At 45.6% G+C, this 72,089-nt stretch overlaps 1 protein-coding gene and 1 long non-coding RNA gene across 2 annotated transcripts; one reads left to right on the top strand and one right to left on the bottom strand.

The window, feature by feature from the left end:
• Positions 1 to 26,686: 26,686 nt before the first annotated feature.
• Positions 26,687 to 58,898, top strand: LOC138740710 (terminal nucleotidyltransferase 5A-like). Its single transcript, XM_069893763.1, has 2 exons — positions 26,687 to 26,773; positions 48,526 to 58,898. Exon 2 carries the CDS (start codon positions 48,551 to 48,553, stop codon positions 49,724 to 49,726), a length of 1,176 nt encoding a protein of 391 aa, XP_069749864.1. The 5' UTR covers positions 26,687 to 26,773; positions 48,526 to 48,550; the 3' UTR covers positions 49,727 to 58,898.
• A 1,691-nt stretch (positions 58,899 to 60,589) lies between these two features.
• LOC138741756 (uncharacterized) lies at positions 60,590 to 65,445 on the bottom strand. Its single transcript, XR_011343743.1, has 2 exons — positions 65,266 to 65,445; positions 60,590 to 61,701 (listed from the first exon to the last, which is right to left on the bottom strand). It is a non-coding gene; the product is annotated as an uncharacterized lncRNA (long non-coding RNA).
• Between the last annotated feature and the right edge of the window lie 6,644 nt (positions 65,446 to 72,089).

Here is a 72,089-nt window from a genome sequence, read left to right as displayed (position 1 = left end):
TTGATATATGACCACCAATGCATCAACTATAACTTCTGCCATTTCCTTCAGAACCCTTGGATGCATGTCATCAGGACCAGGGCTTTAGTCCCATTAGTTTCTCCATCACTACTTCCTTTGTAACAACTATTTTATGAAGGCCCTCCCCAACATTCGCATCCTTAACTCCGCACTTGGGCATGCTGGACGTGTCTTCCACCGTGAAGACTGACACAAAATATTTCTTTAATGCCTCGGCCATTTCCTCATTTTTTTCTACCAGTTTTCCTTTCTCATCCTCCAAGGGTCCTATGTTAACTCTGGCCACCCTCTTCCGTTTTATATATTTATAAATTTTTTTGCTTTCTGTTTTTATATTTTGTGCCAATTTACTTTCATAATCCTTTTTCCCATTTCTTATTACCCGCTTTGTAACCCCTTGTTGTCTCTTAAAGTTTTCCCAATCTTCCAGTTTCCCACTGGTCTTTGCAGCTTTGTACACCTGTGCCTTCAATTTTATACTCTCCTTTATTTCCTTTGTTAACCACGGTTGATTTTTCCCTCTCTTCCTGCCCTTTTTCCTGACCGGAATATATTTTTGTTGAGCATTACAAAATATTTCTTTGAAAATCTTCCACTGTTCCTCAACTGTTTCATCAATTAGCCTGTGCTCCCAGTCCACTCTGCCCAATTCCTCCCTCATCCTATGGTAGTCACCCCTGTTTAAGCATAATATATTAGTTTTAGATCTAACTATTTCCCCTTCCATCTGAATGAGAAATTCAATCATACTATGATCGCTATTTCCCAGATGGTCTCTGACTATTACATCATTTACTCTACCTATCTCATTGCACAACACTAGATCCAGGAGAACATTTTCTCTTGTTGGTTCCTTAACATGCTGCTCAAGAAAGCTATCGCGGATGCATTCTATGAAGTCCTCTTCCAGACTCCCACGACCAACTTGATTTTCCCAATCTATGTGGAAGTTAAAGTCCCCCATGACTACTGCCGTATCATTATTACATGCCTCACTTATCTCTATTTATTTTCTGTGCCATTAAACTATTGTTATTTGGTGGGCGATAGATAACACCCACCAATAATTTTTTCCCTTTGTTATTCTTTATCTCTACCCAAATGGACTCAACATTATGCTCTTTAGATCTTATATCATTCCTCACTACTGCCTGGAGCTCATCTTTGATTAAGAGTGCAGCTCCACCTCCCTTACCATCCTGTCTATCTCTTTGCACCACCTAATACCCTTGAAAGTTTAATTCCCATTTAGGGTCACCTTGTAGCCATGTTTCCGTGATGGCTACCAAATCATAGGCATGGGTACCGATTTGCGCCTCAAGTTCACTAACCTTATTTCTAATACTGCGACCATTCAGATAAAGTGCCCTTATGCTCTTTGTCCTTTTAATATCTAGTGACTTCTGTAACCTTTTCTTTTGATTTTTCTGCCCACTATTTTTCTTTGTAATTTTCTTAAGACTATCATTGACCCAAAAACTCACTGCACCATCTGATTTTTTACTTTCTCCTCCCAACATTACTTTTCCTATTTTATTTTTCCTGGCCATTACTTTATCTTCCCTACCCTTTTCCCTATCACTCTGGTTCCCATACCCCTGCCAAAATAGTTTAAACCTTGCCCCACTGCTGTACCAAACATACTTGCCAAAATGTTGACACCTTTTGGATTTAGGTGCAACCCGTCCCTCTTGTAAAGATCATGCCTTCCCCAAAAGAGATCCCAATGATCCAAGAAGCCAAATCCTTGCCTTGTACACCAGCACTTCAGCCACACGTTCATTTTCCTTATCCTTACATTCTTTTCATCACTTGGATTTGGAACAGGTAGTAATCCTGAGATCACCACCCTAGCGTTCCTGTCTTTCAGCTTTCATCCCAGCTCACTGTAATCCCTTTTCATTACCTCCTCCCTTTTCTTGTCAATGTCGTTTGTACCCACATGTACCAAGACATCAGGCTGCTCTCCCTTTCCTCTCAGAATATTTTGGACCCGATTTGTGATATCTCGTACCCTTGCACCAGGGAGGCAGCACACCATGCGGGTATACTTATCTGGCTCACAGAACCTCCTGTCCGTACCCCTGACAATGGAGTCCCCAATAACTACTGCATTTCTCCTTTTCCTTTTCTTTTGCACCACTCTGTCAGGCTCATTGCCATTGACCTGGTGCCCATGGCCATCTTCTCGGTCCAAAGTCTCGGTCCGGGGAGTTTGAGAAGCTGCTACCGGCGCCCAGACAACCTACTACAAATGTGCAGTCATCGCCTCGCTTTGGCAGTTGGGACCAGTCCAGGCATTGATAAGTATAATTGGGAAGGGCTTGCATATTGTAGTGTGAATTCAGTTTTAGATTAAGTAATAAAGACTTGTATAAACTGAACTGCTCTCGGTGTGTGTCTATTTTCTTTTGGTAGCTCAAACACGGTGATCAATCTAAAACAAACAAAGTGAGAGGTACAAGTTTACCCAAGACAATTGGCGTAGTCAGCAGGATTGGTCTCAAGATGTTTCGCCGAAAGAAAGAGGTGAGCCTTGAGCAGTTCTTGATTCCGGGATGGACTTCCAAAGACGGTAGGTTTGGCATGTTGGCCAATATCCTGTCTTTGTTGGGACCACCCGTCAGTTGATCCATAAAGTGCGCCTCTGGGAGAGCAGGTTGCCGCTCTCCTTTGAGAAAGTAAATTTCCTGTTAAAAAGGGGACGCTGATGGACGGTTTTTGGCTGCTGGCCACAGCCTTATGCCACTGTTCAGCGTGAACCAGAATCAGTTCAGCGAGAAGTAGAATGTCAGCGTAAGAGAGAGCAACTAGAGGAGGAGCTAGAAGCCCTGCGACAACGCAGTTCCATGATGAGTGAGATTGTTTGCACCAGTCAGGACTGAGCCAAAGAATGGTAGGATAAGCATGTCCAAACGATCTGCCATAATATTAAACTCCGGCAGCAGCTCTGTGCAGATAAAGAAAGGCATGGAGTAGAACCCGATCCACATCGTATTCGTGCCATGATAAGGAATGGCGACGATCCTGATGTAATTGATGAATGGGACAGGAATATCTGGAATGATGACCATGGTAATAACGCAGATACTCCTCGGCATGTGCCTAACATACTGCCCTCTCCACCTGCTATTCATGCCCACCCCATAAGGCAGCAGACTTCCCAAACAGACAGAAGGGAGGATGATGTAGGGGTAGAGATTGAAGGGATAGATACCCCAATCTCCCAAGAGGACCCAGGGGAAAATACCCGAACCCCTGCTTATGCTCATTGGCCCACCCTTTCTACGGGATGGCCTAGTCCTCGTCCCGTCCACTGGGCAAAGGACCCTGTGGGCCAAAGTGGGAACAGAGGTCAAGAGCCGTCAATGATACCGACTTCTCTGTAAAAGAGCTGGCTGCCATTGGAGATCGATATAGGCAAAAGGCAGGAGAAACTCTGGCAGCCTGGCTCCTGCGTTTCTGGGAACAAGGAGGGGGTAATGTATATTTAACCCCTGAGGAATTGTTGGGATTAGGAACATTGACTACTGATATCAGGGTCACTGCTGAGCTGCGGGGTAGAGGAAGAGAGGTGGATTACTTACTTACTACTCTAGGGGATGCCCTGCTACGAGTATACCCATCACCAGTGGATTGGGATTTACATTTACAGAACAACTGGTTCACCCCAGAGGAGGGTATAGCAGTAATTCGTCAGCAGGCCCTGGCCTCTACCTTGTATGCAAGGTGTTTGAGGCTGTGGGTACATGGGTGGAGCCCTGATAAAGAGATATTCACAGCCAGAATGCATACCAGATTGGTTCGTTCCGCCCAACCTACTGTACGGGGACTGGTTCTGTCCGTAACTAGTCCGCTAATTGGGCACCCTGTGTCTGAGGGAGTGCACGCCTTATCTGGGCTTCGAGAATTAGAGTTGGGAGGTAAAATCCACTCACGTACAGCCCGGGTTAAATCAGACAAGCAGGATGAAAGGAGAGGGGCTGCTGCTAATAAGGGACCGACAAGGAAGGACCTTTTTCTAACCTTGTTAAAGTTAGGCTTACCTAAAAGTGATATTGATGGGAAACCTACTGCGGTCCTTTATGCCCTTTATAAGAGGAAGGCAGGGGAACATCTTCCCCAGCTGTTGAGTCCTCCTGGCCCAGCAGTGCCTTCTGCTCCCACTGCTCCTCCCATCAAGCCGGCTTCTCTTGCTCCAGTTATCCGTGATGAGATACAACAAATGGTTAAAAAGGCTCTTATGGATAATAGTGGCATGTGGGCTTGGAAGCCCCCGAACCCTACTAAAGCATGAGGGTGTGGGCAGGGCCTCCGTGTCTACTCCACTGAGATATGGCGGATACACGGGGACCCACGGCCCTACATACCGTTAACAGTTCATTGGGGTGAGGGTAATGACCACCAATATTTGGCCTTGGTCGATATTGGTGCGGAGCACTCAGTGATTCCGGGTAACCCTGACCTCTGGACTGGACCAACATTTCGAATAGAGGGGATGGGAGGAGTGATCACCCTGGCGAAGGAAATAAATGTCCGCGCCACGGTGGGTGATGGCCTTTCCCCTATATGGTTACATGCCCTGGTGGCTGCCACTGACGAGTGTATCCTGGGTATTAATATGTTGGCCAGTACGGCCAACAGTAATAGCCAAGGGGGATTTGCATTTGGAATTCGGACTATTACTAAAAGATTAGTGATGGGTCGGGCTAAGTGGGATCCTGTGATGGTGCCTCTCCCCCCGAAACCAGTATGCATTCCACAATATCGCCTCCCAGGGGGGCAGGAAGAGATTACTCCCACTATCGATGCTTTGCAAGAAGGGGTAGTGAGGCCCGCAAGTCGCCCTTTAATAGCCCTGTTTGGCCGGTCCAGAATCCGGATGGCTCCTGGAGAATGACAGTTGACTATCGTTTTTTGAACAAACATGCCCCACAACTTGCTTTGGCAGTTCCGGACATTGTTACCCTTATTGAAAACATTGCTACTGGGAGCTCAGGAATATGGTATGCTGTCATTGATCTCGCTAATGCCTTCTTCAGTATTTTTATAGACGAGGTCTCACAGGATCAGCTCACCTTTACCTGGAAGAGGCGCCAGTATACCTTCACCCGCCTCCCTCAGGCCTATGTACACTCTCCCACTATTTGCCACAGCCTAATTGCCCATGATTTGGAGACGGTGACAGTATCGCCTTCCCTCTCAATTCACCGTTATATTGATGATATGATGATCCAAGGGACCATGGAAGAGATGGTACAGGAGGGTATGGAGAGTGTCCAAAATACCCTGATGCAAAGAGGGTGGTCCATTAACCCCCCCAAGGTACAGGGCCCGTCCCAGACAGTTATCTTCCTTGGAATTCAGTGGCATGCTGGAGAACAGGTGGTTCCTGATAAAGTTCGCAATAAGATCACAATCTTGGCCACTCTTACTAACGAAAAAAGAGACCCAGCGTTTCCTGGGGTTATTGGGATACTGGCAACGCTATATTCCACACTTGGCATTGCTTTTACGTTCTCTAAATAAGGTTATCCGAAAGAAAACAGACTTTGTATGGGGTGATGATCAGGAAAGGGCATTCCAGTCCACCAAGCAGGCTATTCTTCAGGCCCTGCCCATTGCATCCCAGATACCACCTACGAACTACAGGTCTCCGTTACTGATAATGTGGCATCCTGGAGCCTCTGGCAGAAACAAGAGGGCCGCCGAGTCTCGCTGGGATTCTGGTCATGTACCATGCCCGAAGCTGCCACTCGTTATTCTGCTTTTGAACAACAATTACTAGCCTGTTAATGGCCCCTGCTGGAGACTGAAAGAATGGCAGGTGATGCAGATGTTCAATTACGACCTGCACTTCTAATAATGAACTGGGTCCTGGCTAATGACGCTAATCTAAAGATCGGGCGGGCTCAGCAGTTTTATATTGTTAAATGGAAGTGGTATATTCAGAGTCGTGCAACCAGAGGGCCTGAAGGGGTGGGCCGCATACACGAACTGGTGGCTTATCTTCCGTCTCGTCAAGAGGACGTTGAACCCGCCTTGCCCCCTCCCCTACCCCCTTCACCAGTTCAGTGGGGTAAACCATATGATTCGCTCACTCCACCAGAACAAGAGGATGCCTGGTTTACTGATGGTAGCAGCCGGTGGGTGCAAGGAAAGCAGAAGTGGAAGGCAATGGCTTACTATCCCAGGTCAGGAACTCACTTATTGGAGGAGGGTGATGGTGACTCCAGTCAGTATGCTGAATTTAAGGCGGTCACTTTACCACTAGACCCCCATGATCACCCTCTTCGCTTGTTTACTGATTCCTGGGCTGTGGCTCATGGACTAGTGGTATGGATGCCTGAATGGCAAAAGAATGACTGGCTGGTACATGACCACCCAGTATGAGGCAAACAGTTGTGGCAGCTGTTGTGGGATGCTTCCCATCATCGTGAGATAACCGTATATCACGTTGATGCCCATACCAATGCGTCGACGAACATGGCACAACATAATGCAGTAGCAGATCAGCCTGTCACTATCAGCCACGCCGATACTGTCCCCCTGGCTTGATGGGCACACGAACAGAGTGGCCATTTGGGGGAGAAGGGATCAGCTATGTGGGCCCATACACATGCCTTACCCGTCCATCAGGACGATGTCCGCATGGTCGTGTGTTCATGCCCAGCATGCCAGCTTCTGAAGTCCCGCACCGTTCCTTCTGGTCCGCATGGCTGAATAAGACGGGCAGCTCACTCAGCTGCAGTCTGGCAAATTGATTACATAGGCCCCATGCCAGACTGTATGGGTAAACGTTACGTCCTAGTAATGGTTGACACCTTTTTGGGCCTGGTTTTTGCTTTTCCCATCAAGACAGCTGACCAAGCTAGCACTATCCAAGGACTAAACCATTTAATTTCTCATTATGATGTACCAGAAGAAATTCAGTCTGATAATGGCTCACACTTCTCCGGGAAGGCAATCTCTGATTGGGCAACTGACAACAGTATCTTCTAGGTCCACCATATTCCTTATTACCCGCAGGCTGCCGGGTTAGTTGAACGAATGAACGGTTTACTGGAGGAACAAATTTGTTTATTAACACCACTGGGGACCCTGAAGGGGTGGTGCCATGTGCTGCAGCAGGCAGTCGACAATTTGAATCATTGCCCTTTAAAGGGAGGTAGACCTTTCCACCGACTTCTTCACGCTTCTGAACTACAGCCTATTCCAGAGGAAAAACAGTCATTGCCCCCCATTCCCGAGCCAGAGAATGCCGGACAAAAGGTATGGGTGGCACCACCAGGTAGTGGTCCTCCTGTAAAAGGGGAAATAGTGACACCTGCCCAGAGTAACACTCGGTGGGTAGCTATTGAGGGATAGGATGATTTAGTTTGTTTAAATACTGAATGCTTACGGTATCGTGAGTGACATGTGTCAGGCTTCTTTGTTCCAGATCCTCCATCTTGTGCTCCTGCTGATCTGGCTTAACAGCTGCTTTGGTGCCAGCAATTGGATTTGTAATGTCGAGGACGTTCCGAGGGAGTTGCCCGCGGGGGACATGGCCCGATGCATTACACCAATGAGGTCCTCGGTCACCTACCTCAAGTGCAGCTTATATAAATATGTTATTGCCGGTCACGGTTCCTTTATTCTGTTTGTGGATGGACCAACTGATGGAGTCGACCCCTACTTCTGTGATGGTCATTTTTGTACCTGCTTTTTGCCTTGTAACAATTCTGCACTGCCTGTCGCTAAGTGGTGGGAGGATTCCGATTCTGTGGAGGGTTGCTTGTCTAGTTCACCATCTAACATTCCTTCAGATTTGTCCAACAATTCTTTTCTCCATGTTTCCTATGCGTACGCTCACCGATTGAATATATCTGATTGTTGGATTTGTACCATAGGCCCTTTACATACCGGTACAGACATTCCCATGATCCCCATTCCTTTCACCCGAAAGGAGGTTGCTGCCTGTGTAAGGGGAAGCACCCAACTTTGCATTGTTGTACAATAAATGTTCTTTGTTCTCAATTTTTGTCTCGAGCGAAATCTGTGAAGGCACTTCTGTTTCTCACAAATGGGGGATCGTCCGGGATCGTACTCCCTCCACTGACAGAGTGCCCGACGACGGGAGTAGGTGCACCCTGGCTGATTCAGCTGGAATATGGGTGACTGGTCAGTGGACGAAGCGAGTGATATTCAAGAAGAGGCATTGACAACAAACGATGGGAGAACGTTAAAGAAGCGCGCTAGGAATAGCTACTAGATCCCAGTAAGAGGAATTTATTTACCTGCTAGTATGGGAGGAGTAAGTAGCAAGGGAAACAGTCCTGAAGAAGGACGGGAAGATCAGATACCTAAACATAGTCCGTTAGGATTAATGTTATCTGATTGGGGTGCGGGGAAAACCCGTGGTAAGGATAAGCAGACCATGGTCAGGTATTGTTGTCAGGAATGGGTTAAGAATCCGATAAAAGGGTGTTCAGTATATTGCCAAAGTTTGGATCCGACGAGGACTGGATGTGTCAGGCATTGAACATCTGGCTCTACCAAAATCAAGGAGACAATACCGGGAGTAGGGAATATGCAGCCTGTTGGCTTAGTGAATCGTTTAATCAGATGATATTGGACGAGAAGAAAGATACAAATAAGAAGGATGAGGAACCTTCTGCCCTCGAAATAAAGGGATGGGATGTGTTACATTGCCTTCTTCCACCTTATGTTTCCCCTGTGCCGGCTCCCATCCCCTCCATCTCCCCTATGCTTTACCCTTCTTCACCTTCCCCTCCCCCTCCACAGTTACAGAAAGAAGGAGAAAGTAGGAGTGGTATGATGACTCGCTTACAGAGTGCAAGATTACCGCCTCAATTGACACGAGACGGAGGAGACTTTGATTATGAGGGTCATTCAGAAGAACAGTATGAGGCCCTTCGGGAGGAAAGGGCAGGACTCTGATTTGTCTCCCAAAGGGCAGGAACTTAACCATCATAGAGGAGGAAACTAACTGGATGAGACCTTTATGAGAGGTTCCCTTGGGAGGGGATGCAGGGGGTCTTGGATTTGTAAATGTGCCTTTGACTAGTACTGAGGTGCGCAATTTTAAGAAAGAAATGACCTCTCTTATAGAAGACCCTCAGGGATGTGCAGAACAATTAGATCAATTTTTGGGACCTAATATATATACCTGGGATGAATTAATATCTATCTTTAAGACTCTATTTACTTTGGATGAACGTGGAACGATCCGCCAGGCAGGGATCAGAGTCTGGATATTTACTAGTTCCCCAAGCTGGAGTTTGCTTGTTGGGACGGGATTTACTGGACCAGACCACAGGGATCAGGTATCGGGGTTCAATTTTATGTTCTAACAGAAGAAGATCGGGAACTAATAAATCCTAGAGTATGGGATTAAATGCTTACCCTTAGCTTTAATTAGGACTCGGACAGCTCCTCGTAAGGACCTTGCTGTCTCACCATATGAAATGATGTTTGGTCTTCCTTACATGGGATTCCACACTGATACCCCTACCCCTGAGGCTAATGACCAGTACATATCTAAATATTTACAGGGACCTTCTACTTCTCTGTATGACTTAAGACAAAAGAGTTCATTAGCTCAAAACCCACCCCTGGACTATCCTATTCATTCTGTTAAACCTGGTGATTGGGTATATGTAAAAGCGTGGCAAGACCATAAACTAAAACCGATATGGGACGGTCTTTATTGTGTACTTCTGATTACAGACACTGCAGTGCGAACAAAAGAAAAAGGGTGGACTCACATGCAACGCATTAAACAAGCTAATCCACGGACTAAAGACGTTGATAATATACCCTCCACCTGGCGTGCATTCTCGCATCCTTCTGGTCTGAAAGTTACGCTATGCCGGGAAAAAGTGCTGTAATGTTATTTTTATTATTTGCTGTATTGTTTTTCTGCTGTTTCCCAATTTTTGGAAAACCACCCAGTTGTACACAATGTATTAAGTCCTCCTGGAATAGGGGCAGCAGAGGTGATAATTACTTTGAGGAATGGACAAGTTTACCTTTAGAATGCAGACAGGGCACAGGTATAGAGTGTATTCATAGTGGGGTACCTTATTTAGTAATTTAGGATCCCAACATGGACCAGGAAAACAGAACTGCCCTAGGGGAGTGGATTGGGTTTGCGTCCTGGCCTCTACAGATATTAAAGAGATGAGTGCTAAAAATATGGTACAAAGAAGATGGTGGGAAAATGATAGGCAGAACATTAGTCAGGGCTATACCTGGAGTAGGGATAAAGGGGGTATATATGCTAATGCTCGCAGACAAGCTGCTACTCACAGGTTAGGTAACAATAAATGCTCACCCCCCCCCCCCCACCCCCCCAACTTGGCATCTTGTAAATCATCCTTTGGGTCACGAATACATCCGGAAGACTAAAGGCCATCACTATAAGGGGATTCCAGTTGTAAACGGCTCAAGCTGCTCCAGAGTACCACAGCTGTTTAATCAGACTCCAGGCAGTTTTGGAGATTATCACCAAACAGACAGTGACGGCCTTGGATTTATGGGCTGAAGAATGACACATACGAGCTACAGCTTATCAAAACCGCCTGCCTCTCAATTACTTGTTGGCTGCTGAGGGCGGCGTTTGTGGAAGATCGATTGATGACAACGGTCACAATGGTCAGGCGGTTGAACTTTTTACTGGTGACTTATAGCAGTTGGACTCGTTATTTTAGTCATCATGAAACTTCCCTGCCTAATGACTTGTGTGCAGTGTTTAATTCAACGGACCCTTCGTCAGATCCCTACAACCCAAAGGATGTATGTTTCCCAAACTCCGTCTGATGATGCTGAGATGGCAGTTCATTTGCTGACTCGCTGGAAAAAAGACCAAGCTTCCAGTTGAGAATTTACTAAGCGTAGCTAAAGAAAAAGTGTGGATTGTGAGAGATAATAGATTATAGGAAGTAAGGCTAGTATGAATGAAATAAGGAATACTAGACTAGATTATAGGAAGTTAAGTAAGTGCTGAGTAGGGATGAATTCCGATAAGGATAAATTCCGATAAGAGTGTGAGGAAGGGTTACGCATGTATAATAGAATAAGGATCTTATAGTGATAGAAAGAATTAGCAAGTTTTGCAGAATTAGTAAGTCCTGGGGGTTGAGATGTGTGAATAAGGACAAAGGCAGATTCATGAATAAAGACAATGACATGACTGGACCCAGATAGGATACCCCATGGTCTTTCAAGTTTACAGAAACTGCACATAGGCAGACAGAATTACCAAATGCCAAACCAATCCAGGAGGCAGAAGAATGTTAAGGGGTGGAGGGTACCTCTACACTGAAATGGACAGTATAAAAGTTGGGTGAGCCCCAGTATGTGTGTGTATTCCCAACTTTGCACTGTTGTACAATAAATGTTCTTTGTTCTCAATTTTTGTCTCAAGCGAAATCTGTGAAGGTACTTTTGTTTCTCACACCTGGAAATATTTTGATCCCTCCAAAGGGAGGGTTCACATCGATGTTAATAAGCCTGTGCCTGAGGAGGCCCAGTTCTTTAGTCTAAGTGAAATTTTGAGTATTTTTCAAGGATAGCATATTTCTACCCCACCTTATAATATCACATCCCCCTATTTTATTGTTTCTCAACATGTGAAGGGCTCTATCTGCTTTTGAAAGTTCCCCGATAGGCCTGCTGATGCACTAGGATACAGTGACTGTCTGGCATATTCCTCTTTTATTTCCAAGCACCCTATGAACTGGACCTATTGGGTTTGTGGGTCTCGTGCCTTTGCATGGTTACCCCTTACCTGGGGTGGTTGCTGCTATTTGGCATACACCGTCCCCTACCTGCATTATATTTCCTGTTTACAAGATCATCCCTCACTTATGCGTATGTCCCCTGTCCTTCAGCATAGACGTGCCCTCTCAGGTGCCGAGATTTTCTTTGGCGCCTTGATCCCAGGTTATGGCGTTATTTGTATTTCCCAAGAGGTTCACATATTATATGATCTGATGAGTTCTATTGCCAATGAGACATCCTTTGCTCTTTCGTCTGTCAGTCAGGGCCTTAATGACCTTAATCACAAACTCTGCTGTCAGGACAGTGGCTTTACAGAATCGTATGGCCCTGGATTTTCTTTTAGCAAAACAGGGTGGCACGTGTGCTGTTGTCGGTTCTGAATGTTGTTCGTATGTTCCCGATGTATCCACTAATGTATCTGATATTGTTCAACATGTTTCAAAATCTGTTTGTGAGCTTCAGTGTCTGGGTATTGTGGCCCACAAGGATAGTTTGAATCCTTTTTCATGGTTAACTGGTACATTTGGGGGATTGGGTCACAATATTCTCCGTTGGTTGCTCACATTATTGCTTATTTTTGTGATTATTGTAGTTTTGTTTTCTCTTTTTCACTCTTTCTGTACTTGTTAGGTCTCGTAAGTGACAGGCTGCGACCAAGGGGTGGAATGTAATGGAGGATTTAGACCAGCTTATGCAAGAAGGGATGGAGTTGCATCAGAAGACATAATCTCAATTCCACCATGGGGCCCAGGATGCAATTGAATAGGAAGAAATTATCTAAAATTTACACTATGGGGCCCAGAGATGCATATGAATCAGTAGACATTATCCAACTTCCACCATGAGGCCAAGAGATGCAGTTGTCTTTTGTTGGTCGCAGACTGTCAGGAGACCTTGAAGATAATTAAATCATTTGTTCACTAAGATCTGAAGTAAACAACTTTGGGTAATATAAACCATGGTCCCACTGCTGAAGTTTGAGACTCTGCAAGAGGTGGCAACATCTCTTAGCAAGAAGAAGAACTTCAAGATTCCAAACCAACGTCCCGGTCCGGGGAGGTGGAGAAGCTGCTACCGGCGCACAGACAACCTACTACAAGTGTGCAGTCGTCGCCTCGCTTTGGCAGTTGGGACCAGTCCAAGCATTGATAAGTATAATTGGGAAGGGCTTGCATGTTGTAGTGTGAATTCAGCTTTAGATTTAGTAATAAAGACTTGTATAAACTGAACTGCTCTCGGTGTGTGTCTATTTTCTTTCGGTAGCTCGAACACTGTGACCAATCTAAAACGAACTAAGTTAGAAGAACAAGTTTACGCAAGACAGCGTCAGCGCGCAGATGGCCGGTCACGAGAATGCATCGGTGACCACATTGTCCTTCCCTGCCTTGTGTCGAATGTTGGTAGTAAACTGTGACATGAAGGAGAGGTGACACTGCTGGCAGGCCAACCAGGGGTGTTTTGCCATCACGAGTGCCTGGGTAAGGGGTTTGTGGTCAGTGAATATGGTAAAAGTCCTCCACTCCAAGAAATAGCAGAAATGCCACACCGCCAGGTACATGCCCAGTAACTTATGGTCAAAAGCACTATACTTATGCTCTGGTGGGTGGAGAAGCCGGCTGAAGAATGCCAACGGCTTCCATTGTCTGTTCACCTGCTGCTCCAGGACAGTACGAATGGCTGTGGCAGAGGCATCGACCGAGAGTGCCATATGCAGGAGGGTGTGCAGGTGGGCAAGGTTGGTAGCCTTCACGAGGGTGTCCTTGGTGGTCCAGGTGAGCGTTTTGTGCTTAGCTGCGATGAGGGCGAATAGCGGCTGCATGATGCGCGCAGCTCCCGGGATGAATCGGTTTTAGAAGTTGACCATACCCACAAACTCCTGCAGCCCCTTGAGGTTGTCCAGACGTGGGAACTCCTTGATAGTGGCGACCTTTGTAGCAGTGGGCGTGGCTACCTCAGCCATGATGGTATGGCCCAGGAACTGCATGGACTCTTTCCCAAACTGACACTTGGCTGGGTTGATGGTGAGGCCGAAGTCGGCCAGCCGGGAGAAGAGGGTGCGCAGGTGGGCCTTGTGTTGCACCTGATCCCTGCTAGCAACAAGGATGTCGTCTAAGTAAATGAAGACAAAATCCAGGTCCCTGCACATTGAGTCCATGAGGTGCTGGAAGGTCTGAGTGGTGATCTTGAGCCCGAACAGTAAGTGAAGGAATTTGAACAAGCCGAAGGGGGTGATGATGGCCGTCTTGGATATGTCCTCAGGATGCACCGGGATTTGGTGATCCCCATGCACCAGGTCAACCTTGGAGAAAACTCTCGCACCATGCAGGTTGGCCATAAAGTCCTGGATTTGAGGGATGGGATAATGGTCAGGAACTGTCGCCTCATTGAGCCGTCGATAGTCTCCACAGGGGCACCAGCAGCCAGAGGATTTTGGGACCAGGTGGAGCGGTGAGGCCTACGGGCTATTGGACCATCGAATGATCCCCAGCTCTAACAGATGAGAAAACTCCTCCTTCGCCACCTGGAGCTTTTCAGGCTGGAGCCGGCGTGCCTTGGCGTGAACCGGTGGGCCATGGGTGGGGATGTGGTGGAACACCTCATGGTGCGGTGAGGCAGCGGAGAACTGTGGCTTGAGGAGGGTCAGAAATTCACCCAAGATTTGCTGGAACTTGCCTCTGGGCATGCTGATCATGGCCATCTGTGGCTGCTCTGTGCGGGATGCGTCAAGGCGAGCGGCCTGGAAATTACAGGCATCCACCAGGCACCTACCCTGAATGTCCACCAGAAGCCTGTGGGCAAGGAGGAAGTCGGCACCCAGGATGGCGGTCAGAAGGGATGAGATGGTGAACCTCCACAAGAACTTTTGTCGGCTGATCTGGAAGTGGATTGTCTTAGTCTCCATATCTCCGGATCTTTGTTGCATTGGCCGCACGGAGGGGAGGTCCTCGGGGTCAGTTCCTGGACTCGATGGTTGAGGCTGGGATGATGCTGATCTGGGCACCAGTGTCAATGAGGAACCACCGGCCGCTGATTGAGTCCTGCAGGTAGAGGAGACTGTGTCCTTGGCCAGCCGCCACAGCCATTAGCAGGGCTGATGACACTTCTGAGCCTTGGCTCCCCAGCGCTGGTGGTAGAAGCAGAGGCCTGGAGCAGATGCCATGCCCCTGGTTATGCTCTTGGTGGCTCTACCGGATACTTTACTGCAGTGCTATGGGCGGGCTTGGTGTGGTCATGCCCGTGCCTCGTGACCTGCTGGACCACCAAGCCCTCTGGGAATCGCTTGAACCATAGCTCTTGGGCCTTCTGAGCAACCTTCCTAGGGTCGGTAAAGCTCTCTTGGGTCAGTAACGTCCGGATATCCTCGGGCAGATGGTCGAGGAAAATGCGCTCGAAGAGTGGGCAGTTGGTGTGATCACCCAGCAAGAGCATGAGCATCTCATCCATCAGCTCCATCGGGGACCTGTCCTGCAACGTGTCGAGGTGCAGCATCCGAGCAGCACGCAGGTGCCTGGATAGTCCAAGGGATCCAGTGAGCACTCGCTTGATGGTCTCGTATTTGTCTTCAGTGGGTGGGTGCTGAATGAGGTACAGCACCCATTTGGCGGTGGCCTGGTCCAGGGTGGCAACCACATGGTAGAATTTGGTTGTGTCGGATGAAATTGAGCCTCTGCGTGGCCGAACCAGGTCTCCAGCTCCTGAACCCAGAAGTCAGGCAGCTTGATGGCTATAGCACTGATCCTAGGTTCACTCATGGTGGGTTCAAAGACTTTTGAACCATTTGGGGTCACCAATTGTAGTGGCGGCTACATTGCTCCTGCAATAACACACGCAACCAGATGGGTTGAGCTCAGTGAGGAGAACTGATTTATTGCAGGCTGCTGGGCTGCACTTATACTCGCAGCCCAGACCTGGCTGAGAACCACGCTGGGGGGTGCTGACGTTACCCAGGCATCATGTGGTCCCCAGCGTGGGCTTCTGAGCCCTGTGCTGAGAAGAAGGGGAAACCCCTGACGGCGCAATTTTGGCCGGCTGCCCCACCGCGTGGATTACAAGCAGGGCCAGTTCACCTGCCTAGTGGTGTGCTGCCACAGTTTTCTATGTCTCTTCTTTCTTTGGCTTGGCTTCGCGGATGAAGATTTATGGAGGGGTAAATGTCCACGTCAGCTGCAGGCTCGTTTGTGGCTGACAAGTCCGATGCGGGACAGGCAGACACGGTTGCAGTGGTTGCAGGGGAAAATTGGTTGGTTGGGGTTGGGTGTTGGGTTTTTCCTCCTTTGACTTTTGTCAGTGAGGTGGGCTCTGCGGTCTTCTTCAAAGGAGGTTGCTGCCCGCCGAACTGTGAGGCGCCAAGATGCATGGTTTGAGGCGATATCAGCCCACTGGCGGTGGTCAATGTGGCAGGCACCAAGAGATTTCTTTAGGCAGTCCTTGTACCTCTTCTTTGGTGCACCTCTGACACGATGGCCAGTGGAGAGCTCGCCATATAACACGATCTTGGGAAGGCGATGGTCCTCCATTCTGGAGACGTGACCTACCCAACGGAGTTGGATCTACAACAGCGTAGATTCGATGCTGTCGGCCTCTGCCATCTCGAGTACTTCGATGTTAGGGATGAAGTCGCTCCAATGAATGTTGAAGATGGAGCGGAGACAGCGCTGATGGAAGCGTTCTAGGAGCCGTAGGTGATGCCAGTAGAGGACCCATGATTCGGAGCCGAACAGGAGCATTTTATTTGTATCTTGCAAATTATTAAATAAAATTTTCAAAAAAAAGTAAAGACTGGCGCAAAATACCTATTCTGTTCACCCGTCATTTCTTTGTCCCCCATTACCACTTTTCCTCCATCATTTTCTACCAGACCAATGTCAACCCTTCTCTTTTACTCTTCATCTATCTGAAAACTTTGTCTCCGCTTTCATATTATCAACGAGCTTATTTCATCTTTTCTCCCCTTAGTGCATTTATGTTGGTTTTTAGAAACTACCCAATCCTTTGGCCTCCCATTAAATTTAGCATAGTGTCTGCTCTCTCTTTTAATTTTATGCTATCTCTGACTCCCTTGTCAGCAACCGTTGCTGCCACTTCCCCTTAGAATGGTCGTTTTACTTTGGGATGAATCTATCCTGAATTATTCCCAGAAACTCCTGCTATTGCTGGTCTACCCAACATCCCTGCAAAGGTCCCCTTCCAACCAACTTTGGCCAGCTCCTCTTTCATGTTTCTGCAGTTACCTATACCCAAATGTAGCACCATCACATCAACAATAGCCCTAGAAAGCCATCTTATGGGCACTCCACAAATTCCTTGTCTTGGCATCCAGCTCCAATCAGATCTTTCCAGTCTTGAAGTCCCCCATGACATTGCCTTTCTTACATGCCTGCTGTTGTAATTTACACCCTATATCCTGGCTGCCCTTTGGAGGCCTGTAGGTACCTCTCATCAGAATTTTTGTAACTTTCCAGTTTCTCAACCCTACCCACAATCTTTCTTGCTGAAGATTGATTTTCATTTATTTACAGCTGAGCCCCCACACCCCCTTCCATGCCTGTCTTTTTAATGCAATGTGTGTCCTTGGATGTTTAGTTCCCAGCTGTGATTCTTGTTCAGCCAGAGAGAGAGAACTTGGGGAAATAATCAGTATATCAATGCCGTAACAATGATGACATAATTGGTCATGACCTTTGCCTTCTTCTACGACCTCATATTTAATCTGACATCTTTTCCCTTGCATCCTGTTGGATTTTCATTCCCAATCGGGCTGCCAATGGGGATAGAATCTTGATGTAATCCATATAAACTACATTTGAGATGTTGTGTCACAACGGTCACAGGTCTTTTCGAGAAAATTTGTTAACAATTGAATGGTGCATCCTAAATACAAGATGGAAAGTCGTGAGGCCTCATTTTGGGAAGGATATAGATAGATCATTTGGTTGAGAAACAAAAGAAGTCGAGTAGTATCGGTAGAGGCAAAATGTGTATGTTGATGTTTCCGGCAGAAACCCTGCCTTAATCCTGTGAATAATATAACAAGCCTCTTATGCTTCCAGAGACATCTGAGACATCATGATAAAGGATGTTTATTTCAGAACAGCATTCAGTAAAGCATTTTAGCCACAACATTGTTCATCTGTTGCCTAGAACTGGGTTTGTGCCTGTATGTTTCATTGTAGAGGAAGTGTGGAACCAAGAGATGGAGCTAAATTAACTCATTCAATGTTATTGGGCTGGATTGCAGATTGCACGGATAACATTCTGACAGAAAACTGCAGGCTGGCTGCTGCTCGCACATCAGTATGTTTCAGACCACTTTTGTGCTGATGTATGACTGTGTGGAATGCATTGAGCTCTGGGGTGGGTGCAACTTGCTCTGCCCTGCACCCACATCAGCACCAAATCCAGAGGTACCAACTGATCTGTCCTTTCAATTTAATGCCAGCCATAAAATGAATTCATCACTGGCCCACATTATGGAAAAGGTGTCCAACTCATTTATTTTTCTTTATTCTACTGTGCATTTGTTGTAGTTCATTAATAATAAAATAAATTTATTTAATAACAATGAATTTATTAATAATAATGAATTTATTTTAATCAACTTTTCCAATTTTTTATAATTGAACACAATTTTTACTATTCTTAAAAGCAAGTCCTCACAAGAAAGTTACTTTCTACCTGTGTCCCAATCTACTTTGCTCCCAAAGACAGCAGAGAAGACGTTAGTGGAGTGTGAGACAAGCTCGAGGATGATGGTGGCCAGCAGGTCAGAGTGAGTTCAAGCCAACGGTTTTTGTAATGGGAATAGACTTGACAATTGTGGAAGAACATCGGACTTGTCAGCCACAAACGAGCCTGCAGCTGACGTGGTCATTACCCCTCCATAAATCTTCGTCCGCAAAGCCAAGCCAAAGATATATATATATATATATAATGGCCAGAACATTATCAATACCATTTGAAAATTTTGTCCATTATGCAGCAATCATTAAGGATCCACACCACCCAGCACACACTCTATTCTCGCTGCTCCCATCAGAAAAGAGATACAGGTGCCACAAGACTCACACCACTAGGTTCAGTAACAGCTGCTACCCCTCCACCATCAGACTCCTCAATGACAAACTCAATCGGAAACTCTTGTGCACCTTATTGATTTGTTTTATTCTCTCTGTATTGCAGTCAGTTTGCTTGCATTCATGCATTCATACATGCTTACATTCATACAGTTCTTTATTTGTTTACATGCATACGCTGTGTACGGTTTCATTTTGCACTGCTTCAGCTGCAGAAAGAAAAGAATCTCAGGGTTGTATGTGATGTCATGTAAGCCCTCTGACAATTAATTTGAAATCTGCATCCCAGAAAAGGTGGAGCATGGAGCACAATAAAAACCTGAACATCACAGAAGGCTATGAATGCATTTCATGGTTGCCAAGTGGGTGTCTGGACAAAGGTGACCATCCTATGAGAGGAAACCCACTTAGGCATGGGGAGAACTACAAACTCCTTATGGATTTGAAGCTGTGCTAACCATGTCACCCTTTCCGCAATCGTCTCCCCAAGATTAAAGGAAGTAATGAAAGGGCAGAACATTGCTTGAGCATAGCTGGGGTCTCACCAAGGTGGGGCTCTTTCTGCCTGGTATGAAAGTGGTCTGAGATGCTCTCTAACCACTTGGTAAAATTTATCAAAGAATGCCACGGAGGAAATGCAAAATAGATTGGCTTCATAAGTATAACATCATATCTAAGAAATTTAGAATAATGTGTGGAAATTGTTTTTAACTGGGACTAGAGGCCTGAATTATAATGAAGGATGAGATAAACTGGAGCTTTTTTCTCTGGGGTGTACAGAGGGCCTGATTATATAGGCATACAGACATCATGAAGGATACAGAAAGGGTTGATAGAAACAGTTTTTTACTCTCCACATTTAGTCCCCAGGATAGGGGAGCAAAAAATTAGAGGACATAGGTTAAGGGCATGGAAGGATACAAGAAGGAACCTGCAGGGTGGGGGGAAACTTTTTCACACAGAGGATGATGGGTCTGCAGAATGAGTTGCCAGAAGAGGAGGGGACACTTAAAAGATCTTTGGATGGGCACGTGCATAGGAACGATTCAGGGAGATATGGGTAATGCAGCCAACTGGCATTAGCTCAGGTGGATAACTGGCCCTGCATGGAAGAGTTGGGCCGAAGGGTCTGCTTCCATGCTGTAAAACTATATGTCTATGATAGGTTAAATTTATTCTGAAGATTAGAATTGATAGACCACCATCCAGAAAATATATGGGGAACACTGTTCTCACTGCTGCCATCAGGAAAGAGGTGTCGGTATCACAAGACTCACCAGGTTCAGGAACAGCTGCTGCCCTTCCATCATCAGGCTCCTCAACGACAAACTCAATCAGGGACTCATTTAAGGACTCTGACACGTGCACTTTACTGATTTTTTTTCTCCATCTCTGTATTGCACTGTCAGTTTGTTTACATTTCTTTATTTGTTTACGTGAAGATTTTTTTTGCACGACCAATTCTGGCTAGCCTGCGGGTAAAAGAATCTCAGGTTTCTATGTGATGTCATATATGTACTCTGACAATGGATCTGTATGAATAATGTCTTGGACAGGTGGCTGATGGGAATATCACTCACACCTTTGGTGCAGAAGAGCAGCATTTGGTTGAGGGAAGACAAGGAGGTTTAAAGATGAAGACTACACTCAGCACAGAAGCATGCTCCTCACCAGGAATACCACGATTCCAAAAACAGGCTTTATTCAAGATAAATCATTCACAAATCAAAAATTTATTGTGTGACTACTGTCAATAGAGGGTGCATTTTATTCCTGCTCAGATACAAATGTTCATCATCAACACAACAAAGTTTATATTAAAATGTAGAGGTCAACGCCAGACTACAGAGACCAGGGTGTGAATCCAGCACTGCCTAAAAGGCATTCGCCCCGTGGCCTTCCTCCAGGAGCTTTCATCCAGCACGGACTCGTGGGCTGAAAGCAGCATCTCTAAATGCATTTAATTATAGACTGCATGACACGGATCCACTTTGTAACTTCACTTGAAATGTAGTTGCTTGCATGTTCAAGCTCAAGTCTTGCCCGGTGAGTCGGATGATGGAGTTCATAAATTGCCTGAGCCATCTGGTGTTTGTATGTGGATATGAAGGAGTCAATGAGTTCAACTTGTGGCTGAAGTGAAGCAAAAATCACCGAGAGAATCTCGGTCAGAGTTCGCAGATTTTACCTGACTCCCTTTTAATGAATCTCCTGAATATGACATTAAAATGATTTCCATTGTTTGAAGAGAGGGAGAATTGTAATATTTCTGAACCAGAATGTTCGGGTGAGACTGACATTCACTATTTTTCAATGCATTGAAATCCATGGAAGGAACTTTTAATGCACATTTTGTCATTTTACAGGAAGCACTCCCAGCTTAACATACACAGTGAAAATCTAAATGCTCACTGACTGGACTTGTCAATGGAAATCTGCAACATTATGGGTGCAGTTTTGGTCACCCGACTCCAGGAAAGATATCAATAAGGTCGAAAGAATGAAGAGAAGATTTACAAAGACATTGGCAGAACTTGTGGACCTGAGTTATAGGGAAAGGTTAAACAGGTTAGGGCTTTATTCCTGGAAGGGTCAGAGAATGACAGGAGATTTGATAGAGGTGTACAAGATGATGAGAGGCCTACGCAAGGTAAATGAAAACAGGTTTTTTCCCACTGTGGTTGGGTGAGACCAGAACTAAAGAACAGGGTGAGAGGCAAAATGTTTGAAGGGAACTTCTTCATGCAGAAAGTGGTGAGAGTGAGGAATGAGCTCCCAGGTGAATGTAGGCTCGATTTTGACCTTGAAGAAAAATTTGGATAGATCCATTGATGTTCCGAGGGCAGGTCAAAAAGCAGAATAGAGGTTTAGCATAAACTAGATGGGGAAGAGCCTGTTTTTGTGATGTTGTATTCCCTGGGAATCTGATGAATGATCAAATTTGATTTAGAAACCACCTTAGGTGGATAGTTTTGGCAATTTGCAAACACTGCTGGAAATTCAAAAGAAAATTGGCATATGCCAGAAATCAGAAAGAAAAAGAATGGAAATACACAGCACAGCATCTATGGGAAGAGAAACAGTGTGCAAAGATCTAAAACATTGACTTTATTTCTCTTCCTACTGGTGATGCCTGACCTGCTGAGTGTTTCCAGGATTTTCTGTTTGAACTTGGAGCCAAGGAATTTTCAGCACGAATCGCACCCAAGTGATTTAAACTTAGCATAGTGCACTGTCTCAAAGGTGTTCGTGCATTATACCTGTCTGGGTGAGTTTCCTCTGGGTAGTCATCATGTACCTGATGAAGGGCCCAGGCTCAAAACATTGGTTACCCTTTGCTTCCTAGAGATGCAGTGTGACCTGCTGAGTTTCTCCAGCATGTTTGTGTATTGTCCTTGGCTTCAGCATCTGCACTTTCTTGTTTAACGTTTTCCTCTGGGTGCTCTTGTTTCCTCCCACATTCCAAAGCCTTGTGGGGTTAGTAGGCTGATTGGTCACATGGGTGTATTTAGGTCACATGGGTGTATTTAGGCAGCTCACACTCATGGACTGGAAGGGTCGATTACAGTGCTGTTTCTCCAAAGTGATTAAATTAAATCTTGGCCAAGGCCCTTCCGTGTATGACCCATATATGAATTCCATGTGTCAAAAACTCATATAATATTGCCATTTGTCCTTTGCCCATTTCCATCTCTTCCAACAAAATTGGAGCTCAAAGCGATGACCTAATATTGAGAAATAGTCTCAGCAACAATGCGCTTCTGTTTGCACTGTTTCTTCCCATTTTTGTTACTTTAGTGGACAATCTACAAACCCAACTTCAGGATAGGCTGCAGGCGGCGCAGCCCAGAGTCCAAAGTGTATGCAATGCTGTCGCAATGTTTTCTCCAGCCCAAGATAGCCTCAGTGGTAAAGTTGTCCAGTCCATTCAGGATTCTGAGACCAGAGGTCAAGGCATATCCATCAGCAAAATGTCAACTCCCAGAGGGTCAGCAGACCAGCAAAGGTCCTTCCTTTGTAAGAAAAATGGGGAATTATGGACTGTGAGGGAGGGAAGGGTTCGATTGACTGTGGGGTAGGTTTATATAGGTCGGCACAACATTGTGGGCTGAAGGGCCTATACTGAGATATACTATTCCACATTCTATGTTCTGTCCTACCTGGATCTCTTTGGGTATGGTTTATGCAACGCTGTTACAGTGACAGTGATTGGGACTGGGTTTTGAATCCGCACTGTCTGTAAAGAGATTGTACATTCTCCCCATGTCTGCATGAGTTTTCCCCGGGGGCTCCACTTTCCCACCACACTTCAAAACGTACCAGGGGTTGTAGGTCAATTGGGTGTAATTTTGCAGCACAGGCTCATGGGCCAAAAAGGCCCGTTACCATGCCATATATTTAATTTAAATTTAAAATAAATGAAACTCCTTACACTCAACACAATTAAACTATCTGCCATTCCTCAGCTCATATTTCCATATCCAGCAAATCACAGAAGTGCTGTAGAAACTCAGCAGACCATGCAGTGTCGATAGGAAGCAAAGGGATATAATCAAATTTCTGGGCCTGAGCTATTCGTCAATGGATGGGCAAAATGCAGGCAGGTATCAGAATAAAAAGGTGGGGCTGGAGAGTAGGGAAGAAGGGGTAGGGGGAGGAGCACAGGCCACCAGGCAATAGGTTATAGATGGATGAGGGTGGAAGGGTAGAAGAGAAAAAGGCTGAGAAGGGGTAGCTCTCTGAATGGAGACACAGGGGAGGGACCTAATGGAAACTGGAGAAGTCGATGTTGATGGCATCTAGTTGAAGAGTACTCAGAGGGAAGATTAGGTGTTGTTTCTCCAGTTTGCAGGTAGCCTCTGTCTGGCTGTGAACAAGGCATGGACAGACATGATGATTTGGGAATGGGATGTGGAATTAAAATGGTTAGCCACTGGGAGATCCCTAATCCTACTGTTTTCCCTGATAGCCTTCCTTACTGTCCATAACTCCACCAATTTTTGAGACATCTGCAAACTTGCTAGTCTGCTCTTCTACATTTCTGTCCAAATCAATTACATGTATCGCCAAGCAACAGAGGTCCCAGCTCTGATCCCCATGGAACTATGTCCCTTTGTGTGGCTGTCCACAGCTAGATCAGCCACTTGGATGGTGAAGGATCAATGGACCAAGTCCTGCTCCCATTTCCTACTTCTTCTGAACTGCGTGATCACTGACCCCTCCCCCAGTCAGAATAACACCCCTTCAACACCACCTTCTGTCTTCTATAGCTTCTATAACCCATTCTACCAATTCCCCGAAGATTTCACCTGTTTCAATCTTCTCAATCAGCTTGCAAACTAGAACCTTGGTGAAAGCTTGTGCACCTCCTTCACTGCATGGCCCTCATCAGGCATCTTCATCACCTCCTCAAAACATCTCAGACAAAGACCTGCCTCCCACACAAAAAGCATTGACTCTTCTGAATAAGCCTGTGCCCTATCCTCTCCCTGCCCCCATGTTATGTTTGTTGCTTTAAGAAGTGGGGGAAATTATTTGTAGGATGCGGAGAATCTGAGATGAGGAGGAATTTCTTTACCCAGAGGGTGGTGAATCTGTGGAATTCATTGCCACAGAGGGCAGTAGAGGCAGGTTCATTAAATATATTTAAGAGGGAATTAGATATATTTCTTCAGTATAAGGGTATTAAAGGTTACAGAGAGAAGGCGGACGGGGTAATGAATTTTAAGATCAGCCATGATCTTGTTAAATGGCGGAGCAGGCTCGAAGGGTGGAATGACCTACTCCTGCTCCTATCTTCTATGTTTCTATGAATGAACTGGTCCTTCCTTCAATGCATTGAACGTGTAGCAATAATGTGGGGGGGGGGGGGGAGGGTTACTGTAATTGGGCTCTTTTCTATATGCAGTGGCCCGGGTAAGACAGAGATCTAACCTATCTGGAATATTAAAATAACCCACACCGATATGCAACTCAAATACAGCTTGGACTGGGGGGGGGGGGGGGGGGGGGGGGGAGGGAGGTGTTCCACCGCTCAACAATGGCCGCTGGAGCCTGGGATACTGGGGCATCCAAGTGAACAGAGATGATGCGTGGATGGGAAGCAGCACCTGACAACACCCAGGAAGACTCGTTAACGTCGATAAAGCGATTCCTTTAAAGTCTATAAAATCCACTGTTCGCGGTTCTCGCCCTGGGTTGCGTGCATGGGGTCTGCAGAGTTTCACGTCGGGGACCCCTTCTGCTCCCGGTTTGTTCCTCTTCACGTCCCTCCCCAATTCACAACCGAATCCACATCAACCCACTCTTTCCAGATCTCAATTGGCTCCGTTAAAGAAGTTTCATTTTTAATAACTGGGTAAACTCGCCTAATTTAATCAAAAGAAGGAACTTTAAAACTGTGGGCGAACAACGCCGCGTGGCCAGAAGCAGCTTGGGTGGAACCAGGGCGATCCCCAACTCCACCCTCCCCCTCCGGAGCCGACAACATCCACTGGATTCTTTCTTGTCCCCCTCCCAAATTCTCCTCTAATTTTCCCCCGCGCTCCAGACACATTGAAGCGAATTCTAACCAGGAGTTTGCAAGTTCGGCGAGTGGGAAAGGTCGCACAGTCCAGGGGATCGATATTCTGTGAGACGCGGGCAAAGCAACAGGTCTCGCTGAAGGGTCCCGGCCCGAAACGTGGACAGTCCCTTCACTTGCCCTGGATGCTGCTGAGTTTCTCCAGCGCGTCTGGCCATTGCACTCGACTCCGGCGTCCGCAGACTTTCTGGGGCGGTACAATCACAGCGTCCGCGGACGTCCCGGTTTAATTCCAACCTGCAGGCTTTCTCCCACCGATTTCCCTCCACCGACCCGCCGAGTACCTCCAGCTTATACCTCCAAGCCCGTTTCCAGCGTCGTGCAGTTCCTGCGTGTTATTAAAAACCAGGCGGCCGGTTGATGCCAGCTTGTGGATATAGATCAATACTTTCCCCAGGATGGGAAGAGCAGATCACAAGGCTTGCTAGTGGCCACCCGGACTCGGCGCGGAGAATGGACTGTGGCAAGGTGGTGTTTCTACCGAGGATACAACACGATTGACCGGCTACCGAACGAAGCGAGAGATCAGGGAACGAGTTGAGAATAACCTGCTTTTGTGCTGTCCTGGATTATTCAACAAGTAATATTGTTGTTAAACAGAAAAGTCTGCAGATGCTGGGGTCGAATGCAACCCACAGGCACGGAGGACCGTTTATATTTCTATCGCTCTCCGGACACACACGAGTCCGAATTCTCTCTCTCGGGGACGCTTTTCACTGGGTCATTAAAGCGCCGTTGATTTGTTCTTGTTTCGGACCACCTTAAATATCTGACGACAGCATCTCCAGGACAACAGCTTTACGCTCCAAGGACGGGGCTAGAAAACACACAGACGCGGAGATTTCTTTCAGAACCACCGCTTTTCTGGACAGGTCTCTACTGCTGCGGGGACTCGCCACCTCGCCGCAGCCCAGGCTGCCCACAGCGACGCTCCAACCCGAATGTCCCCCGCCAGGAACCAGGCTCGCTCCCAAGCCAAGCTCGGGCGAGCACCTCCTCCACCGTCTGCGGCAGTCCCGGATCTGATCCAGAGGGAAGCCAAACCCGGACCTGGAACTAGGATCCAGGTGGCCAGCCTTGGAACCCACTGCCGGATCCGCACTCACCATCACAACCGGACGGAGCTTCTGCAGTCTGGCAACGGGTCCGAAATTAGGATTCCACACTCCAGGAGTGACCGAGAGCCAGTCCCTGCGGCATTGTAGCCTTACTCCCGAAGCCGGGCCAAAGGGAGAGAGAGAGAGAGGGGGGGAGATCCGGAGCGACTTTCTCCACAGCCAGCACTCTATCCGAACCTCTGACAGTGTCGGTGAGTTTCCCCTCTCCCCGCTGCAACTGCCTGGGGGTTTCGGCGCAGACACAGCTCCAGGTGCCATGTACCGTGACAGGAATGAGAAATCACTGCCTGGGACGTTGGGGGAGGACCTTCTCAACCACGGCGCCGTCTTATTAGGGAACGGCTTGCGGGCAGGTTACCGGCGACTATTAATCCGGATTATTCAGGTGGAGGGTCTAGGTCCGCCGCGCTTGGTTTCGGGAATCTTGTGGCGTCTTGTTTTGGGGTGGGGGGCTCCGGAACCTCTGGGAACCGAGAGCGGTCTCTTCTCACGTTCAATCGGTCATACACAGGCTGAAACAGGCGGGGGGCTACGTGACCACACGTAGGAGATGGTGGGAAGTGACAGATCCGGTAACGGAGGATGGGGAACCAGTTCCCCTGGAGCAACTCAGCGGGTCGAGCAGGGAGACGAAGAACGGGGGATCCTTCAAAGGGACTAAACGTTGACCATTTCTTTTTTTTCCCTCCTTCGACCTGCTGAGTTCCTGCAGCAGAACGGGGTTTGGTCCAGATTCCATTGTCTGCATTCTCTATTGTGTCCCCTGGGGTCTAATTCTGTGCGTGTTTCAGTGGTGGGGGGTAATTGTCAACGGTTAAAGGAGCTGGGACTGGGCAGCACTCAATGAGCAGTTGCCGTGGGGGTGCGTGTCTACCAGGTGAAGCGCTTGTTCGTCACTCCAGGAGCTTGACCAACAACATTCTACCCTGGGCAGGGGAAGGGTGGCAAATAATTCCAGTGGTGGTGACCCATTTTCTGCAAAAGCGGTGGGAAAATCGGTAGAATTCGCCAAGGAGGCGAGCAGCGATACCCCGCAGTCCCGCAGAGCATTCCGTTTGCTTGGCCGGGTTCGGGGCGGCGCTGGGACCGAGCCTGCCAGCCGCTCGTCTCTCCGCCACTGTCCCAGTGGCACCGGGTTTTGCTCAAACCTTCATCTCGTTGGTTCTCCGCGCAGGTCGCAGAATTTATAGATAGCAGGAGGCGTCCTCACACCGGACATAAAAGCAACACACAAAAACGTTGGAGGAGCTCAGCGGGTCGGGCGCCATCCATGGAAGGCGACAGACGGGCGATGCTTCAGGTGGAAAACGTTGGCTATCTAAATATTTTCCACGGATGTCGCCTGACGCGCTGAGTTTACTCCAGTTTTCCCAAATCTGCAGTCTCTCTAATTTGCCTGCAACCCCCATAAGTGGTCCAAGGTGTGCCATAGAGGGTTGTAACCACAGAACAATCTGAGAAAAAATACAGAGAGCTCTGCAGCATAGAAACAGGCCCGTCAGCCCATCTCATTTTTGCTGACCAAGGTGGATGGCTGAGCTGGTCCCATTTGCTTGCATTTGGCCCATATCCTATCTAAACCTTCCATGTACCTATCTAATTTAAAAAAAAAACTTTGTACCTGCCTCCACCAATTCTTCTGGCAGCCTCCATGCATTGGCCACTCTCCATGTGAAAACCTAGCACCTCATGGCCTCTTTAAAACTTATGTGGGCTTCAGAGAGACACAGGTACAAAAGAACCAGGAGTCTTTAATTGATACAGCCACCACAGAAGTGTCCTTTGTTTGTTAGTATTGCACTACTTGTTGCATACAGGGTGATGATGGTGGCATCACGAAGATCCTGAGGCAGTTTACCTTGGTCCCAACAAAGCTTGAAAAACTCATGCAGTTTGGCATGCAGAGTTTTGCCGCCAGCCTTCCAGACTTCTGGGGGGATTCCATCCATACCTGCTGCTTTGCCACTTTTCAGTTGTTCGATTGCCTTATATGTCTCATCCAGGGTGGGAACCTCATCCAGTTCTAGCCTTAGGGGCTGTGAGGGAGCTGGAGCAGGGCGAGAAATCAGACTGCTCAAACTACAGGGGAATCACGTTGCTCTCCATTGGAGGCAAAATCTTCGCTAGGATTCTACTAAATAGAATAATACCTAGTGTCGCCGAGAATATTCTCCCAGAATCACAGTGCGGCTTTCGCGCAAACAGAGGAACCACTGACATGGTCTTTGCCCTCAGACAGCTCCAAGAAAAGTGCAGAGAACAAAACAAAGGACTCTACATCACCTTTGTTGACCTCACCAAAGCCTTCGACACCGTGAGCAGGAAAGGGCTTTGGCAAATACTAGAGCGCATCGGATGTCCCCCAAAGTTCCTCAACATGATTATCCAACTGCACGAAAACCAACAAGGTCGGGTCAGATACAGCAATGAGCTCTCTGAACCCTTCTCCATTAACAATGGCGTGAAGCAAGGCTGTGTTCTCGCACCAACCCTCTTTTCAATCTTCTTCAGCATGATGCTGAACCAAGCCATGAAAGACCCCAACAATAAAGACGCTGTTTACATCCGGTACCACACGGATGGCAGTCTCTTCAATCTGAGGCGCCTGCAAGCTCACACCAAGACACAAGAGAAACTTGTCCGTGAACTACTCTTTGCAGATGATGCCGCTTTAGTTGCCCATTCAGAGCCAGCTCTTCAGCGCTTGACGTCCTGCTTTGTGGAAACTGCCAAAATGTTTGGCCTGGAAGTCAGCCTGAAGAAAACTGAGGTCCTCCATCAGCCAGCTCCCCACCATGACTACCACATCTCCATCGGGCACACAAAACTCAAAACGGTCAACCAGTTTACCTATCTCGGCTGCACCATTTCATCAGATGCAAGGATCGACAATGAGATAGACAACAGACTCGCCAAGGCAAATAGCGCCTTTGGAAGACTACACAAAAGAGTCTGGAAAAACAACCAACTGAAAAACCTCACAAAGATAAGCGTATACAGAGCCGTTGTCATACCCACACTCCTGTTCGGCTCCGAATCATGGGTCCTCTACCGGCACCACCTACGGCTCCTAGAACGCTTCCACCAGCGTTGTCTCCGCTCCATCCTCAACATCCATTGGAGCGCTTTCATCCCTAACGTCGAAGTACTCGAGATGGCAGAGGTCGACAGCATCGAGTCCACGCTGCTGAAGATCCAGCTGCGCTGGGTGGGTCACGTCTCCAGAATGGAGGACCATCGCCTTCCCAAGATCGTGTTATATGGCGAGCTCTCCACTGGCCACCGTGACAGAGGTGCACCAAAGAAAAGGTACAAGGACTGCCTAAAGAAATCTCTTGGTGCCTGCCACATTGACCACCGCCAGTGGGCTGATAACGCCTCAAACCGTGCATCTTGGCGCCTCACGGCTTGGCGGGCAGCAACCTCCTTTGAAGAAGACCGCAGAGCCCACCTCACTGACAAAAGGCAAAGGAGGAAAAACCCAACACCCAACCCCAACCAACCAATTTTCCCTTGCAACCGCTGCAATCGTGTCTGCCTGTCCCGCATCGGACTTGTCAGCCACAAACGAGCCTGCAGCTGACGTGGACTTTTTACCCCCTCCATAAATCTTCGTCCGCGAAGCCAAGCCAAAGAAGAAGATACTTGTTGCATGGATTGAGTTACCAGAATAGCACGCAAAACAAAGCTTTTGACTGTATTTTGGTACAGGTGACAATAAATAATTCAATTCAATTGTGACCAATTCTTGGTGTCAGCAATTAGAAAGAATGCAAGTTTACTAAAACAATTACAGGAATGAGTGACTATAATTGGACTTTCTTCCTTGACAAAGGGGTTAAGCCCAAAATGTCAGCAAGATATCTTTGTCTCCTATGGATGTTGAAAAGACCGGCTGAGTTCTTCCACCATTTCGGTGTGTTTCGACTGCAGTTGGACATTCACTGTGGAATATGAGAGATGGTGAGAGGGGTAAATTCAAAAACACCTAGACTGCATTGATGGCCCAAACAAGGGTCAACAACAGGAGGACTTAGCATGAAGATTGACAGCTGAACCAAAACTGATAGGCAGGAAGTAGCAAGTGGTTGGGCTCCTGGAGAGAAGTGTGGACAAATTCAGTTGTAGCATTCCAAAAAGGAGAGGAGAGAGTATGGGAGGGGAGGCTTTTACATGATGCTGAGAGAGATACAATGGGCTGATTAGCTCTTTCCTTGTTGTAACTGTTCTGTGTTGTCAATGTAGATGCAAAGGTTTCATCAGTTATCATGAGTTGGAAAGTTTTTTTTTAATGAATCAAGGCTATTCTTTAGCAGGTGAATCATTTTCAAAAATGATTGAGAGAAATTCTTCAGGACTTTTTCAAATTTTAATAATTTATTTTTTCATTTCCTTGAGTCGCCACTAGAGGATACTTTCTCAAACCTGATATTTTTCCATTTAAGTTACTTTAACATTTAAATCAATATGTCATTCATTCACTAATCAGTTTTAAACCATCAACACAATGGATTTTTTCCCCCACTGCTTGTTTCCAGAAGAGATGCCTTGGGTGAGATATTACTTATAAATTGGACATTGTAAATCTGCTGTATATTTTTTTCCATATCGTTCTGCCAAAGTCTCTGGTCACCTGGTGTACCAGTGAAATACATAAAAATTCTAGAGAAACTCAGCAAGTCATGCAGCATCCATTGGAATTAAAAGGTGACCAACGTTTTGGGCCTGGGCCCTTCATGAGGTATAATCAAAGACAGGCTAAAGTAGGGATGGGTGGAGTAGATGAGGGAGGAAGGGGCAGGGGAAAACTAGCAGTGTGCTGGATGTCAAAAGCAATCAGGGAAGGGAAGTGAGTAAGGTCATAGATGGATGTGGGTGAGAGGGTAGAAGAGAAAGACACTGAGAAGTGATATAGGAAGTGAGTAGGGAGCTTAGAAGGACAACACTGATAGGAGAAGGACAGGAAAGAGAGAGAGACCAGGAGAGGGCATTCATGGAAATTGAAGAAACCAATGTTAGTACCATCTGGTTGGAGGTGTTGTTCCTCCAATTTGCAGCTGGCCCCGATTTAGCAGTCCATGAAGAACATTGGGAACAGAGTCGCTAACAGCATTCAAGAAGTTCCCAGGCACAGAAGGTGGTGGGCTAAGTGCTGGAAAATAGGATTAATACACATTGATTTTCACTGCTAGGATGGTTCTCCTACTGTATGAATCTATGGTAAATCTGCTTGTTCGATTACCACATTCAAAGTCCAAGGTACATAACAATGAAATTCTCCATGGTTCTTTGAGGCAGTATCATAAAAGTAGAATCAAAAGAGATTGGAGCACATAAATCCATGCATGTATGAGGTGGAACAAAAGTCATGCTGAGTAATCATGTGACCCATCATATTCCTCATTCTTCCATTAAAATGAAGCGGGTGAGAGATTGGGGTAGTGGAGTTTAGCAGCAACACCCTGGATCAATGAGAAATGCAGGGACGATGTTGGATAAGCTTCAGTCCAATTTCAAAGCCAAGAGCCAACTTGGGAAAGCTACAATGCAGTGCATGATGTGTCCAAAAGAGGATTCAACCAAGCAGCTTCATATTCAGGAGGTCCGATCCAAGCCCTGCAGCGCCACCACTTGGAGAGAAACAGCAAAGTATGAAAGTAGGTGAGCAAATAATATCAATGAGGAATCAAAAAGCTTCTTCAAGTATTTAAAGAGAGGTGAGAGGGGGATTTAGGACCACTAGAAAATAATGCTGGTGAAATAATAATGGGAGACAAGGAGATGGCAGAGGATCTAAATGAGATTTTTGCATCAGTCTTCAATGTGAAAGACATTAACAGTGGGCTGGATGTCAAAGGTTATCAGGGAAGAGAAGTGAGTGCAGTTACAGCTTCAATGAAGAAGCTGCTCAGAAAGCTGAAAGGTCTAAGGGTGGATGTCTCCTGGATCAGATAGATGGCACCTTTGGGGTCTGAAAGAAGTAGTGGTGGAGGCTGTGGAGCCATTGGTGATGATCTTTCAGGAATCAATAGATTCTGGTATGGTCCTGGAGGACTGGAAAATCGCAAATGTCACCCCACCATTCAAGAATGGAGGGAGGAGGCAGAAAGGAATGTAGGCGAATGGTTGGGGGGATGTTGGTGTTGATCGTCAATGATGAGTTTGTGCAGTGCTTGCAGGCATATGATAAAACAGACTAAAGCCAGCACGGTTTACTTCAAGGAAAATCTTGCTTGACACAATGATTGGAATTCTTTGAAGAAGTGGCAAGCAGGCTGGCAAAGGGTAAAGAATGGATCGTGTGTGTTTCAATTTTCAGAAGGCCTTTGATAAGGTGCCACACATGAGGCTACTTAACAAGATAAGAGGCAATGGTATAAGTGGAAACATCCTAGCATGAGCAAAGCATTGGTTAATTGGGATGAAGCAGTTAATTGGAATACAAGTATCATATTCTTGTTGGCTGCCAGACGCTAGGGGTGTTCTGCAGATGATACAAAGGGAGGTGGAGGAGCAGGTAGTCTTGAGGAAACAGGGAGGCTGCAGAAGGATTTGGACAATGGGCAGAGAAGTGGCAAATGAAATACAATGTCGTAAAATACAGTCTTGCATTTTGGTAGAAAAAAATAAATGGGCGGACTATATTTAAATGAGGAGAAAATTGAAAACATCCAGATGCAAAAAGACCTGGGAGTCCTCGTGCAGGATAGCTTGAAGGTAAACTTGCATGGCGAGTTGGTGGTGAAGAAGTCAAATGCAATGCTGCCATTCATTTCATCAGGAATATAATACAAGAGCAGGGATGTGAAGTTGAGGCTTTATAAGGCACCAGTGAGACTGGAGTATTGGGAGCAGTTTTGGGCTCCTCAGTTAAGGAATGATGCATTGACATTGGAGAGGGTTGTCAAGGATGATTTCAAGAATGGGTAATCATGTGAGGAGTGTTAGGTGGCTTTCGGCCTCAACTTGTTGGAATTTAGGAGAATGAGAAAGGATCATATTGAAACATTTTGAATGTTGAAAGACGTGGACAGAGTAGATGTATAAAGGTTGTTTCCCATGGTGGGCGAGTCTAGGACAAGGTGGTACAACTTCAGGATTGAAGAGTGTCTGTTTAGAACAGAGATATGTAGGAATTCTTTCAGCCAGAGGGTGCTCAATTTGTGGAAATTGTTGCCACAGGCAAGTGTGGAGGCCAGGTCATTGGGCATATTTCAGGCAGAAATTCATAGGTTCTTGAATAGCTAGGGCATCAAATGTATTGGGGAGAAGGCCAGTTTGTGGGGCTGAATGGGAAAATGGATCAGCTCATAATTAGATGGTGGGGCAAACTCGATGGGCTGAATTGCCTATTTCTGCTCCTCTATCTGATTTGACATTTAAAAGGAGGATTTGCGAAGTGTATTTTCCAAAATGAAAGCAGGACACAACACATCAATGTTAAAAGAAGAATGTGTAGCGGCAGCTACTCTGCTCCTGCAATGACACACGCAACCAGATGGGTTGAGCTCAGTGAGCAGACTAGTTTATTGCAGGCTGCTGGGCTGCACTTATACTCCCAGCCAGGACCTGGCTGAAAATCGCGCTGGAGGGCACTGACATCACCTGGGTGTCATGTGGTCTCCCAGCATGGGTTTCTGAGCCCCATGCTGGAACGAAGGGAAACCCCCGACGGCGCCATTTTGGCTGGCTGCCCCACTGCATGGCTTTCAAGCGGGGCCGGTTCGGCTGCCTTGTGGTGAGTGGCCACACAGCCTCCCCCCCTCCCCCAGAGAACCGGCGCCAATGTCCTTTTTTGCCAGATGGCCTAGCTTCTTGGGCTGGGCAACAACCATGGGCTCAGTGCTATCGAGGTGCCCTGGCTTCAGCCTGTCGATGGTAAACAGCTCCTGCCTGCTGCCCATGTCCAGCGTGAATGTCGAACCAGAACACTGTACAACCCTGTACGGTCCCTCGCACGGTCACTGCAGAAGTGCCGCGGTCGGGCCCCGCTGAATGAAAATGTACTCCACGAAAAGCAGTTCACCGGGAATGTGAGACAGGTGGGAGCCATGCCTGTGCGGCAGTGAGGGTTTGAAGGAGTCCAAGCATGCCCTGAGGTGAAGAAGTAGTTCATGCGGCCACTGCTGGGGATTGTGAGGTGCATCGACGAACTCACCAGGTAGTGCCAGCGGCACACCGTAGACCAGCTCAGCTGATGACGCTTACAGATCTTCCTTGGGAGTGCACCCAAGGCAGTTCGTCCATCCAGTCGGGCATTCGACTAGTCCATTGGCCTGTGGGTGGTAGGCCATGGTGCGGTGTAGCTGGATCCCCAACCGGTTGGCGAGTTGTGCCCAGAGCACAGATGTGAACTGGGTGCCCCAATTGCTGGTGAAGTGAGCCTGGACGCCGAACCAGATGACCCAATCAAGCAACAGTGCTCGCGAGCAGGAGTCAGTGGAGGCGTCTGGCATTGGGATCACCTTCGGCCAGCAAGTGGTGCAGTCTACCACCGTAAACAGGTAACGGATGCCCTGGGAAATGGGTAAGGGCATGACGATGTCCAAGTAAATGTGGCTGAACCATTCCCAGACATGCTTGAACTCCTGCATGGGCACCCTGGTGTGCCTGTTGATCTTGGACGTCTGGCTATGGGTGCATGTTCTGGCCCAGCTCGCGATCTGCTTCTGCAGCCCATGCCATACGAACCATTCTGCCACCATCCGGACCATGGAATTGATGGACGGGTGTGAAATGTCGTGGATGTGACAGAAGATCTGCCTGAGCCACTGCTGGGGAACCACTGGCCGCGGGGTGCCCAAGGAGATATCGCACAGGATGGAGCTTTCACCGTAGGCCCGTGATGGTGGTCTTGAAAGCCCTCATCTCCTCATCAGATTCCTGGTCCCGGGTGAGCTGGTTGAAGTCGAGGCCGGGCGTCAGTGTGCAGATGGCCAGTTGTGAGAGTGCATCCCCAACCACATTGTCCTTTTCCGCCTTGTGCCGAATGTCGGTGGTAAACTCTGACACGAAGGAGAGGTGACACTGCTGGCGGGCTGACCAGGGATCCTTTGCCAATGCAAGCACCTGGGTGAGTGGTTTGTGGTCTGTGAAAATGGCAAAAGTCCTTCCTTCCAAAAAATAGTGGAAATGCCGCACTGCCAGGTACTTGCTCAGTAACTCGCGGTTGAAGGCACTATACTTGCGTTCTGGCGGGCAGAGCAGGTGGCTGAAGAATGCCAGCGGCTTCCAATGTCCATTCACCTGCTGCTCCAGGATGGCACCGATGAACAGAGAGTGCCATATGCAGGTCGATGTATGGGTGGGCGAGCATGGTGGCCTTCGCCAGGGCATCCTTGGTGGCCTCGAATGCGGAGCAGGCTTCTGGGTTCCTAGCAAGCGTCTTGTGCTTGGATGCAATGAGGACGAACAGCATTTGCATGATGCGCGCAGCTCTCAGGATGAAGGGGTTATAAAAGCTGACCATACTTGTGAACTCCTGCAGCCCCTTGAGGCTCTCCAGGCGTGGGAACTCCCTGATAGTGGCAACCTTCGCAGTGGCGGGCGTGGTTCCTTTGGCCGTGATGGTATGGCCCAGGAACTGCATGGACTTTTTCCCGAACTGGCACTTGGCCAGGTTAATGGTAAAGCCGAAGTCAGCCAGCCAGGAGAAAAGGGCACCTAGGTGGGTCTTTTGTTGTTGGCGACGAGGATAACGTCCAAATAAATAAAGACAAAATCCAAATCCCTGCCCACAGAGTCCATGAGGCACTGGAATGTCTGCGTGGCATTCTTTAGCCCGAACGGCATGTGCAGGAATTCGAACAAGCTAAAGGGTGTGATAACGGCTGTCTTGGGTATGTTGTCAGATCCCTGGATCTGGTGATATCTGCACACCAGGTCAACCTTAGAGAAGACCTTCACGCCATGCATGTTGGCCATAAAGTCTTCGATATAAGGGATGGGGTAACGGTCAGGAACGGTTGCCTCATTGAGCCGTCGATAGTCACCGCAAGGCTGCCAGCCGCCGGAGGATTTCGGGATAAGGTGGAGCGGCGTGGCCCATAGGCTGTTGGACCACCGAATGATCCCCAGCTCCAACAGGTGTGAAAACTCCTCCTTCGCTAACTGGAGCCTTGGCATGAACCGGTGGGCCCTGGGTGGGGATGTGGTGGAACACCCCATGGCGCAGCGAGGCAGCAGAGAACTGTGGCTTGAGGAGTGTCAGGAACTCATCCAGGATCTGCTGAAACTTGTCTCTGGGCCTGCTGATCGTGGCCATCTGCGGTAGCTCCGAGTGGGAGGCGTCAAGGCGAACAGCCTGGAAGGTATCGGCATCCACCAGGTGCCTACTTTGAATGTCCACCAGAAGCCCATGTGCGAGGAGGAAGTCTGCACCCAGGATGGCAGTTGGGAGGGACAAAACGGTGAACCTCCACGTGAGATTTCATTGGCCGATCTGGAAGTGGTCTGACTTGTCTCCATACGTCCAGATTGCTGTTGCGTTGGCCGCACGGATGGAAGGTCCACGAGGTCAGTTCCTGGATTTGATGGCCGTAGCTGGGATGACACTGATCTGGGCTCCAGTGTCAGCAAGGAACCATTGCCCACTGACTGAGTGTTGCACATAGAGAAGGCTGTGTCGTTGGCCAGCCGTCTCAGCCTTTAACAGCAGCCAGCCTGGTTGTTTCCCTGTAACGAGCAGGGCTGACGACACTTCTGAGCCTTGGCTCCCCAGCGCTGGTAGTAGAAGCAGAGGCCTGAAGCGAATGCTTTGTTATGCTCTTGGGAGCCCCTGCATGGGCCGGGTGCTCTACCGTAGTGCTAAGGGCGGGTTTGGCATGGTCGTGTTCATGCCTCGTGATCTGCTGGACCATTGAGCCTTCCGAGAATCATGCGAGCCATAGCTCTTGGGACCTCTGGGCAACTTTCCTCGGGTCAGTAAAGCTCTCCTGAACCAGCAGCGGGCAGATGTCCCCAGACATATGTCGAGGAAGATGTGCTCGAAAAGTGGGCAGTTGGTGTGCTCACCCATGAGTGCGAGGATCTCGTCCATCATTTCCATCGGGGACATGTCCCCCATGGCATTGAGGTGCAGTACCCGAATGGCACGCTGGTGTCTGGATAGACCGAGAGACCTGGTAAGCAATTGCTTGATGGTCTCATACTTGTCCTCAGTGGGTGGGTGCTGAACCAAGTGCAGCATGCGTCTGGCAGTGGCCTGGTCCAGGGCAGCGACCACATGGTAGAATTTGGTCGTGTCGGACAAAATCTGGCGGAGGTGAAATTGGTCCTTCGCATGGCCGAACCAGGTCTCTGGCTCCACTCGGGGTTACCAATTGTAGCAGCGGCTACACTGCTCCTGCAATAACACACACAACCAGACAGGTTGAGCTCAGTGAACAAACTAGTTTTTTGCAGGCTGCTGGCTGCATTTATACCCCCAGCCTGGACGTGGCTGAGAACCACACTGAAGGGCGCAGATGTCACTTGGGCATCACATGGTCCCCCTGTGTGGGTTTCTGGGGCCCATGCTGGAAGGAAGGGAAACCCCCGATGGCGCCATTTTGGCCGGCTGCCCCGCCGCTTGGCTTACTAGCGGGGCCGGTTCGCCTGCCTTGTGGTGAGCCAACACAAATGAAACTTTTGTACACTTCTTTTGCAAGATGTTTCTATATGGTTCTTCCCAATAATTTGATTCTACACCATGGAAACAAACAAAGAAGAGAACTGGTTATGGAAAAGTGTGTAAGCAGGTGGTGGAGGTCCTGAAATGCATTGAAGTACACCCATCCCTGGGGCGTCACTGATTTGGATGAGAATGTAATTGTCTTGGTACCAGCATTGCTGGTAGAGTGGACAATGAGGAAAATTATTCAAGATTATAACAGTGATGTACAACTCAGCAAAGTACTTTATATCATATGTTCTGGCTATGCCTCTCTCTTTTGTATTTATTGGAAAGAAGTATTTACTACATTAGCTCTAATTCTTGATATAGGTCTCTTTCTGAGCCCTTTTATTGCTATTTTTGGAGTGAGTGGATCAATGAACTTAATTTTGACTCCATTTTACTCCCATGTAGTTGCTTTTGCTTCTCTGGTTGACAGGAAGTTCATTCAGCAGCAGTGGAAAGATGTGTGATCGAATATTTGTAGATGTATTTAGGAGATAACTTGGTAAAATTAGAGTAGGTTATATACATACACACGCTTTAAAACAGATCTTATTTGAAATACTGAAGAATTCATATTCAGTGACTTTACAGAAACTATGGAGAATGCTGTGCACATTTCACAAGAAGGTGTTAATTGAAATGACATCATGAAAGCAACAAGCAGGAGATGCTCTTGTTGTTAAAAGATCTTTGCAAGGGTTTTGACAGAGTGCACAGAAAGGTCATTTCTGGGTTTTTGTTTACCTAAAGACAGCAGCTTGACCAAGAAGATCAACTCCTATTGATTGCTGGAGAAGGTCGGGGGTTTTGCAAGTGAGGTTTTGCAAGGGCCTTTATAGAGAGAGAGAGAGAGAGACAGAGAGACAGACAGACAGACAGAGAGAGACACACAGACAGACAGAGGGAGAGACACAGACAGACAGAGAGAGACACAGACAGACAGAGAGAGACACAGACAGACGGACGGACGGACGGACGAAGCTGGTTGGAACTGAAAAACTCCAGAGTGGCGGATAGCTGCTAGGTATCTGATGTCTTTCTTGGAATAAGCAGACAGAGAGGAACTCTATGGGTTGGCCTGACAGAAAGAGGTTATCATCTGGAGAACCCTGATGGGGTAAGTTTCATCAGCAGGACATTGAGGTTACTAATGGTATTAGCTCAGTTGTGGAAATCCTGGAATACAAATCTCTCTCTGTAAACCCAATGAGAACCTTCCTGAGCGGTAAATATTTACTTTTCGAGCACCAAATCCTGGTGAACTTTATACGTGTTAAATTCTGCACACAGTACAAGAATTGTCTGTAACCAGTGAACTTGGAGGAATGAGAAGTGAGATTGAACTGTGAAGCAAATAACTTTTCTTAAATTTACACACACCTCACATTCACATGCGCTTAGAATTAGAAGGGGGTTAAGTGGGTTTAATTAAGTTAATAGAGATAAGTTAAAGTTTGATTCTGTTTTCATGTTTAAAGATAATTAAAAACAACTTTTGTTTAAGTAGCTACTTGTCTTGATAAATGTCTATTGCTGCTGGGTTTTGGGGTCCTTTGGGCTCATAACAGTTGTGCCTCCAACACAGACACCTTGGGTATTGGATTTGATGGCTCCCTCCCTCTAGAGAAAACTACTAAAACCAGTATTAAATTTTCTTCTCTTTGGCGCTCTTTTCTCAACTATTTTCAAAATATGTAGATCAATTATTTTTGCTCCTTATTATTTCTTTTCTTTCTCTTTTCCTTTTGTTTGAACCTATTAGTATGGAAATTAGTAAGTAGTTGACGCTTGACGTTGCCAGCCATTGCTCAGGTCAGGTTTAGAAATTAGATTAACAATAGATGGGTTATTTTCCTTTTTCGTCAGAACATATCTTGTTTATCATTGTTTATCATCTGTAATTCTATTTTATCTACTTGAACATTATATCATATATATCTATGCAACCTGATATTGTTTTTCACAAAAAAAAACAAATAAAAGATTGAAAAAGAGAGATTACCACAATTGCTCGGGCCATTGAATGCAAGAGTCGAGGTATCATTCTGCACTTGGTGAGACCATAGTTGCGTGAATACCTGGTTTCCTAGCTAAAGGAAGGACATGTCAAAAGATCCATAAGCATGTTACCAGGTTTGAGCCATAGGGAAAGACTTGATAGGCTAGGGCTTTTCTCCTTGGAACGCAGGTGAATGAAGGGTGATCTTAATATAAAAGGGGCATAAATAAGATGAATAATCACCATATTTTTCTCAGGATAGGGGTCCAAAATTAGAGAGTACAGATTTAAGGTGAGAGGGGAAAGATTTAGATGGGGCCTGAGGGGCAACAGAGAATGGCACATATATGGAATGAACCGCTAGAGGAAGTGGTGGAGGTGGATACAATTACAATGCATAAAAGCTTGCACAGTTAGTGTAAGGCTATTGCAGCTCCCCCAGTGACTTGGGTTCAAATCCACTGCTGGATGTAAGGAGTTTGTATGTCCTCCCATGACCGTGTGGGTTTTCTCCAGATGCTCTGGTTTCCTCCCACGGTCCAAAGACAATCAAGGTCTGTAGGTTAATTGGTCACATTTGGGCTCGTGGGGCAGAAAGGCCTGTTACATACATACAATACATAGGCCCTTCTGACCCACAAGTTCATGTCGCCTAATTACATCCAATTGACCTATGTTTTGAAGGGTGGGAGGAAGCCCCTGGGGAAAGCGGACATGGGGAGAATGTACAAACTCCTTTTAGACAGTGTGATATTTGAACCCCTGACCCGATCGCTGGTGCTGTATCAGTGTTGTGCTAACCAATATGCTAACCATGCTGTGCTATACCTTTTGAAGAAAGGCCATTTAGACAGTTACATGGATAGGAAATTTTATAGTGGGGTAATGACCAAATGTAGGCAAATTAGATTTGTTTGAGCAGGTAGCTTGGTTAGCATGGATGGGTTGTGCTGAAGGGTTATATAACTCTCTGGCTCTAAGACCCTATCAACACATTCAAACCTGCGAAGGAACTCGGGGAATAGAGCACTGTTGAAATGATATTTGAAAAGAAGAGTATTTTGGAGTTTACAATGGTTTGCAATGACTTTTCCACTGATAATGTTGCACATGATTAACAGTGGTTTTCCTCTCTGAGACTTTTAGATGTATACCTCCTTGGAAGTAAATGCCCTGTGTGATATGTTGGAACATCCTGCGGAACAAGCCCTCAGAGCATAAATATTCATCTTATTGAGGAATTGATAGCGATGTAGGGGAGGTGGAGAATGCAAAACCATAATGGTTTTCCGAGGTGTGCTTGGCCCAATAACTTTAGAAGGAGTAAAAATAATCTATTCCTGGAATCTCAGCTGGAATCTATAAACCTTCGCATCTAATATCAAGGAATAATTTAATTGACTTGCAATGTTTTTCATCCCTCGACATGCTTCACCTGTCTTTGTGCCAACCAGGCCATTATGGTGCATTGTTTGATGAGGTGACTGCCTCAGTAATGTTAGTTCATGAAAATGTTGTATCTATTTCTGTAAGAAATGCACTGTGGAGCGTCAAAGAAGGGAAAGCAACTGAGGGGAGGGCTTGAGATAATAGAAACTTCAAAACTGATCTGGGGTAAACCATTAAATCAGAAACTGACTCCTCAGTGAAATTAACACTGAATGCATATAAAAAGACATAAATTTTATTTTTTTTAAAATTAAATGTAAATGTACAGCACCGTAACAGGCCATTTTAGCCCACAAGTTGGTACCACCCAATTTACACCCCATTAACCTACACCACTGATAAGTTTTGAATGGTGGGAAGATACTGGACCCCCCGGGAAAAAACCCATGCAGACACAGGGAGAATGTACTTATAGACAGCGCGGGATTTGGGCCCTGGTGCTGATCATTGGTGCTGTAAAGGCATTATGCAAACACCACACCCACCGTGCCACCCACATTAGTTTTTAGAAAATAATACTTTCAGAGTTTGAGGAATTTGAGACATGACAAATGTAGAGTGACAAAAGTGGTGGAGAAACAACAGGTCCTCTAGCGTCCACAGGAGACCAAGCTATGTAACCAAAGTTTCGAGTCTGAGGTACTTCATCAAGACATGGGACAAAAGCAGGCAGGCACCTGAATAAAAAGGTGGGGGAAGGAGGGGGAGGAACACAGGCCAACAGCAAGAGGCCATGGATGGACAAGAATAGAAGGGCAAGAGAGAAAAGCTAAGAATTGGTCAGGGAAGGGGGTTAGTTGTGAATGCAGAGTTAGATGAAAGTTGACAGAGAATAGAAAGAGAGAGAGGGAGACTAGGGATGAGGAGCTGGAAGAAAGGAGGCACTGGGATAGGGTAAAAGAAAGGGGAGAGGGGCACCTAATGGAACCAGAGAAGTCGATGTTAGCCCCATCCGGTTGGAGGGTGCCTAGATGGATTATGGGGTGTTGTTCTTCCAAAGGGAGGGTGGTTTCAGTCTGGCAGTGCATGGGACTATGGACAGACATGTTGGCATGGGAACGAGGCGGGAAATTGAAATGGATGGCAACTAGGACATCTTTGCTATTTCAGCGGCAGAGCCGAGTTGCTGAACAAAGCAATCTCCCAGTCTGCATCCAGTTTCTCCAATGTAGAGGAGACCACAATAGGGAGAACCAGATCGAGTAGACGAACCCCTGCAGATTCACGTGAAGTATGGCTTCACTTTGAAGGCCCTGTTTGGGGCCCTGAATGGTTGTGAGGGAGAAGGTTTGGCCAAAAATGCTGCATCTCCTGTGCTTACCAAGGGGTGATTGATGGGAAGGAATGAGTCAACAAGGGAGTCATGCAGGGGGTGAATCCTGCAGAAGTCAGAGACGGGAATATGTGTTTGGTGGTGGGATCACGTAGTAGGTGGAAGAAATTGCTGAGGTTGACACGGAGGCTGGTGGGGTGCTGGGTAAGGACTCCTGTCCTTGTTGTGTCGGGCAGCAGAGGGAGCCAGGGCAGATGTGCAAGAAATAGAGGCTATGCATGTTAGGGCTGAGTTGATGGTATTAACGACATGGCATTAACATCAACCTCCAGTTCCCATTAGTTTCCCCCCCACTCTCTCTTTCCCAATCCATATGTCTCATTTCTTTCATTGTCTCGGTCTTTTTCTATCTCTTAGTCTCCATTCACAAAGCTTCCCACCCCGAACTATTCTCTTTTGCCCCCCTCCCCACCTTGATCCATGTCCTCTTGGCTGTTAGCCTGTGTCTCCCCATGCCTCGTCTTCCCTCCATCTCCCACATTTTTACTAAGATGCTTGCTTTTGGCTCATACCTTGATGAAGGGTTCAAACTTGATATGTTGGTTATCTATCTTTTCTGAGTGAATTGAATTTTGAATTGAATATTTTATAATACACTTTAAACACGACGGAATGTTGTTCCAAAGTGCTGGACACCAATTCATAAAAGCATACACAAAGCACAAAATCAACAAACACAAAAGATGAAACACTGGACAAGAGAGTCATATCGGAAAATAGTAATTGGTTGGAGAAACATGTGGGTGGTGACAGGCTGCTGAACACACTAGCACTGCCCAAACCATCTGGATGGGCGTTGCAGCTCCCTAGACAACCATGACAAAAACGAAGTCAAGACTTTCATCTGAGGTCAGAGGAATCAATACAAATTTGAAGCTTATCATCATTTCTTAAAGCTGCAGCCGTTAAAATGAGCAGCAGTAAAACAAAATGAGATAACACTCTTGAAAACTAGTGCATCATTAGGGTAAAACATAAAACACTTTAGACTCAAAATGTGACGTAAAATTACCTAAATCATAAGCTAAACTAAATTTATTATACTCAGTTACAATTATATAATAAAAAGGGAAAACCTGTGCCATCAATACTTCGACTAGAAGCCAATACCTGCACCATAAGGGTTGAAAGCTTGAGTAAGGAGTTTCTCCATTCATCTTCTCTGGTGTCTGGGATTATAGTATAGGCACCTCCATGCCCCACAGGCACCCATGTTGCCACCATCCCCCATAACGCAGACCCTTAGGAGCACCCCACCAGCTTGGAAAAGTCTCGGCCCCCCAAACAGTCCACAGTTCAACTCCATAACCTCAGTGAGGCATCCCCTTAAGCACGTCTGCTAACTTCACCCAGTGACAAAACCTGGGCTGCACCTTGGTCGCCGCAGTTCCAGATCAGTTGCCCCAGGCTGGCTGCTCCGGCCTCAACACCGGTCGCTTAGGCCACCCCACTGTCCTCCATTTCTCCACTCCAGGCACTCCCCTCAGCCATTAGGACGTCCGCAATGGATGCTCCTCAGACAGAGCCAGAGTCGGCGTCAGTGAATTTTTCAGGCCGCAGTAGATCCCTCAAACACTCCCTGTTGCTCGTCCACTGGTACCAGTGCCTCAGACATTGTGTGCGAGTGAAACACGAATGTCTGAAGACGCTGTATTTGAAGTAAAAACTTACTAAAACGCTGGAGGAACTTAGTCGATCTTTCAGCTTCCATAGGATGTGTTGCCCAATATTTCGGGCCTGAATCCTTCTTCAAGGAATAGGCAAACAATAAGCCAAAAACAGGAAAGCTCAGAATAGACAGTGTTGGCTGGGGGCGGAATCTATACCAGCAAAAGGTATTAACTGGATATGATAAGAGGAGAGGTGAGAATTGATTTTGTCTCTGCAAAAAGGAGGGGTTTAATAAAAGCCATAGATATTAATACCATCCGGAAGATGAGGTGCTGTTCCTCCAATTTGTGGGTAGTCTCAGTCTGGCAGTGCACAAGACCATGGACAGATGTGTCAGCAAAGGAATGTGATGGAGAATTGATATGAGTGGCCACTGGGAGATCCACGCTATTGTGGCGGACAGAGCCGAGGTGCTCAACAAAACAAATCTCTCCTGTATAGAGGAAACCACAATGGGAGCATCGGATGCAGTAGACGACCCCTGTAGATTCACAAGTGAAATGTTGCTTCACTTGGAAGGACTGTTTGGGACTCCAAACGGTGGTGAGTGAGGAGGTGTGAGTGCACGTGGAGCATCTCCTGTGGTCACAGAGGTAGATACTAAGGGGACGTTTGGTGGGGAGGGAGGAGTGGACAAGGGAGTCACAGAGGTAGCGATCCCTGTGGAAAGCGGAGAGGGGAGGAGAGGGCAATATGTGTCTAGTGGTGGGATCACGAAGTAGATGATAGAAACGGTGAAGGAGGATGCGGAGGCTGGTGGAGTGGTAGGTGAGGACAAGAAGAAACTTGTCCTTGTTGCAAATGGGGGCAGAGGGGTCCAGGGCAGATATGCAGGTGAGGGCTGGGTTGAGGGTGGTAGAAGGAAAGCCACGTTGTTTGAAGAAGGAGGAGTCGCTTATGATCTGGCATGGAAGTCCTCATCCTGGGTGCAGATGTGACAGAGATGGTGGAATTGGGAAGAAGGAATGAAATCTTTACAGAGGACAGAGTGTGAAGAGGTGTCGTCAAGGTAGCTGTGGGAGTTGGTGGGATTTATAGAAGATGTCTCGTGAGAGCTTGTCTCCCGAGATGGAGACAGAGAGATCAAGGAAAGGGAGAGTGATACTTGAGATCAACCAGATGATTTTGAGGTCAGGATGGAAGTTGACAGCAAAGTGGATCACAAGCTCTTTATGGGTACATGAGGCCGCATCAAAGTAGTCATCGATGTAACAGAGGAAGAGTTGAGGGGCCTTTCCCCCTTCAACCCTGTGATTAGAGAAGGTAGAACTTTACAACAGAATACCAGCCCTTTGGTTCACAATGTTCTGATGACCTATGTAAACCCACTGCACAACAATCTAATTTTTCCTCGTCTCAAACACATAATCTGATATTTTTCTTACATGCATGTGGCTATCAGAGTCTGTTCATTGTCCTTATTGTACCAGCCTCCTCCACCACTCCTGGAAATGCATTCTATGCACTTACCAGTCTCTAGTAAAAGATTTACCTGTAACATGTCCTCTTAAACAGATGTTTCAGCAGAAGAGCTTAAACAGAGGTGCAGCACAGTTGGCCTAGTGGTTGGTGCAACACCTTTATAGCACTAGCAATTGGGACCAGGGTTTGAATCCTGTGCTGTTTTTAAGGAGTTTGTACGTTCTCCCCTTGCTGCGAGGTGTTTCCCCAGGGGCTCTGGTTTCCTTCCCACCACTTGAAACACACTGGGGGTGTAGGTTAATTGGGTGTAAATTGGGAGGCACAGACTTGTGGGCTGAAAGGGCCTGTTACCGTGATGAATGTCTAAATTTAAGAAAACGATGTCCTCTGGTACTTTCTATTGTCATCCTGGGAAAAAGATGCTGGCTGTCCATCCTATCCAAGCCCCTCATAATCTTACATACCTCTATTCAGCACCTCATCTCCTTCATCGCACCATTGCTATTAAAGTATCCCCCTCCTCTCCAATAACTTCCATCGGGCCTCCCTTTCTCAGTCAATTTATTCCCACACTATTGGTTTCTCCACAATAGTCTCCTGAGTGATTGATAGTGCTTCACCTCTTTAAGGGGAGAATACTAGGCAGGAGCCAGTGGTGAAAGAAACCCAAGCCAGTTTCAAGATGAGATAGACAAAGGAAGAGAACAGGATGAATGTGGGAACAGGAAAGGTAAAATGCCAATGGTAAAAATAAAAGATGTTGTGCAAATAAAGAGATACAAAAGAGCTTTACATAGCTTTATAGCCTCTTATAATACAGTTAATGAGGGCACATTAATGGCTTACAATGAGTTAAACAAGAACGTCTGCCGATGTTGGGTTCAAAACAATATGCTGGGGAGTGATTTCTGATGAAGGGCTCAGGCCCATTTACTTCCTGCGGCTGCTGTATGACTTGTTGAGTTTCTCCAGCATTTTTGTGTACAACAGTCTCTGTACCCCTGATGTCTCCCCTAAATTTCCCTTCCTTCACTTTGTCCTCTGGTTTTTGCTATTCCTGCCCTGGGAAACAGGTGCTGGCCATTCATCTTATCTATGCCTCTCATAATCTTGTTGACCTCTATTAAGTCTCCTTGCATCCTTCTACACTCCAAAGAGAAAAGGCCCATTTCTACTAAACTTGCCTCATAAGACTTATTTTCCAATCAGGCAACATCATGATAAATCTCATCTGCATCCTCTCCTTAGCTTCCACATCCTTCCTATAATGAGGTGACCAGAACTGAACACAATACCTGAGATTTGTAGAGTTGCAACATGTTCTCTTGATTCCTGAACTCAATCCCCCTATTAATGAAGCCCAGCATCCCATAGGCCTTCTTAACTATCTTAACAACCTTGAGGGATGTATGGATTTGAACCCCAACGTCCCTCTGTTCATCCACATTCCTAAGTAACCAACTATTAACCCTGTACTCAGTCTTCTGGTTTGTCCTTCCAAAATGCATTACTTCACACATACCTGGATTAAACTCCATCTGCCAATTTTCCACACAACTCTGCATCCTGTCTATATCCTTTTGTAACCTACGGCAACCCTTAGCACCATCCACAACTCCTCCAACCTTCGCGTCATCCACAAACTTACTGACCCATCCTTCATCCAGGTCATTTATAAAGATCATAAAGAATGGGGGTCCTGTGGAACTCCACAGCTTCACCAAGATTCCAGCATCGACAGCTTTGGTGCTTTTCTCAGTTACATTAACTTTTGTATTAACTTCGTCCAACGTCTTTATCACTGAAATAATGGTTTGGCATGCAATAAAACTTTGAACCCTCATAGCAGGTGGCACGGTTAGCACATTATTACAGTGCCCGTGACGTGGGTATGAATCCAGCACTGTCTGTGAGGAGTTTGTTCATTCTCTCCATGACCATGTGAGTTTCCTCTGGGGTGGGGGGGGGGGGGCAGGTTTCCTCCCACATTCCATGGATGTGCAGGGTCACTTGGTGAATTGGTCATATGGGTTCTTTTGGATGGCACGGGCTCGTGGTGTCGAAGGTCCTGCTACTCTGCTGTATCTCGGCACTGTTGGCGTTGCGGTTCATGCAACATCTTTATTGCGCCAGTTCAAATCACGCACTGTCTGTAAGGAGTTTGTATGTTCTCCCGTTACTATGGTGGTTTCCCCTGGGAGGTCTGGTTTCCCTCCCCACCATTTGAAATGTACTGGCATTGTAGGCTAATTGTATGTAATCTGGGTGGCATGCACTCACGAGCCAAAATTGCCTGTTACAGTGATGCATGTCCAAATTTAAAAAAAAATTAAAACACACCTGAAATGTTACTGCTGTTTAATTCTTCACGTGTCACTGCAGATTAATTATCTTTTATTTATGTTTGCAGGCAGAGATTTAACCAAGTCACAAATATGGATCTAACGCCTGACCGTAGATTCAACAACCTCAACTGGAAACAAATTCAGAGCTTGAATCAAATCTTAACAGAGGTGATACCTATTCATGGAAGAGGCAACTTCCCCACTCTGGAAATTAAGCCAATAGACATAATTTATGTTGTGAAGGATCGGTTAGAGGAGAAAGGGATTCTTGTGCATGACATCCGTCTCAATGGCTCTACAGCAAGTCACATCCTTGTAAAGCAAAATAGAACAAGCTATAAAGACCTTGATGTCATCTTTAGAGTTGAGTTGATTGGTGAGGAAGAGTTCCAGGTCGTAAAGGGAGTGGTATTGGATTGTCTCCTGGACTTTCTCCCACAAGGTGTAAATAAAGAAAAGATCACAGGACTTACTCTGAAAGAGGCTTATGTTCAGAAAATGGTTAAAGTTTCCAATGATCATGATCAGTGGAGCCTCATCTCCTTGTCTAACAACAGTGGGAAAAATGTTGAGTTAAAGTTTGTTAATTCACTACGCCGTCAGTTTGAATTTAGCGTGGACTCTTTCCAAATAATTCTAGATTCACTGTTACCTCTCTTCAGCTGCCCAGAAGACACAATGACAATGGAGTCTCATCCAATTGTTGTGGCAGAGAGCATGTATGGAGATTTCCAGGAAGCAATGGATCATCTAAAGTACAAACTGATTGCCACAAGAAACCCTGAAGAAATTCGAGGTGGGGGTTTGCTCAAATACAGCAACCTCCTGGTTCGAGAATTTAAACCAGCATCCGATGCGGAGATCAAAAGCTTGGAGCGTTACATGTGTTCGAGGTTTTTCATTGACTTCCCAGACGTATCAGAGCAGCAAAAGAAGATCGAGTCCTACCTAAGGAACCATTTCATCGGGGAGGAGAAAAACAAGTATGATTACCTGATGACTTTGTACCAAGTTGTGAATGAGAGCACGGTCTGCTTGATGGGCCACGAGAGAAGACAAACACTGAACATGATCACCCTTTTGGCTCTCAGAGTACTAGGTGAACAGAATATCATACCTAATGCTGCTAACGTCACTTGCTACTATCAACCTGCTCCTTACATCAGGGACAGGAGCTTTAGTAATTATTACATTGCGCATGGACAACCACATCTTGTGTATCAGCCTTATCCACTCCACATCAATATGCAGACTGGTATGGTTTAGTGTCAAACTGAATCCAAATGTCAGACTTTGAACTACACCCAAGCTTTTAGCTCTCCAAAGATCTGATGTAAGAGACAGGCATTAACCCTTTGTGTCTGCTGCTGGTTACTGGGAATATAAACCAATTTCTGGAAAAGCCACATTTATACAGACGAGCAAATGGATGACCAAACTTAGATGTGTGCCACATAATGAACTTTAGTGCTCATTCACTACAAAGTAATCTTTCAACTGAATAAGAACAGACAGTTTTGTAATGGTGGGGATTTTGTTTGGAAAAGGAAACGATGAACCCACAGAGATATAGAAGTGTATCATTCAGCAAAATTAGATCATCTGCATTGCAGTCCTTTGTACTTTTGTGTTGGTGAAGATGACAAACACCTATCCAATGAAAGTGTAGTTAGCAAGGAGCATCTGTGATCAGAAATATTGAGTGCAGAAAAAAAATAACCACTTTGTACTTGAATTGTTTTGGTTACATAAGAGTAATTTGCAACACAAAGTGCATGTAGGAAACATTTCTTAAATGTGAAATGTTCATGTGACCTAGAAAACATTTATTAACCAAAGACTCTTTGTAAATAATGCATCACCCAAGTGCCTGAGCTGTGTAGACAGTCATTAAATCTATATTGAATAATCATTTCAGGGTGTGCCATTTGGTTATCATTTGGATTGAGAAATGATGCCTTGCAAGGTCACTGCCATTATCATGGAACCATAAAAACTTGGAGCAGAGAATTCAGTCTGTTATGATCATGGTATAATGTGATTTCCACAGGAGATGTTATAATTATAAGACTGCATAATTCTGCATATGTTTTTGTCATTTCAGCTTTCCCCCTTTACAAATCAACTTGTCAACTTCATGGAAATTAATTTGCTCAGCCAAAGAGCCAATTTCCACTTTTCCAGGAAGCAGTACACCTATTATAATATACAAAAGTGCTGGGGCAACTGACCAGGTCTCACAGCATCCCTAGGAAGTAACAGGCAATCAATGTTTTGGACCTGAACCCTTTACCGGGAATGTGGAAAAAGCCTGAATGAAAAGGTGGGATGGGGAGGAGGGAGGAAGTGGCAGGGGGACGAGCACCAGCCAACAGGTAAGAGTTCATAGGTGGATAGATGGGAAGGTTAACAAAAAGCTGAGGTGATGGAGGAGAGGGTGGTTCTCAGGTGGGAGAATGAAGGGAAAGGCGTAGGGAGCTGCAGGAAAAGGGCCAGAGGGTTAAGAAAAGAGAAAGATGGTGGGAGAGGGGGAATTGTTCCCAGAAATTGGAGAACGTGTATGGATGCTGTGGGACCTGCTGCGTTTCTGCAGCACTTCTGTGCATTGCACTTGACCCCAGCATCTTATTTACCTCCAAAGCACATCCACTGTCAATATTTTTTACTCAGTTGACTGAGCACTGTCAAAATCGCAGTGGTAGAATGTGTGCGTTTACTGCTCAGGGCCCAGTGCCATTCAAATGTCTATTTGCCAAAAGTATAGATCATTCTAAATCCAAGGAGTGGTTCTCCTTAATAATAAAATGTGATCCTTAAACAAGCATTCTACCATTTTGATTCTTGAATTAATAGGTCCGATCCCATTACATTTAATAGGAGCTGTTTGAGCCAAGACATAAAATAGGTGCATTATCGATAACCATATAACCACTTACAGCACAGAACAGGCCAGTTCAGCCCTACTAGTCCATGCCGTAACAAGTCCCCACCCTCCTAGTCCCACTGACCAGCGCCCGGTCCATACCCCTCCAGTCCTCTCCTATCCATGTAACTATCTAGTCTTTCCTTAAATGTAACCAATGATCCCGCCTCAACCACGTTTTTGGGATAGCTTAAAATGCCGCAAGGCATGATAAATTTTTAGGTGTATTCAATTTATAATTTATGATAAAATTTTATAAAGATTTTGATTTGATGACTGACTGACTCATCGCGGCAGGTTACATTGACTCAGGGTTTGAGGGCAGAGTCAGGGCAGGAGGAGATTACTGAACCCACAGGAGGAGACTTCATCACTGCACCCTTTCCCCTCTTCTGCACCCTTCTCTCCTCCAGCCTTGCATCTCCACTGTGATCAAGTGCAACCCATGACCCAGCCTTCCCTCTCTCTCTGATGACATTTAAGAGGAGCAAATTAGATTTCACAGCACAACACTTTGCATCTTCGCTCTATCTGCCGCAATAGCAGGGACCTCTCAGGAGATCAACCATTTCAATTCTGTGCCTGTCCATGGCCTCATATATTGCCAAACTAAGGCAACCAACAAATTGGAGGGAACAACACCTAATATTCTGTTTGGGCACTCTTCAACCAGCCGGCATAAGCATTGACTTCTCTAGTTTCCATTAAGCCTATAACCAACATTTCGGGCCTGAGGCCTTTGTCAAGGTATGAATTATGATTTAAAAAAAAAAAAAATTCAGGCCCCTACCTGCTTTCTGCTCATACAAAGGGCTCAGGCCGGTAATGTTGGTTATAGATATTTGCTTCCTATGAACTACTGCGTTTCTCCGCCAGCACAGCGGCTGCAGACTTGCCAGTTCAATAGCATTTAGTCATTTCAAATTCTGGAATAGAAATGTGAAGATTTGCCCCTTATGGCTCCAGTGACATCATGAAACAATGAATACCCCTTTAAATAGGACTCAACAACATGTTCTATCCCAGCAGTTGGTCATTGATAAAAGGTCAGCATTATTTGATTTACCATTCACAAAAATGCCTGCAACCTTCTTAATCAGCTCCAATGAACCATTTAAAACCAATTAGCTGCTTAACAATCTTCTAATAGAGACTTCAACCCTTAGCAGCTCTGACCATAATCTAAATACAGCTGAGGATTTCACCTTGGGCATCCCAGAGGTTTCTTATTATCTTATGTGCTCCTTAAAATTATTCTCTTTAACTCTTATTCTGCAAAGGATAAGATTAGGTGTAAATAAGAAATGGTAAGTGTTATTTGTGTCAGTTAAGTTTTATTTGCCCATTTTTGTGCACATGTATAAAATACTTTGAGTTGATTTATTTTCAAAATATTTGCCTTAAAATGGTCTTGCTCAGTTCATAGTATCTCCAGTGAAGCTTATTATTGTCCAGTCTTTGTTTTGTTGTGAGGAATGTTTGTAACTCAAATTAGTAGGTTTAGATGCTAGCGAGTTCATTTGAGGTTCATTTTTGTTTACACAATCCTTTAAACCAAAGCATTGAAAACAGTTCATTTTGTTGTTTGAAAAACTGCCAATTATTAGTGTGCTTATTTGCCTTAACCTTATATATTTTTGTAGATAATAAGAAAAACAGGGAAGTGGAAAAGATGATTGAACAGAGACAGGTAGCTTTTCTAGACTTGGCTAAGAATTGTGTGTCTCATTGTGAGGTAATTCAATCATGTATCAGCCCCGTAACTTTGCCCCACCTCTACACTCCGGCAAGGTTTTTATTGTTTAATGAATATTTTTGTCATTGAATTTTATGCATGACTGTAACCTGCATTTTTCTCCTCTTTTGAAAAAGACTTGATAGGAGTTTATTAGCTCGTGTTTAATGTCAGGGGGACTTTTGCTTTACTCTACGCTGCCAGCCAGGGGTAGTGGTAGAAGCAGATGCTGCATTCGTGGTTAAAAGATTTCCAGATACATGAGTATGGAAAGTTATAGATCATGCTCAGGTTACGAAGGTTTAGTTTAATTTGGTGTCATGTTCAGCACAGACATTGTGGGCTGAATGGCCTGTGCTGTTCTATGTTTTAAGGGCACTGTGGAAGAATTAACAAAGCTATAAGGATTGCATTGATTGTGCAATACATTTTAAAAATCTGGAGTTCAAAGTTCCATGTGGCTATTTGAAATAATCCAGTTATCCTTCTCTTTCCTAATGGCCTTTATTTCTTTTCTAAATGTGTGTTTAGTTGATATTTTGAATTTAAATAATGTTTGATATAAGGGGTTTCCACTCTTAAGAAGTTCTGTTTGTTGGTTGAATTGATTTAGTCTCTGGGTATATTCCAGTTATGTTCTTGGGCTACGGATTGTCAACAACTTCGCATATCTTCTGTCATTACCTAAGCAAGTAGTGTTAACGGGAGTTGTGACGTATTCCTTGATGTGGAAATTGCATTCCTCACAAAAAAGATGTTTTTGATTTGGGAATTGGATACTATTCTTCAAATTCTAAATGGAAATTTTGTGCTTTCCCCCCACCCCCAGCCATTTACGCAATTATGGGATGGTTGTGGGAAATTGGGCAAAAACAAAATAAAGAGAATTTTGTGTCTGGTATTTTTGTGATGGCAAGTAACATTCTCTCAGGAATTGAGCATGATTAGAGAATGTGTTTATTACATCACTGGATGTGGCTGTATCCTTGACACTGGAAGCAGTTAACCCTTTGGACTCTGGCCACTTTTAACTTTGCATAATATATATTCCGGACTGGGTGCCATGGATAAATTGCAGTACGAATACCAGTACCAACCAGCTGGTGGTTGGGTATAAAACCAGGACAAGGAGTCTAAAGGATAAAGCATCAATCATGTTGGTAGTTTTGAAGTTCCCAGTCAGATAGGGACTTCAGATGTTTTTTTTCCCTCCCAACCCACACTATTCAGCCAGCATAGACTTACGCAAGCACTTGTCAAATTCCAGTTGGTGTCTTTGCACTGGGGTGGGGGGGAGAAAGAAATACAAAGAGCATTGCACAAAGTGCATTTAAAAGCAAAAATTATCAGTGAATTGCATTGTCAGTGATTTTAAAACTAAGTTCTGCCTTTGTGACCGTATAATTATTCATTACTGAATCAACTCATTTGTTACACTTGTATGCTGGGAAAATCTAATATTTCCTGAGTCTGCCCTCCCTTATTGAAGGTTGTAACCCTATCTTTAGGGTAACTACTGCAGCTGAGAAACCAAACATAATTATTTTCATTTTTTAAATTTAGGCATGCGGCACAGTGACAGGCCCTTTTGGCCCATGAGCCTGAGCCACCCAATTTACCTACAAGCCAGATAAGTTTTAAACAGTGGGAGGAAACTGGAAGCCCCCGGGGTAAAACCCACACAGACACGGGGAGAATGTGCAAACTCCTTGCAGAACCTAGTCCTGATCGTTGGTGCTATAACAGCATTGCGCTAATGGTGCCACCCCCAAATTTGTCACCATGATCCCATTCTTGAAGATGAAGGTGATGGCAGTTTCTCCTGTGCAGACCATTTCTTCAGACTAAAAATTGTCTCGAGTGTTATGGCTTCAATGAGGGTTTTTAATTGGAGAAAATCAGGACTTTCCAAGAATTGAACTAGGAAGTACCAAAAAAAAAATACAACACTAAGCGCAGAATCAGGTCCCTTTGGTCCTTCCAGTCTGTGCTGAACCTCGTTTTTTTTTACCTAGTGCTGTGGACCTGCACCCAGTCCCTAGCCAACCATACCTCTCCCACCCATGTACCTGTCCAAATTCTTAAATGTTAAAGTTGAGCCTACATTCATCACTTCTCCCCTTTCACTCTTGACCTGTGTCCTCTGGTTTGTATCTCACCTATCCTCTGTTGAAAAAGCCTATCTACATTTACTCAGTCCTTCCCCCTCATAATTTTAAATACCTCTATCAAATCTCCCCTAATCTCCAGGGAATAAAGTCTTAACCTGTTTAACCTTTCCCTGTAACTCAGTTCCTGAAGTCTAGGACAACATCCTCATAAATTTTCTCTGCACTTTTTCTATCTTATTAGGCACTTTCAGGTGGCCAATTGCCCTGCATGTAAAGCTGAATGTTTAGGCAATATGTGTCTGTTTTGAGGCCACCTGAATGTGCAGGAGGCACTCTTGAGGTGAGCTACATAACCCTCCTCCGAGAGGATGAGCTCAGCTCAGTGGCTCCCCTAGCCACCTGAATGCAGCTGGCTGAAAGCGGATGTTAAAGGGTCCGGCTGCTGATCACAGCTGACACTGGCAGGAGCCGAAGTGGGCTCCGAGCTGAGTCCTGTGCAGCTGTGTCCTTCAGGTGGCCAGCATTGCGTTTTAAACGCTGCTACCTGAACGGCAATTTAAAGGGACACTTCTGCTTCAGGCACATTCTTAGCATAGAATGCACCTGAAAAAGCCTATTGATATCTTTCCTGTACTTAGATGACTAAGACTCCACACAAGTACTTCCTGAATGTGGGGCAAATATGTGCAATTGTCTGTAAATGGAATTTATGAATCAAGTCCAAACACAGCAATCCCAGCAGATGAATGGTTAGCTCTGTATCACCGGCATCTTCTGGTTACATTTGTGGAATTCCAGAATACCTGGGTTTGTGCCTTAAATTCACCTCTGTTCGTGTGGAAGTGGAACTTATGGGAAAATTTTGGATCCATGAGTTTTCAATATTTCGGAACTCTGGCGGTGGGGACCTATAATTTAGTAACAGAGTGGTTGTTAAATTCAAAGGGAATAAAGGACTAAGTTCCAAAAAATAGTGATTGGAACATTGAACACTTTGTCTTAAGAAGTTGCCAAACATTATCATCTAGTGTAGACATAATGAAATGAATGGTCTCTTTCCAAGCAATTAGAAATGTAAATATAATGATTATTGTGCCATTTTCAGAAGTTCTTTTAAGTTCAGGTTTAATACACAACAACCAAAATACAATTATATTTTTTAAAAAGCCAGGATTTTGGGAAAGGTTCTTGTCAGCTACTTCTATGGGGAGGATTTAAAAAAAAAAAAAAAAAAAAAATGTCTCATTGGGAAGCAAGCTTAGAAGAAAACTACTTTTTGTGTCTGTTCATATCTTCCAGTTTTCACTTTCCACTGCTAAGCATGTGTGGTATGTGGTTAATGGTAGGATTCTTAACAGTGTGGTGGAACAGAGATATTGGGGTCCAGGTCTGTAGATCACTCAAGATTGCTGCACAAGTTGATGGGGTGGTTAAGATGCATGGTATGTTGGCCTTCATTACTCTGGGAATTGAGTTTAAGGGACGTGAGGTAATGTGATTGATCTATAAAACTCTAGTTAAACAGCTCTTGGAGTATTATGTTGAGTTCTTATTGCTTTGTTACAGGAAGGATGTAAATGTTTTGGAGAGGGTGCAGAGTAGATTCATCAAGATGTTGCTTGGATTGGAGAACATGTGAAGCAAGGTTGACAGCTTGGACTTTTCTCTTTTGAAGTGATAAAGGATGAGGAGTGAATTAATTGAGGTATATAAGGTGGACAGCCAGAATCTTTTTTTCCTGGGATGACATTTAACAGATACCAGAGGACATTGGTTTAAGGGGAGACATTTGGTAAGTTTTTTTTTTACACAGTGATCAGTGTGTGTAATGCATTGACAGGGGTGGAGGCTGGTTCAATGGGAACATTCAAAAGACTCTTGGGAAGGCATGTGGATGTAAAAGGAAATGGATGGTTATGGGTGTGGATTCAGGAAGGGATTAGATTATTGTGGAGTATGTTTACTTTGGCTGGCAGAACTTTGTGGGTCAAAGGCCCTGAACTAAGCCATAATGTTCTTCGACCTAAATTTTATTTCAAAACCAAGAACAAATGAGGAGCCCTTGTTTGGATCCATTCTGAGGAAGTGGTGAAAGATGAAATGTAAACTGATTCCTTTCAACTGGCTGCAAGAGATGTAAACCATTCAATGTCCCCATTATCAGGTCCATTTCCTCTGTATCTAACCTGCACCAATATGATGAAGCAATCATTATTTCCATAATGTTTGGGTGACTACCTCGCCAGCCCAACCCCTACCTTTTTCTTCAGGTACATGCTTTTTCATGCTTTTACTTGACGAAGTGCCCAGGCCCGAAACGTTGGTCATTCTTTCCATCCTACGGATGCTGTGTGACCTGAGATTCTCCAGCAACCTCATGAATTACACTGTGTTCTCATTGGCTGAAAGTTCTTTGAATTATCCTGAGTTTTACAGAACCACTTGGTAGTGTCATTTATTTTTCAGTGGGTGGAAATTTATCTTTTCAGATGCATTCAACATTATATTCCACGTCCAAAATTTGATTTTTTTTTTGTTGATTTCACTTTTTTTGTAGATTTGGCAACTGTTGAATGCACTGTTCAGAAAGATATGGCGGGGAATTAAATAAATATATTTTCTATAATTTATTTTTGGTCTATTTAAAAGTATGCACCAGGAAATTGAGTGCAAGTATTGGTAGGTATTGCTGATCTCTCATTGAAATAGCTGGTGATAGGAAATAAAACACATGCTAGTATTCACAAGGTGTAATTTTAAAGGCTTGGTGGTCCTATATTGTATAAATCAAAAAATGCATTTGTAAATATCAAATAAAAAGCTATATATTTTGCCTACTTTCCAAAAATTCTCAAACAAAGTTGAGAAACATAGTTTCAAACTGGTTGGAAGTTCTGCCTTAACAGTCCTGCCTTGATGATTCTTGCTTTCTTCATTTCTACTTGTGATTCATTTCCTGATGTTTGTTCTGATCTGCACAGAATTTTAAAACTAGTGTGTGCAGCCCAGTTTGTTTTTTGACCATGGTCATAAAGACGGACTACACCACATCTGCCTGCATTGGGGGAGGGGGAATGGTTTTGCAAACTGTGAATTGAATAAATGATATCACCAGCTGAGAAACTATGCCAATATTTTTCTATCCAGAGTATTTTAAAATTGCCCAGCACATGACGACTGGTAATTTTATATATTCCTATCATGCAGCTACCAGGACATTGAGATTGAGCTTGTAGTCAAATAATTGTTTAGGGGGTATCTTAGTAGATTGGAAATCAATAAAACCCAATCAGAAAACACATTTGGTTGTAGGAATCTTGATATGCTGATACAATATTGAGCATTAATGGAAATATTCAGGACACCAGCCACTTGTATGGTCCTTGAAACAACTGTTGTTTAAGTGTAATTGTAATGGAACCATGTACAAAGCAGGACTAGTGTTGAAACAATAAAAAAACAAACCTGGACATTATCCAAAGTTGCTATGTGTACCTTGAAAGTAGTCAAGTTTGGACTTTAATTGACGAAGATAATTTCATGGAACACTTGATTGTAAGATATGAGTGGAATGTTCTGTACTGGTGTTGCTGTTACATTTTGCATTTCATTGTATTGCGTCTGCATTCACTGTACATTTCAAACAATGTCTCAAATAAATGTTTACAACACTCCAACTTCCTTGTTTTGGAACCTGATTTAAATGGCTAAATAATTCATCTCCTTGTCTAATCCTGTTGTACAACACAGAAATAGGTCCTTTGGCCCAAGTTGTTCACCAGAGCTCCTTGCATTTGTCTAAATTTGGCAGGTATCCCTGTTGATCTTTCTTTGGTTATGGCCCACTTTATGACTCCACTCCTTCCCTGTGAAGCAGACAAGTTTTGATTTCTTCCATACTTCTACCAGCTGCACAACAAAGTATTTGTGTTGTGAAAAAAAGAGGGTCTGTCTTAAACGTGTTGTGGCCCCCATTGAAAATGGTTGCCCTGAACTATTCCTCTCCACGTACTCAGCAAGATCTCGGAAATTTTACCTGCCTTCAAGTTTATTATCATCCAATTGTGCTATGAAACAGCGTTCACCTGTCATCTGTGCAAATGCATATAGAGACATTGCACACATGCAAATGATACATGTGCAGTATGTATGTTTTAAAAAATAAACATTTAATAAATAGTAGATCCTCAAGGTTTGTATGCAGTTTCACTGTCCATGGGAAGAAGCGGTTCCTCCACTTCGTGGTTCTGGCACTTGTACACATGTATCTCCTTCTCAATGGGAGTAGCTGGGTGTGTGTGTGGAGTTGGGGGACCCTCAATGATTTTGTGGGCCCTCTTCAGACGATGATTGTAGTAGATCATGTTTTTTTTGGGAGGGAGCAGGAAATGTGGGAGTAAGAGACCCCAATGATCCTTTTTGTCACTCTTGTGGTCCTGTGTGTTGATCTCTGATCCGACGCTCTTCAGCAAGAGCTTCACACTCTTGCAGCTGGCAAAGATACTCTACAACGTTGACATGATGGTGGCCAGTAGCCTTGCCTGCTTCAGTCTTCTCAGGAAGTGGTGTCACTATTGTGACTTCCTGACAAGTAAGATGTGTCCACAATTGGTCACCTAAGTGGATTATCAGAATTTATTGTCATAAACAATTCAAAAAATATTGTTGTTTTGTGGTAGCATCACAGTGTAAACATTCATATGAACTACCTTATAAAAATAGTGCACGATCCTGTTTTTATGTTTTAAGAAAATTAAATGTAACTTTTGTAACTATTTATCTTGGTGAATTTCTATTGCTGCTGGGTTTTGGGATCCTCTGGGGCCCATAACAGAACATTTAGGGGAACTTGGTGTGGAAGGAGCTGTCAGCAGAGGGGGTAGATGTAGGTTCGATTTTTGTATTTGAGAGGAGATTGGCTGGAAGGGGGTACCGAAGGTCGAAGAGACGAGACAGAATAAATAGTTTGGCACAGATTAGATGGGTCAATGGGCCTGTTTATTTTCTGTGGTGTTCCATGGTTCCAATTTGGTATACACTCCAGCCTTGCAGTTCATAAGTGTGATTCTTCATTCTGATTTTTTTTCTCTACTTCAATGGTTCTGAAGTGGGGCATGGCTGGCATAGTGGTTTAGTGCAACATCTTTACAGCACCAGCGATCAGCACTAGACCAGGGTTCAACTCCCATGCTGTCTACCTGAGTCTGCGTGGGGTTTCTCCGGGGGCTCTGGTTTCCTCCCACACTTCAAAAATGTACTGGGGTGTGTCTTGGGTAAACTTATACCTCTCATTTTGTTCATTTAGATTGGTCACAGTGTTTGAGCTACCGAAAGAAAATAGACACACACACCGAGAGCAGTTCAGTTTATACAAATGTTTATTACTAATTCAAAAGCTGATTTCACACTACAATATGCAAGCCCTTCCCAACTATACTTATCAACGCTTGGACTGGTCCCAACTGCCGAAGCGAGGCAACGACTGCACACTTGTAGTAGGTTGTCAGGGCGCTGGTAGCAGCTTCTCCACCTCCCCCGACCGGGACGTTGCTCGGACTCTGGCTGTTCTTCCTTCTTGACAAGGGGTGTTCCAACCCCTTGGAGAGTCTAAACTTCAGCAGCAGGACCACAGGCTTATATACCCCAAAAACAATTAATCATGCGCCTACTCCTTCTAATATTTGTCAGTCAAAATCAAAACTGAACATTACATTCTACAATTTAGAAGATTAATTATTATGGAACCAGGATGTTATAACTTCCTGGTTTATCTCGTAGATACAAAGACTTATTAAAACTTCTCGAGCAAGACAGGTTGTGACCAATTCGTCAATTTCAGTGTTGCATTTGACAACTGCTTTCCCTGGGCCTCACAGTGGAATTCCATTTCAAAGTGTATCTTCAGATAAGTCCCCATGGCTGAGTTTAATTACATCTGCTAGTTCTGAAAGTAAGGTGACCTGCGTGTGGACCCAGTGTCGTCAGTTCCACATAAGCAAAAAGCATCTGGGTACATGGTTTTAATCCTCCATTACATTCCACCCCTTGGTCACAATCTGTCATTTGCGAGGCCTAACCAGTATTTGAGTACAGAGGGAGCAAAAAAAAGAGAAATCAAAACAACAATTACAAAGATAAGCAATGACGCGAGCAACCAACGGAGGATAGTGTGGCCCACTCCCCCAAATGTAGCAGTTAGCCATGAGAAAGGATTCCAACCAAGGCTCAAATTATCCTTGTTGGCCACAATACCCAGATACTGGAGCTCACGAACAGATTTTGAAACATGCTGAACAATAACATATTTATATAAGCTGCACTTGAGGCTGGTGACTGAGGACTTCCTTGGTGTAATGCATCGGACCGTGTTTCCCATGGGGAACTCCCTTGGAACGTCCTCGACATTACAAATCCAATTGCTGGCATCAAAGCAGCTGTTAAGCCAGATCACCAGGAGTGTAAAATGGAGAACCTGGAACAAAGAAGCCTGACACATGTCACTCACAATACCATAAGCGTTCAGTGTTTAAACAGACTAAATCATCCTGTCCCTCAATAGCTACCCACCGAGTGTTACCCTGGGCAGGTGTCACTATTTCCCCTTTTACAGGAGGGCCACTACCTGGTGGTGCCACCCATACCTTTTGTCCAACATTCTCTAGTTCGGGGATGGGGGGCAATGACTGTTATTCCTCTGGAATAGGCTGTAATTCAGGAGCGTGAAGAAGTCGGTGGAAAGGTGTACCTCCTTTTAAAGGGCGATGATTCAAATTGTCGACTGCCTGCTGCAGCACATGGCACCATCCCTTCTGGGTCCCCAGTGATGTTAACAAACGAATTTGTTCCTTCAGTAAGCCGTTCATTTGTTCAACTAACCCGGCAGCCTGCGGGTAATAAGGAATATGGTGGACCCATAAAATACCGTTGTCATTTGCCCAATCACAGATTGCTTTCCCAGAGAAGTGCGAGCCATTATCAGAGTGAATCTCCTCTGGAACATCATAACGATAAATCAAATGGTTTAGTCCTTGGATAGTGCTAGCTTGGTCAGCTGTCTTGGTGGGAAAAGTAAAAACCAGGCCCGAAAAGGTGTCAACCATTACTAGGACGTAATATTTACCCATACAGTCTAGCATGGGGCCTATGTAATCAATTTGCCAGACCGCAGCTGAGTGAACACCCCATTTTATTTGGCCATGCGGACCAGGTGGAACGGTATGGAACTTCACAAGCTGACATTCTGGGCATGTACGTACGACCATGCGGACATCATCCTGATGGACGGATAAAGCATGTGTACGGGACCACATAGCTGATCCCTTCTCCCCCAAATGACCACTCTGTTCATGTGCCCATCGAGCCAGGGGGACGGTATCAGCACAGCTGATAGTGGCAAGCTGATCTGCTACTGCATTATGTTGAGCCATGTTAGTCGCCATATTGGTATGGGCATCAACGTGATAAACGGTTATCTCACGATGGTGGGAAGCATCCCACAACAGCTGCCACAACTCTTTGCCCTATACTGGGCAGTCATGTATCATCCAGTTGTTCTTTTGCAAATCAGGCATCCATACCACAAGTCCATTAGCCAAAGCCCAGGAATCAGTAAACAGGCGAAGAGGGTGATCATGGGGATCTAGTGGTAAAGTGACTGCCTTCAACTCATCATACTGACTGGAGCCACCATCCCCCTCCTCTGATAAGTGAGTTCCTGACCTGGGATGGTAAGCCACCTGTTCGTGTACGCGGCCCACCCCTTCAGGCCCTCTGGTCGCATGACTCTGAATATACCACTTCCATTTAACAATAGAAGACTGCTGAGCCCTCCCGATCTTTAGATTAGCATTATTAGCCAGGACCCAATTCATTATAGGAAGTGCAGGTCGCAATTGAACATCTGCATCACCTGTAATTCTTTCAGTCTCTAGCAGGGCCCAGTAACAGGCTAGTAACTGTTGTTCAAAAACAGAATAACGAGTGGCAGCCTCAGGCATGGTACGTGACCAGAATCCCAGCGGGACTCGGCGACCCTCTTGTTTCTGCCAGAGGCTCCAGGAGGCCACATCGTCAATATAATGGTGAATTGAGAGGGAAGGCGATACTGGAAGGTGGGTGAAGGTATACTGGTGCCCCTTCCAGGTAAAGGCGAACTGATCCTGTGAGTCCTCAGCTATAAGAATACTGAAGAAGGCGTTAGCGAGATCAATGACAGCATACCATGTTCCTGAGTTCCCAGTAGCAATGTTTTCAATAAGGGTGACAATGTCCGGAACTGCTGAAGCAAGTGGTGGGGCATGTTTGTTCAAAAAACGATAATCAACTGTCATTCTCCAGGAGCCGTCCGGCTTTTGGACCGGCCAAACGGGGCTATTAAAGGGCGATGTTACGGGCCTCACTACCCCTTCTTCTTGCAGAGCATCGATGGTGGCAGTAATCTCTTCCTGCCCCCCAGGGAGACGATATTGTGGAATGCACACTGGTTTCATGGGGGCTGGCACCATCACAGGATCCCACTTAGCCTGACCCACTACTAGTTTTTTTGTAATAGTTCGAATTCCAAATTCAAATCCCCCTTGGCTAGCATTAAGGGCCATACCGGCCAACATATTAATACCCAGGATACACTCGTCAGTAGCAGCCACCAGGGCATGTAACCAGACAGGGGAAGGGCTATCACCCACCATGGCACAGACTTTTATTTCCTTTGCCAGGGTGACCGCTCCTCCCAACCCCTCTATTCGAAAGGCCGGTCCAGTCCAGAGGTCGGGATTACCAGGAATCACCGAGTGCTCTGCACCGGTGTCGACCAAAGCCAAGTATTGGCGATCATTACCCCCACCCCAGTGGATTGTTAACGGTATGTAGGGCCGCGGATCCCCGTGTGTGCGCCGTGTCTCGATGGAGTAGACACGGGAATCCTGCCCACACCTTCAGGCTTCAGAAGGGTTCGGGGGCTTCCAGGACCACATGCTATTGTATCTTTAAGAGCCTGTTTAACCCATTGTTTTACCTCATCATGAGTAACTGGAGCAGGAGAAGCCAGCTCGATAGAAGCAGCAGTGGGAGCAGAAAGCACAGCTGGGCCAGGAGGACTCAGCAGCTGGGGATGATGTTCCCCTGCTTTTTGCCTAAATCGATCTCCAATGGCAGCCAGCTCTTTTACAGAGAAATCACGGATCATTGACTCCTTCTGACCCCTGTTCCCACTTTGGCTCACAGGGTCCTCCACCCAGTCTAGGGGAGGAGGTGGAAGCCATCCAACAGAGGGAGTAGGCCATAGAGCATAAGCAGGGGTTTGGGTATTTTCCCCTGGGTCCACATGGGAAACCGGGGTATCTATCCTTTCCATCTCTACCCTTACATCATCCCCCCTTCTGTCTGTTTGGGAAATCTGCTGCCTTATAGGGCGGGCGTGAACAGCAGATGGAGAGGGTAGTATGTTAGACACATGCTGAGGAGTATCTGCATTATTACCATTGTCATTCCAGATATTCCCATCCCAATCCTCAATTACATCAGGATCGTCACCATTCCTTATCATGGCATGAATACGATATGGATCGGGTTCTACTCCATGCCTTTCCTTATCTGCACAGAGCTGCTGCTGGAGTTTAATATTACGGCAAATCATTTGGACATGCTTATCTTCCCATTCTTTGGCTCTGTCCTGACTGGTGCGAACAATCTCGCTCATCATGGAACAGCATTGTCGCAGGACTTGTAGCTCCTCCTCTAATTGCTTTCTTTTGCACTGAGATTCTACTTCTCTTTGAATTAATTCTGCTTCACGCTGAATGGAGTGGCGTAATGCTGTGGCCAGCAACCAAAAACCATTCATCAGCGTTCCCTTTTTATCAGGAAATTTACTTTGTCGAAGGAGAGTGGCAACCCGCTCTCCCAGAGGTGCACTTGATGAGTCTAACTTCTCATCCCAACTAATGGGTGGTCCCAACAAAGACAGGGTATTGGCCAACATGCCAAACCCATCGTCTTTGGAAGTCCATCCAGGAATCAAGAACTGCTCAGGACTCACCTGTTTCTTTCGGCGAAACATCTTGAGACCAATCCTGCTCGCAGCGCCAATTGTCTTGGGTAAACTTATACCTCTCATTTTGTTCATTTAGATTGGTCACAGTGTTTGAGCTACCGAAAGAAAATAGACACACACACCGAGAGCAGTTCAGTTTATACAAATGTTTATTACTAATTCAAAAGCTGATTTCACACTACAATATGCAAGCCCTTCCCAACTATACTTATCAACGCTTGGACTGGTCCCAACTGCCGAAGCGAGGCAACGACTGCACACTTGTAGTAGGTTGTCAGGGTGCTGGTAGCAGCTTCTCCACCTCCCCCGACCGGGACGTTGCTCAGATTCTGGCTGTTCTTCCTTCTTGACAAGGGGTGTTCCCACCCCTCGGAGAGTCTAAACTTCAGCAGCAGGACCACAGGCTTATATACCCCAAAAACAATTAATCATGCGCCTACTCCTTCTAATATTTGTCAGTCAAAATCAAAACTGAACATTACATTCTACAATTTAGAAGATTAATTATTATGGAACCAGGATGTTATAACTTCCTGGTTTATCTCGTAGATACAAAGACTTATTAAAACTTCTCGAGCAAGACAGGTTGTGACCAATTCGTCAATTTCAGAGTGTTGCATTTGACAACTGCTTTCCCTGGGCCTCACAGTGGAATTCCATTTCAAAGTGTATCTTCAGATAAGTCCCCATGGCTGAGTTTAATTACATCTGCTAGTTCTGAAAGTAAGGTGACCTGCGTGTGGACCCAGTGTCGTCAGTTCCACATAAGCAAAAAGCATCTGGGTACATGGTTTTAATCCTCCATTACAGGGTGGCATAGACTTGTAAGGCTGAAATGGCCTGTTACAGTGCTATATGTTCACATTTTAAAAAGCATTAGTGCTATTAATAAGCAAAGATTAGATGGTCTGCACCTGGTGGAGTGAAACACAAAGTCTGCAGATGCTGTGATTGTGGTAAAAGCAAAAATTCTGGAGGAATTCAGTTGGTCTTGCAGTGTCCATAGCAAGGGTGGGTGTCTGAGGAGGCGGCAGCTGGAGTTTGAGCTGTGAGACAGAGGAGTAGGAGCTTGGAGAGAGTGACTGGGTTAATTGGTCAAGGTTAATTGGTCAAGGGGCCAGTAAAAGGAGTAAAAGGGGAGGGAGCGGCCAGCGAGGAGTGGGGCACTGAAGGAGTGGGACTTCCAGCCTTTGGTTCAACAGGCTTAGGCAAAAGCAGGCGAGGAGAAAGGTAAGTGGCATTATTTTAACTCAGTCATGCCTATGGGGTTAGTGCTTTGTACTGGATGTCAGATGTGGGAACCATGGGTGAGTCCCACCTTCCCAAATAGCCACATCTGCGACAGGTGCACCGAGATGCAGTTCCTTAAGGACCGAGTTGAGGAACTGGAGCTACAACTTGAGGACCGACGGCTGGTAAGGGAGAGTGAGGAGTTGATAGATTCAACTTTCAGGGACATAGTTACCCCAAAACCAGATGTGTCAGGTAAGTGGGTAACTGTCAGGGGAGGGAAGAAAAATACCAGGAAAATGGAGAGCACACCTGTGAATATCCCTCTCAGTAACAGGTATATTTTGTTGGATGCTGTTGAGGGAGATGACCTGACAGAAGCTGGCAGCAGTGACCAGGTCGCTGGCACTGAGCCTGGCATGGTGGACCAAAAGGTAAAGAGGAATGCAGTGGTCATTGGGGACTCCATTGTCAGAAATACAGACAGGAGATTCTGTGAGCCAGATAGGTATGCCCACATGGTGTGCTGCCTCCCTGGTGCAAGGGTGCAGGATATCTCTAATCTGGTCCAGGGTATTCTAAAAGGGGAAGGCGAACAGCCTGATGTATTGGTACATGTGGGTACCAATGATATAGATAAAAAGAAGGAGGAAGTACTGAAAAAGGATTACAGAGAGCTAGGACAGAAATTAAGAAATAGGACAGACAGGGTGGTGATCTCTGGTTTGCTACCTGTGCCAAGTGCAACTGAGGACAAAAATGGAAGGTTAAGAAAAATGAATGTGTGGCTGAGGGGCTGGTGTAAAGGACAAGGTTTTGGCTTCTTGGATCATTGGGATCTCTTTTGGGGAAGGCATGACCTCTACAAGAAGGATGGGTTACACCCAAACCCAAAAGGGGCCAATATATTGGCAGCTAGGTTTGGTACAGCCATCGGGTGTGGTTTAAACTAATTTGGCAGGGGGGTGGGAACCTGTTTGATAGGGCAAAGGACAGAAAAGATAAAACAAGAAAAGTTAGGTTAGGCAGCGAAAGTGTATATATATATATATATATATATATATATATAAAAAATCAGAAAGAGCAAGGAATGCAAATCTGAAGGCTTTATATTTTAATGCAAGAAGCATTCGGAACAAGGTAGATGAATTAGCTGTGGAAATTGAGATAAACAAATATGATTTGATTGGGATTCCAAAAACATGGCTGTAGGGTGGGCAAGTCTGGGAACTTAACAGCCTGGAGTATATGATATTTAGGAGGGATCGGCAAGAAAGAAAAGGGGGTGGGGTAGTATTGATAGTGAGAGAAGGGACCGACAGGATTGACAGAAAGGATATCAACTCGGAAGATGCAGAATCTATATGGGTAGAACTGAGGAATAGCAAGGGGTGGAAAACGTTAGTGGGGATGGTATATAGACCTACACATAGTAGTGTAGAGGTGAGGGAAGGCATTAAAAGAGAAATTAGAAAAGCGTGCAATAAGGGAACAGCTGTCATCAAGGGAGACTTTAATTTGCATATAGATTGGACTAGCCAAATTAGTAAAAATACTGAGGAGGAGGAATTCCTTGAATGTTTACGGGACGGTTATCTAGACCAATATGTCGAGGAACCAACTCGGGAGCAGACCATTTTAGATTGGGTATTATGCAATGATAAGGGGCTAATCAACAATCTTGTTGTACGAGGCCCTTTGGGTAGGAGCGATCACAATACGATCGAATTCTCACTTGACATGAAGAGTGAAGAAATTAAAACCGAGACTAAGGTCCTGAATTTAAATAAAGGGAATTATGATGGTATGAGACGGGAGTTGAGTAAGATTGATTGGGTGGTGTTTATGGCAGAGTTGACTGTGGATAGACAGTGGAAAGCATTCCCAGGTCTAATGGAGAAATTGCAAAAATCATTTATACTGGTTTGGCATAAAAATAAACCAAAAAAGGTGACTCAACCGTGGATAACAAGGGAAACTAGAGACAGCATTAGGTCCAAAGAAAGAGCATATCAATTGGCCAAAAAAAGTACCACAACCGAAGACTAGGAGTAGTTCAAGATGCACCAAAGGAGGACAAAGGGATTAATCAAGAGAGCAAAAATAAATTATGAAAATAAGCTTGCGGCAAATATAAAAACCGACTGCAAAAGCTTCTATAAATATGTCAAGAGGAAAAGATTGGTGAAATCCAGAGTAGGTCCCTTGCAGTCGGAATCAGGGGATATATAATGGGGAATAAGGAAATGGCAGACCAATTAAATTCTTACTTTAGTTCTGTTTTTACAAGAGAGGATACAAATAACCTCCCAAGGATGTTGGGAAACATAGAGACTAATGCAAGGGAGGAGCTGAAAGAAATCAGTATCTCTAAGGACATGGTCTTGGGGAAATTGATGGGATTGAAGGCTGATAAATCCTGATAATCTACATCCTAGGGTACTTAAGGAAGTGGCCATTCAGCTAGCAAATGCTTTAAGAATTATTTTCCAGAACTCGATAGAATCCGAATCGGTACCCATGGATTGGAGGGTAGCTAATGTTACCACACTATTTAAAAAGGGGGGTAGAGAAAAAGCGGGGAATTATAGGCCAGTGAGCCTTACATCAGTAGTGGGCAAAATGCTGGAATCCATTATTAAGGATGTAATAGCGGAGCATATGACTAGCAGAGAAGGGATCTGATGGAGTCAACATGGATTTACAAAAAGTAAATCGTGCTTGACAAATCTATTGGAATTCTTTGAGATGGTGACAGGTAAAATAGATGGGGGAGAGCCCGTGGATGTGGTGTGCCTGGACTTCCAAAAGGCCTTCGATAAGGTCACGCATAAACGACTGGATTCCAAAATCAAGGCTCATGGGATTGGGGGCAAGGTATTGATGCGGATTGAGAACTGGCTTGCAGATAGAGAGTTGGGATAAACGGCTCATTTTCTGAATGGCAGGCAGTGACCAGTGGGGTGCCACTGGGATTTGTACTGGGACCCCAGCTGTTCACAATTTACATTAATGATCTAAATGAGGGGATTGGATGTAATATCTCCAAATTTGCAGACGACACTAAGCTAGGAGGGGTTGTGGGCACTGAAGAGGGGGTCAAGAAGCTCCAGTGTGATTTGGATAAATTGGGGATCTGGGCAGATACTTGGCAAATGCACTACAATGTGGATAAATGTGAGGTTATCCTCTTTGGTAATACAAACCGGAGGGCAGATTCATATAGATTCCGCATCTTCCGAGTTAATATCCTTCCTGTCAATCGTGTCACCCTTCTCTCACCATCAAAGTTACCCTACCACCTTTTCTTGTTGATCCCTCCAAAATATTGTATACCCCAGGATGTTAAGTTCCCAGGCTTGCCCACCTTGCAACCATGTTTCTGTAATCCCAATCAAATTGTATTTGTTTGTTTCAATTTCCACAGCCAATTCATCTACTTTGTTCCGAATGCTTCTTGCATTAAGATATAAAGCCTTCAGATTTGCTTTTTTTCATCCTCCTTACTCTTTCTGATTTTTTTTTTTTTTACTTTCGCTGCCTAACCTAACTTTTCCTATTTTATCTTTCCTGTCCTATGCCTTATCATACAGGTTCCCATCCCCCTGCCAAATTAGTTTAAACCGCATCTGACGGCTGCACCAAACCTAGCTGCCAATATATTGACCCCTTTTGGGTTGGGGTGTAACCCATCCTTCTTGTAAAGGTCATGCCTTCCCCAAAAGAGATCCCAATGATCCAAGAAGCTAAAACCCTGTCTTTTACACCAGCCCCTCAGCCACACATTCATTTGTCTTAACCTTCCATTTTTGTCTTCAGTTGCACTTGGCACAGGTAGCAATCCAGAGATCACCACCCTGGCGGTCCTGTTTCTTAGCTTCTGTCCTAGCTCGCTGTAATCCCTTTTCAGTTCCTCCTCCCTCTTTTCATCAATGTCATTGGTATCCACATGTACCAAGACATCAGACTGCTCGTCCTCTCCTTTCAGAATACTCTGGACCCGATTTGAGATATCCCGAACCATTGCACCAGGGAAGCAGCACATCATGCGGGCATACCTATCTGGCTCACAGAATCTCTTGTCTGTAACTCTGACAATGGAGTCCCCAATGACCACTGCATTCCTTCTTGCCTTTTGTACCACTGTACCAGGCTCAGTGCCAGCAACCTGATCACTGCGGCCAGCTTCTGTCAGGTCATCTCCCTCAACAGCATCCAACACAATATGCCTGTTGCTGAGAGAAGTAGTCACATGTGTGCTTTCCATTCTCCAAGCATTTTTCTTCCTTCCCCTGACAGTTACCCATTTACCTGACACATCTGGTCTCAGGGTAACTATCTCCCTGAAAGTTGAATCTATTAACTCCTCACTCTCCCTTACCAGCCGCAGGTCCTCAAGCTGCAGCTCCAGATCCCCAACTTGGCCCTTAAGGAACTGCATCTCGGTGCACCTGATGCAGATGTGGCTATCTGGAAGGGTGGAACTCACCCATGGTTCCCACATCTGACACCCAGTACAAAGCACTAAGCCCATAGGCATGACTGAGTTAAAATAATGCTGCTTACCTTTCTCCTTGCTTGCTTTCGTCTAAGCCTGTTGAGCCAAAGCCTGGAAGCCCCACTCCTTTGCCGCTTCGCTCGCTCACCGGGCTGCTCACCTCACCTTCTCGTCAGTTTCACCAAGCTCCTCTTCCTCCAACTCTCAGCCGAACCAAGTAGGCCCAAGCCCCGGTAAGCCCCTGACTTTTATAGCTTACCTTCTCGTCACTTTCACCAAGCTCCTCCTCCTCCGACTCACAGCCCGACTCTCCGAACTTCTCCTCTGACTCTCAGCTGAACCAAGTAGAAAAATGCCTGGTGGCCCTACTGTATAGCCTGGATGATGGTGAAAGCTTATTGTTCATGCTTCTGTTGAAGATGTTAGCTGATGAGCTTGAGATCAAGAATACTATTCAGGTTATCTTTATTTATCATCCATACCATGCTCACATGGTAAATACAAGATGGTGTTTCTCCAGGCCAATTGAGCATATTTACAAAATACAAGTTGGAAGCTGAACACATTAAAAATATTAAAACGCATACAGTAACAGTCCATGGTACCCTATCCACAAATATTCTGGGAATTTAAGAGTCTGATGGCTTGGGGGTGGGGAAAAAGCTGTTGCCCAATTTTGATGCAAGGGCCTGAGTGCTATTGTACCTCCTACCAGATGGCAGAAGGGAGAATAGTTTACGTGAGGGGTATCTGGAGTACTTCACAATGTTTATTACCCTTTGTTTGCATCGAGTGTTGTAGATGTCCTTCGTGGTAGGAAGAAAGCCCCCAATGATCTTTGCCACCGACTTCACTCTCCTCTGCAGGGTCTTGCGGAGGATGTACAGCTTCCAAACCAGACGGTGATGCAGTTGCACAGGATGCTCTGTAGAATGGAGGGTGGAAGATGAACTTTCCTCAGCCTACACAAGGAGAGGCACTGCTGGGCTTGGCTATGGAGCTGGTGTTGAGCAACCAGGTGAGATTCTCTGTCAGATGCACTCCAAGGAATTTGATACTCTTGATGACCTCAACGGTGGAA

This window comes from Narcine bancroftii, chromosome 8 (genome assembly GCF_036971445.1).
Source record: "Narcine bancroftii isolate sNarBan1 chromosome 8, sNarBan1.hap1, whole genome shotgun sequence".
In the NCBI taxonomy this organism is placed as follows: Eukaryota; Metazoa; Chordata; class Chondrichthyes; order Torpediniformes; family Narcinidae; genus Narcine; species Narcine bancroftii.
This window is presented reverse-complemented; position numbering and strand designations above follow the sequence as displayed.

Coding starts and splice junctions, on each gene's coding strand:
- LOC138740710 (XM_069893763.1), top strand. CDS start 48,551: ATGGATCTAACGCCTGACCGTAGATTCAACAACCTCAACTGGAAACAA.